The 72,089-nt window shown below is 36.7% G+C and overlaps 2 protein-coding genes and 1 pseudogene across 2 annotated transcripts; all 3 read left to right on the forward strand.

The window, feature by feature from the left end:
- The first annotated feature begins 685 nt into the window (after nucleotides 1-685).
- LOC107420089 (GDSL esterase/lipase At1g29670) lies at nucleotides 686-3,290 on the forward strand. Its single transcript, XM_048472892.2, has 5 exons — nucleotides 686-997; nucleotides 1,535-1,665; nucleotides 2,026-2,271; nucleotides 2,466-2,712; nucleotides 2,817-3,290. The coding sequence occupies exons 1-5, from the start codon at nucleotides 742-744 to the stop codon at nucleotides 3,035-3,037; spliced, it is 1,101 nt and encodes a 366-aa protein (XP_048328849.2). The 5' UTR covers nucleotides 686-741; the 3' UTR covers nucleotides 3,038-3,290.
- Nucleotides 3,291-7,167: 3,877 nt separating this feature from the next.
- LOC112493424 (uncharacterized) lies at nucleotides 7,168-8,657 on the forward strand (annotated as a pseudogene).
- Nucleotides 8,658-33,287: 24,630 nt separating this feature from the next.
- Nucleotides 33,288-39,079, forward strand: LOC112493410 (uncharacterized). Its single transcript, XM_048462389.2, has 11 exons — nucleotides 33,288-34,365; nucleotides 34,534-34,640; nucleotides 34,796-35,200; nucleotides 35,424-35,967; nucleotides 36,083-36,221; nucleotides 36,388-36,478; nucleotides 36,604-37,260; nucleotides 37,485-38,028; nucleotides 38,144-38,282; nucleotides 38,449-38,527; nucleotides 38,657-39,079. Exons 1-11 carry the CDS (start codon nucleotides 33,289-33,291, stop codon nucleotides 38,772-38,774), a joined length of 3,900 nt encoding a protein of 1,299 aa, XP_048318346.2. The 5' UTR covers nucleotide 33,288; the 3' UTR covers nucleotides 38,775-39,079.
- The last annotated feature ends 33,010 nt before the right edge of the window (nucleotides 39,080-72,089 follow it).

Consider the following 72,089-nt stretch of genomic DNA (forward strand, 5'->3'; position numbering starts at 1 on the left):
TTTATTATTTATTTATTTATTTTGCAAAACCTATAGTTTGATTTGAGCGTATATAATATAATATATACTTGCAAGTTGCAAGCGGCGAGGGACAAAAAAATTGAATTCTATAGTTGAGCCTAAAATGTAATAATACTTTATAAATTGCATTAATAAATAAATTTTAAACTTTTCAACTTTTGATTTGGGCGAAGCTTACTCTGATCGGCCAGAAGTAAATGATGAGGGAAGGCTTTTATTTGAGGCAAAATACATATCCACATACAAGATTCATAGGACCGGACTAAATTTGATGCATGCATGGCTAATTTGTAATAAACACTATCTACCTTATTATTTATTATAATTTTTTTGAATATATTGTAATGCAGGAATGAACTCTGGTTATATATATATACACACACACACATAGACAAGGGAACAGCCGAAAACATTACCCCTATCAAATTAGAATGGGTATAACATATGCTAACATAAAAAAATTAGTTAAAAAAAGGAGAAATTGTTTAAGTAATGTGCCAATTAGTCAAATCACATTTAATTTAAAGGCCTAATTAGTTATAAAACATGGGACCATTCTGTGCTTGTGAATTCCGAACTCATCACGGAAGCTTTCTTTCTTCCTCAATCCTCAGCTTATAAATTGTTCTCCAAAATTGCCTTATTTTTGTCCATCAGTCCTAAACATACCTTATTACCTTATTACTTGCCAATAATTTCATCATATTTTGTTTAACTCAAATGGCATTTGAGCTAACTAAGATATTTTGGGGGTTTTTGACTCTCTTATTGGTTTCAAATTTGCAATGCAATTATTTGGTTGAGGGAGTATCGCAAGTGCCTTGTTTGTTCATATTTGGAGACTCTTTGTTGGATACTGGGAATAACAATTTGCTTCCCACATTGTCGAAAGTCAATTACCTTCCATATGGGATTGACTTTCCCAGGGGTCCCACAGGAAGGTTTTCCAATGGCCGCAATTATGCCGATGTTGTAGGTCTGCTATTTTTCGTTTCTCTTTTATTTTATTTTATTTGTTCCCCTCCTCTTCTTTCAAAAATTAAGTACCGCTATATGTTTATTAAGAAAAGTTTCAATTTTCGGAAGGTTTTTAATGTGTCTATATAACTTGGTAAGAGAACATTTATGTACGTGGTTGATCAATAATCGGTTTTGGTCTCATATGTGTTCGAAATTGTGTATTCGAATTGATTAATCTTCAGGATATAGGAAACGGCATGTTATAATATTTTTCACATAAGATATCTGAATTTGTAACAAATTTGGATAATGTGTATATTTACGGGGTTACCCAAAAAACATAAAAAATTTGAATACAGCATATAATAATTTTCATATAAATATATATATGTATATATAGATATATTTGCGTCGATAAATAATAAATATTATTTTTATATATCAAAATAGAAGGTTCTTCATTTTTAATTTGTTTATATATATTATATGATTTACCAGCTTGTATAAATTTTATTAATGATAATTACTGAACTTATAATTAATTAATTTTCAGCTGAGCTTCTGGGTTTTGAGAAATACCTTCCAGTACCATTTGCTTCTGCAACATCAGGGACAGATATTCTCAAAGGTGTAAACTATGCATCAGGTTCATCCGGTATTCGTGATGAATCTGGATACACTGAGGTCAAATATATTCATATACACACATATAATTATATATATATATATATATATTTATACAAGTTAACAATTTGTTTTTTCTAGTTTAATGAAATATATTATTCATCTAGTACTTTTGGATTCATTTAGAATGTTGAATTGAATTATTTTAAATTTTATATTCGAATAAAAAATTAAAATAGCTTAGTATAATATTCGGTACAGATATCAAAAGCAGTTATTCTTTTCAATTTAAATTTATTTTATTTCTTTATTAATGTTTGTATGGGAGTGCAAAAGAAAAGATAAGACAGACACCTCCTATAGTCCTAACACACACACACACACACACACACACACAAACAACTCTGTTATACTTTGCAGGGTGCTCGGATAAGCTTGAATCTGCAGCTGCTAAATCACAAAATTATAGTAGCAAGAATTGTGCAGATATTAGGAAATAAGGAATTGGCTGCTCAACACCTGAGCAAATGCGTATACTTGGTTGGAATAGGCAGCAACGACTATGCGAACAACTACTTCCTGCCCCAGTTTTACCCAACTAGCAGACTATTTACTCCTGAGCGGTATTCCATAGTTCTCATTCAACAATTGCGTCTACAATTACAGGTTTCTACTTATTAAGTTATATATCAATCTTTAATTATTTCATATATAGTTTCAAACATAGAAGAAAACAATTAGTGTCACATATCTTTTCTGGACATTTCAATACTGACAAAGTCTATGTTATATTTCTGGACAATGATTCCAAAATAAAATAAATAATAAATAAATAAAATTATAATTGATGATGTCCAAAGACATTGTACAATCTTGGGGCAAGGAAGCTGGCACTTTCTGGATTGAGCTTGATAGGTTGCACTCCATATGAAGTGGCTACGTATGGTACAAATGGCGGTCCATGTGTGGACAACATTAACATTGCCGTTCAACTTTTCAACACCAGACTTAGATCTCTTGTAGATGACCTCAACGCCAATTTTTCCAATTTTAAATCCATCTACATTAACAATTATGAAATTCAATCATCCACCAATGCCTCATCTGGTACATTTTTTTTTTCCCATCTTTTTTTTATTTGAAAAGAGTAAACAATATTATTTGTTATATATATTCAACTTTTTTTTTTTTTTTTTGGTTTGGTATTTCAGGTAATTTGATTGTTAGAAATGCTACTTGTTGTGAAGTTGTTATTGGTCAAGTTCGATGTATTCCATTTGGGAATACATGTGCGAATAGGAATGAATACGTATTTTGGGATGCATTTCATCCAACTGAGGTTGCAAGTGTAGCGTTTGCAAGTAGAGCATACAAAGCTCTGTTGCCTACTGACGCTTATCCATATGATATCAGCCAGTTAGCTCTAGCTTAATGAGGATACAATTATATATCCAACCAATTAAGCAGCGGCCAGTTGGAAGAATATTAATGGAAGACTTCTCATATGCCCTATTATATATTATCTATTAAATATATATATATATGCTATCTACATATAATAAATGTATGCATGTATGTGTTTGTGTGGCTAGCTCAAAATGCACCGCAAATACCATGCTTTATATTTATATTATTGTCATACCACGCACATTCAGATGATGAATAAAGAATTATATTGTTATTGATATTAAATATATAATGATACTAGAGTTTGTATGCGTACGTACAAAGGAACCTCTTCCAATATGAAATTCATATTGTAACAAGTACGTATCAATACTTTATTATATATTGTGGAAAAAGCTGGGAATTTTGTATTTCTAACTTCTAGTTAAAAATGGTTCTCAAGGCCACAGTATTCGTAAAATTTGAAAGGTTTTATTTCTTTTTTTTTTTTTATCATTTATAATAATTTCTTTATTTATTTCTTATTTATTTTGAGATCTTGAACACAACCTCTTATTTTATTTTTGCTTTTAGGTTTTAACTTCTAAGAATACAGAAAAGGGATGGTATGTTCAACAAGAATTATTAAATGATGGGTGGTCACACGTGTCAGTTTGTTGCTAGATGATTCAAGCTGGCATGTACAATTATCCCATGGTTTTCTCGAGGATAGAATTTAGGAGTCCTACGTCCTGGGACACATGATACTTTCGTATGTTTGTGTTAGGTTTTCCACGACCGCACTTGAACCTAGGATCAATAACACGCTTGACGAGCATGGTGCTTTTCTATGCGTGAGATGGGATTTAAAAAACAAAGTAGACCAACACGCGGAGAAACTGCTATTCCATTGCTCCTTATTTTTTTTGCACCGCCTTCCAGCTTAATAAATTAATTAAAAAAACATAAATAAAAATTCAGAAAAAGATTCAAAAAAATAGATCTGGCAATTTGGATTATGACACGGCGACACGACTAGAAAACGACACAGAATAAATGGGTTTGGGTTTATTATAAATGGGTTCGGATCATAATCGGATCAACCCGTTTAACACGATTATTAATCGTGTCATTTTCGGGTTGACCTGTTTAACTCGAAATTGACCCGTTACGACCCATTTATTAAGCGTGTCAGTTTCAACCCGACACGATTATATACCTATTACAACCCATTTAAATTTAATTTTAAATTAATATTTTATCACTAATATAATATTTAATAACTAAAAAATATTATAAATTAAAAATTTTATAAAAATAATTTTCTATTACTAATTTTTTAAAAACAAAAAATACATCTTTAATAAAACAAAAACATAAAAATAAAAATAAAATAAAAAAATTTTTCTGGTTAATAGGTTTATTTTCGGGTTAACGGGTTAATAGGTTAGTTTTCGGGTTAATAGGTCAATTTCAGGTTAACGGGTTAATAGATCAACACGACCCGTTAAAATAATCGTGTTAAACGGGTCGTGTCGTGTTGACCTGTTTATAAACAGGTCGGGTTAGTGTTTTAAGTACCTGACACGATTAATAAATGGGTCGTGTTCGGGTTAGGCATTTTTGACACGATTATTAAACGGATTGACATGAACATGACCCACCAACCCGAATTGCCAGGTATACAAAAAAACAGATATGTATTTGATTGAAAGTGTTAGAAAAAAATATAAATTAAATAAAAATTTATTTTTTATTAATTTAAATTTTAAAAATTAATAGTTATTCAATATCTTGTACATAAAAACACAGTTGTCCAACAAATTAGGCAGCTGCCAGTTGAAAGAATATTATTGGAAGACTTTCAATATGTGCCCTATTATATATTATCTATTAAAAATATATACGCTATCTACATATAATTGTATCCACGTATCTAAATATATTTTTGTTTTTACTAAAAGATGAAAAAAAAAATTTTAAATGCTTTAATGTGAAGGGGAGGAGAAAATCTTCGGTACCACGGTGGTACCAAGTCATATTATACCACGTCAGTACATTTATTGTCACATGTCATTTTTTTATTTTCAAATATTAAAATTTTGAAAAAGCTTTCTGCATGTTCTAGAAGAACGGCGGTTTGTGTTCTAATTTAAGTTTCTCCTCCAGAAAATAAAGTTTGGCTCATGAAAAAGCATGCTTAAAAAAAATGGATTCATTTACCCATTGTTAGCGAGCTATGCTTTAGTGTGAAAGTGTCCAGCTCTTCTTTCAAAATTATCTTGCAAGTCATTTAACTCAAAAAGAACAATAACATTTTTGGTTTGGCAAATACAATTTTTCTGGAGCTTAGTTGGCTTCTCTAAGAGAAGTTATTCTTCAGCTTGACTTAGATACTATGCATTTTTCATTTCTCTTCGGGTTTCTTCTAAAGCTATCTCACACTGTTATTCAATTATACAAATGGATGAGTTTATTGGAGAGATGGATGATGGTGGCCGCAATATATACCAAGATGATAATGTCATTTTGTACTACAATAAAGGCAGAGCTCATATATGTTAATTTTTAATATTTATATATATAACTTATGTAATTAATTCAAATATTAAAAATTTTATATGAAATATTTTTTTTTTTATTTTTACAAGAAAGATTGATGAAAAAGAAATTGATGAGGAATTAAAATTGGGAATTAATTAAGGTATTTTTCAAAGAAGAAGCATATAATTTATGTAACATGTATGCTTTAAGGAAAGGTTTTAGCATTCATATATAAAGCCACCATTCGAAGATGTGCACAAAGGAATCCATATATAAATGAATTCATTTTTTTTAAGCACACTTTTTCATGAACCAAACTTTATTTTCTGGAGGAGAAACTTAAATTGAAACACAAACCGTTGTTCTTCTAGAACATGCAGAAAGCTTTTTTAAAATTTTAATATTTGAAAATAAAAAGGTGACATGTGGCAATAAATGTATTGACGTGGTATAATACGACGTGGTACCACCGTGCTACCCAAGATTTTCTCGAAGGGGAGGGTTTGGTATAATGATTATGATGATCAGAATGCATTGATGTTGTGGACCACGCATTAATGGGAGAGGAATGCTCGTTTGATTAAAGAGGCCAAGGCCTTAAAAGAATGGCCACAATTTTAGTGTCGTTTATTATAACTCATGAAAGTAAAAGTTCATTTTTTTTTTTGTTTTAAATATAAAGCTTTTCATTGTAAATCTATTTTAGAAAAATAGTTTTTTTTTTCCTGTTTAAAAGCTGATATGTATTGAGTAGTAAAAATAAAATTACACAAAATGCTATATTGGTTTTCCAAATAAGATTAAATTTTTTTTTTTAGTTCAAAATTTAAATTATTTTGAAACAACTTAAAAAGTTATTTATTTAATTAATAAATACTTGTTGACTGTTCTTAAACACTAATTTCGGCGAAAAACAACTTTTAAGCATCAAGTAGTGCCTTTGAATAGACACCATGGTGTTTTCATGGAGGTTGCAATTGCCCTTAGAAATTGCAAAAAGACAACATTGTCCTTAAGAATAGAGAGAAGATACAATTACCCTTGATTCTGTAATTGTTTTGATATAAAATGGAAAAGGAATCAACAATGGAAGTTTTTACTTAGTATCAATAGTATCGTTTGGATATGACATGTAAAATCAAATATAATTTTTGGATGAAAAATGCCAATACCACTTATTAAAAGTGTAAAACGTTGGTGAACTTAACACTACCATGAGAACCAACTAAACCCCGTCCGACCCCGCCCGACCATTTAATACACCACAACCGCCCAATTAGACCTACCATTTAATACTCCCTCTTTTTTTTTTTATTTAATCTTTTTTGGTTGTCGTTTCTTATTTTAATAACTTTCATCCTTTTTTTGGTCCTTTTTGGATAAAGTCATAATTAAAATATATATATATATATATATGGTCGAAATGCCAGTGACAATATCTGTTGTCGGCGAGTACCGACACCGATAGAGGGGGGGAAGAAATTTCTGTATGGATTATCATGGAAATGTTGAGAGTGTCGATGAATGTCGAGAGTGTCGATGAATATCCACATAAATCTTCATTTTCAAATGGATATTTATGGAATTTTGATGGAGATTTCGGTTGTCGGTAGAAATTTGAGTTGTTGGTCCATGGACTATGGTGGCCCTGATCCCATTACTTCTTTTGCTCTGGAGGACAATGAATTTTGGCTGAGGAATTTGTTTGGGTCCATTTTAGAAGTCATTGATGCTTGTTATTGCTTCCTTCTAACACTTCTTGACAACAAACTATGGTTTCCAACCATTTTGGTCTTTATTGTAGGAATTGTTAAATATGCAGAAAGAACAATAGCTCTGTATCTTGCCAACTTCAACCGTTTTGGATCTCCTGTTCATGATTTTGAAGAACCAAATGCTGAAGGTACTATGTTTGATTTCTATCTATCTTCAAAGTCAAATCACATGGAGTTGCTGATGGTGTCTTTTTCTCTTTTCGAATTCTTCAAGGGGATTATTGGTGGTTCTTTCTTCGATAGCTTCATGATGTCTTGCAGGAGAACTCCATTTTCAAACTCAAGCTGCTTGATGGTGCCTTCCATTCTTCAATAAATTTTATATTTTTTTTGGTAATCTTTGAATTATTAGTTCACAAATGGGCTGTTAGTCTTTGTATTCAATTCAATTTTTTATTCTTGTTTCATGGGAATGAGAAGCAGATTTGGAGCTCTATTGACTTTGATTCTTGTAGAACATGGATACCAACCGTTCGACAAATTTCCAACATGAAAGTTATTTCTTTTCATTTGAAAATTTGGTTTTCCTTTTTTCAGTTACTTGTTATTGGTTTTGGCAGCTTGTAAAATTGGTTGACATTTTATATTTTTCAAAGTCTACCACTTAAAAAGGTTGGTTTTGTTGTCCAAAAATCACTTTGTGGATCTTGGCAATTATCCTTTAAATTATTAGTTCACTGATTGGTGTATTTGTAAGTAGTACAGGGAACTCTGGCAACACGAGATCACAATTAATATATGGCAATAAGAGTCCTACTCTCTCTTCAATTAGATACTTCTCCATCTCGCTATGCTTCCTTGTTGCCTTTATTTGCAATGTGCAGTCTATTATTATGTCTATATAAGTTTCTTGGCCACTATTCCTACAAGGCCAGGAAAAGGAGAGTCCATTGAGTATGTTGCAACTTGCAAGAAATCTGAATAGAGGAAGCTTATTTTGGCCCTTCGAATTGCGAGCATTTTACTTGTCTGCCCCCTTCTTCCTTCGGATTTTTTGTCCTATATCTATGTATGCTTCATCTAATGTCATTTATTCTCTATTTCTTGGACATAACAACCAGGTTTACAAGACAACATCATAGTTACTCCATTAAAGAGGGTGTGAGAACCAATGATGTGGAATCAGTTGGTCAACTGAGTGTAACTGCTGCTGAAGATTAAATAATTTGTAATATATATTGTAATTAACAATGGTATTAAGTCAAAATATTTGATCAAACTAGATTTATGTGTCCTGTGTTATGTTTCAGTAAATTTAGTTGTCCTAAAGTGATGTAGAATCAGTTGTATAAAATAATTTGTCATATTATATTGTAATTAACAGTGGGATTAAATCAAAATATTCAATCAAATTGGGTTTATGTGTCTTGCTAGAACATTAATAGGACTATGAACCATGAATGTTTATGATTTAGCTACTTTAGTTGTTCTTTTAGCTGTCCTCTTTTTAAGATCGGTTAGGAAATAAAGGTTGGGGTTTTGAGTAAGCAATTCTTTCCAATTTGATAGTAGAATGAGAAAGTAATTCTTTCTAGTTGCTTCTTTTTTTTTTGAAATTAAAGAGAAATTAAATTTTTTATATTCGAAATTAAATATTTATAGTTTCCGTAATTTTATCGATATTTCCATCGATATCGACATTTCCATCGATATTTCCATAAAATTATACCTTCGATATTTTCATCACTATATATATATATATATATTTTTTTTTTTTTCTTCTCATAATAGGTCATATAGCAGTGTCCGGGAGATCGAGGTAGTTTATTTAATTAATAGCCTTCAAGCTAACTTGCCACCTTGGAAGGTGGTGGTTGATGGGATTTAGCCATTTGAAGTTGACTTTGTTATTGGACATGTTATTTTTTTAGAAATTAAGATTTTAACATGCGAACCTAGTATAGATTTAAAGTGATTGTTGCATTTTAACGATGTTATATGGGACAAGTTATTAAGAATAAAGTCCAGAATTTCATAAGTGGATTTTGTATTTTTTTTGTGATGGTTTTTAGATTTTTATTTTGATATTTTGTCTTTTGGAGATTGAGATTTTTATATTAACAATGTTTTATGGATCTATAATAGTTGATATTTCTAATGAAAATCCAAAAAGTATGATTTTTGAAGCATAGCTAAATTATAAAAAAATGATGGATTCTTTTATTGGTTTGAGGACTTAGTAAATAGTTTTTTCATATTTAATTGTAATATTAAAATTATGATTTATGATTTATGATTTAAATTTATTTGTTACATAAGGAATAAATTCTTAGAGTTTGTTTAAAGATTTTTTTCAAAAATGATATTTGGGATAATGAGAGGACTTGGTATTATTCTATCCTATGAATTTAATGGCAAAATCTTAAATGATTTATAAAAAAAGAAAAGATATTAGATAAATAATTAATGTTAAATTTATAACCCAAAAAAAAAAATTTTCATCCATGAAAGCCATCTCAATGCTAAAATTTTTTAAATTTTGTTTGCTTCTCTCTCTCTTTTATATGCTCTCTCTCTCTCTCTCTTTTTTTTTTCTCTCTAACTTTTCCACAATTATTTGTTAGGAATTTTTATTTTTTTCGAACTTCCTTTTCTTCTGGCTTTTTCCTTTATTTATAGAGTTAGGAGGTCCAGATAAAATATGATTTTGAGTTTCAATTACATTACTTTTTAAATTCAATTTTGACTTTTGATTTTTAATCTTTTAATATAAATTTCAAATATGATTTATCTCTATATATAAAAATTTAATTTGATTAGATAAAAATTTATTTTAAATAGGATAGTTTTATTCTTATGAATTTCTTTCATTATCTAGTACTTATGCTAAACAAAACCAATGTATAATCAAAGGCTTATATGTCTAACGCCGATCTGCTTCTTCAAAACATCTATATCTAGTGTTGCTAAGTGATGCATGGCATCTTGGAACACCACTGGACAATAAACAAAATGAAATCTGCGGGATAAATCCACCTCACGACCCTTATCATCCTAAGGTGACATGGTACTATAAACCTGTAAGGTGAACCCATCCTCACGGCCTCTAATGTACGAAAGATGTTATGATAATAATAAACTGGGATAAACCCAACCTTACAAGTCTTAGCATACTATAGATATCGTGGCAAACTTGCGCTATAATATAATACTGATATGATACAATGATACTATATGGTATACTAATTAAAAAAATAAATAATACAGTATCCATAAAACAATCTTTAAAGATCATAACATTCCAAAAATTATTGTATCATAAAACATAATTTAATATTCAAATCCAACTATTTTTTTAAATATTTCAAAATTTCCAATTCATCTTTTCATGTTGAAACTATAAATAGCATAGTGAAATACATATTACTATAAACCGTTTTTAAGCAAATAAAATTATAAAATACTTAAACATACTTAAAAACATATAATTTCTAATCCACTTTTTCAAAATTAATTATTTTCCAAGATGATTAAAATCTCAATTCAAATACCAAGATAATTAAATACCACAAGTCTATTATAAACTCAATAAAATTGGAAACCATTTGAAATATTGTCAAATATCATATGAAATGATAACACATATATGTAAAAGTAGATATTCATATATGCAAAAAATAAATATTTAAATCAAACGATATGTATATATGTAAAATACTCAAACTACATATATATTATACTACATGCCAAAAATATTTTAAAAATATAATCACTCACTATACTGTCAATGTTCACTCCTGCTCCTCCGCAGGATCGCCTCTAGATTCAACACGAGTGTCTGTAATATAATAAAATATTTTTCAAGCTTTAACAACTAAACCAAAGACATTAATGTGTATCGTCTTAAAATAATTTATACAACTATAAAATTACATAAATTAGATACCGAATGATCCAATTATACTATGTACCATTATATTATTATAATATTATTTTATTTTATTTTATTTTAACATATTTTTATTTTTTCTTTTGTTTTTCTTTTTTTCTTTCTTTTCTTTTCCCCCATGTGGGGAAACACGGGGGGACCTCTCTTCTTCTTTCTTCCTTCTTCTTTCTTCCCCCTATCCTCCTCCCTCTCTCTCCTTCTTCCTTTCGGCCTATTGGAAAACACCCTCTCCGGCCACCATATTGTTGACATGCGCCAAAAAGGTGGGGAGCCGATGGGAAGTCTGGTTGATAGCCGAAGGATATGGCTAGCCGTTTCCGGATCAGGCCTCCGTCACCGGTGACAGCAAGGTCCTTTTTTTGGTGATCTGGCAACCCCGAGCTGAATTGACCCCCCTCCCTTTCCACCATTTTTGGACCTCCCAAGCTCAATTTTGAGGTCCATTCAACTCAATTCCCTGTTGTTTGTGAGAGACGATAAGTTGAACTTTGGCTAAAACTTCCTGACCGTTTTTCGGCTACCACCGATGAAATTGAGGCCAATGGAGAATAGTAATGAATTCCTTACCTCTTTAGCTAGGGTTTCCCCTGCAATCAGAACTTATCTAGGGTTCCGAGAAAGGATTCTGGATGGGTCTTGATAGGATGACTTCAGTTCCTTTAGGGTGTTACTTGGAAAGTTCCACACCCAAAGAAGGATTTTTTTGACCTAGTTAGATGTTCAAGAGTAGTTATTTTCGTTTTATGGAAATTAAGATATTGATATAAGAACATAGTATAGACCAAGACTTGTTGATACAATTTCGGTGATCTTATGTGGGGCAAGTTGTTGAGAATTAAGCTATAAATTTCATAAGTTGGTTTTATGACATCTGCCTTTGGTGATGATTTTAGATCTTGGTTTTGATATTTTGTTTCCTAGAGATTGAGGGCTTTATGATGATAATGTTTTATGAATTTAAGGTGGTTGATATTCTTGGTGATAACTTGACCTTTTCAAAAATACAATTTTTGGGGCAGAGCTAGAAAATGATGAATGTTTGCTGACGGTTTGAAGATCCAGTAATTAGTTCTTAGTATTTGGTTATGATATTAGAATTAAGATTTAAATTTCTTTATTACTTGAGGTATGAATTCTTAAAGTTTGTTTGAAATTGGAAGAATTTGATGTTTCCACAAGAATGATATTTGAGATGTTGAGAGGATTCAGACTTGATCTTTTGGATTTTTACTCTTTAATGTTGACAATCTTGAGGATTATATTAAACTTTATAAGCAATGTAAAGCCTTCCGTTAGAATAAGTATGAGAAATTTTATTTTGTGACTTTGATGAAATTGGTGAAAACAACGATGTTTGTTGAGGATAAGAAAGTTGGATAATTAATGAGGGGCATGGATCTTATAATTACAAGTACTAGGAGTGTAATGGGGGGTTAAAAAAAATCAATTTTAGTTTTAACTTTGTGACACTGGTATTTGATTTAAGGAAATTAGAATTAAGTTCTAAGCTTTCCTTTTGTTTTGATGGATGGATTTTTAAAGAATTACGAGTTGCTGCTTATGCTTCTAGACAGTTGAAGAAGCACGAGCTGAATTATCTAATTCATGACTTAGAGCTTGTTGTGATGATCTTCGCATTGAAGACCTGGAAACACTACTTGTATGGAACTACTTGTCAGATCTTTATAGACCATAAAAGTCATAAGTATTTATTTACTCAAAAGGAGTTTAACTTAAGACAAAAAAGATGGATGGAGTTTCTCAAATATTATGATTGCACTATGACTACCATCTAGGTAAGGCAAATGTGGTGGTTGATGCATTAAGTAGGAAGTCTACAGGCTCATTAGCTTATGTGCAGATAGTATAGCTTAGTTTGACGGTTGAGTTGTGATAGTTGGGTATTGATTTGTGGATGCATACTTCAAGAGCATTTTTATTAGCTTCCAACTACAATCAATACTTGTGGATCGTGTTCTTAAGGCTCAATTTGAAGATCTTTATTTGATGAGCATGAGAAGGAAAGTTGAACAAGGGTGGAAGTCAGATTTCCCTATTAGAGACAATGGAGCCTTGATGATTGGTTTTAGGCTCAGTGTTCCAGCCAATGAAGAGCTGAAAAAGACAAATATTGGAAAAAAAACTTATATTTCTACCTATGCTATGCACCTTGGTAGTACCAAGATGTACTATATCCTGATAGAATATTATTGGTGGTTAGGGATGAAAAAAAAAAGTTGCTGAATATATATCTAAATGTTTCATTTGCCCGCAAGTGAAGGTAGAGAGATAAAAGCCTTCTGGACTCCTATAGCATTCAACCATCCCAGACTGGAAATGAGACCGCATTATAACTGATTTTATAGTCAAGCTTTCTCCTACAGTTTAGAGACATGATAGTATTTGGGTGATAATGAATCGACTCACCAAATCCGCACATTTTCTACCTATTTATGATAGGGTTTTCCCTAAGAAGTTAGCAGAACTCTTTATGAATCATATAGTAGGTTTGCATGGAGTGCTAGTATTGATTATATATAATACAAATCCACTGTTCACATTAAAGTTTTAGCATAGATTAATGAAGGAACTAGGTGTCAAGTTGAATTTGAGTACCGCTTTTCACCCCTAGACCGATGGACAATCCAGGAGGACTATTCAGACTTTAGAGGACATGTTGAGGTAATGTGTACTACAGTTCAAGAGACATTGGAATGAATATCTATCTTTGTCAAAGTTCACCTACAACAATAGCTATCACTCAAGCATTTAAATGTCACTTTATGAAGCATTGTATGGGAAGCAATGTCGAACTCTATTATGTTGGAATGAGACAGGTAAAAGGAACTTCTAGTTCCTGAGATTGTATAAGAGACAATGGACAAGGTCAACATTATACGAGCTAGGTTAAAATCAGCACAGGACAGGCAAAAGAGCTATGCAGATGTGCATGGAAAGGATATCGAGTTTGAAGTTGGGGATCGGGTATTTTCGATGCTCTCTCCATGGAAGGAAGTAGCAGTAATACACTTTGCAAAGCAAGGGAAGCTAAGTCCTCGCTATATTGGATCGTATGAGATAGTTGAAAGGATAAGTCCAGTGGCTTAAAAGTTAGACTTGATGGAGGAGCTTTTTCGAAGCCATGATGTATTCCGTATCTCCATGCTTTGCACGTATATCTTAGACCCATCACATATGTTGGAGATACCAGAGATTGAGTTGACGAACAACTTATCCTATGAGGAGCAGCTAGTGTTGATTCTAAGTAGGGAAGAGAAAAGCTTTGCAACAAGACAATTCCTTTAGTGAAGGTTCTTTGAAGAAATCGCCTAGTCAAGGAGGCAACTTAGGAGCAAGAGGATCAAATGTGGGGTCAGTATCCTCACCTTTTCTAAAACTAAGGTATAAATTTCATGTACGAAATTTCTTTGAGAGGAGTAGGTTATAACAACCCGTACTAAAATACTTTTATTGTACAAGTTTGACTAGGTTCAACCAAATGGATAATAAGTGGATCCTAGGTTGACTTTTTCTATGGTCAAGATATTGGTTTGACTGATATGTCATTGTGTAGAGCTCATAAATATGAGTTTATAGACTAGCAACATGACAAATTTCAAGTTACGATAAAAATTTATGGTTTTGAGAAATTTTAAATGTCAGTTTTATATCAGTGTTTAAAGTAGTCCTAAGTTTTTCTCTATTAGTAACCTAAGGCTCTATATAAGTCTTGAGAAGCATGCCTTATAGGAAATAATCCTAAAATACATGTTTTACCCTCAAATTTGAGAAATTTCTTTTAATACCCATGGGTCCGAGTCACATCGGACCCATTTAACGCTCAATTGGATTGCTGCCGTTTTGCCTAATTTCAGCCACCATATATCTACATATGCTGGCCATCCACGTTGCCCACCTTTCGGGACCAAGATAGTCAAGTTTCTTGCTAAACCGTCCACCAATGTGTCGGGATCTGCTGTTTGAAGCTGGTGGCAGCCGTTTGATATTTTTCGTCCGTTTGGTCATTTTTCAAGCCATTCCAAGCCAACTCACGCACATGTCCTCCCATTTTTGAACCCTCTGAATCCATTATCATACTCCGTTTGCCAAGATTCCTCGTCATTTGAGAGATACATCATTGAGAGTTTTGGCCGTATTTTGCAACAAGTTTTCCGACCACCGATGATATTTTTGGACTGAGATGATATTGTATTCCTTATCTTTTTAGCTTTCCATTGATATAAAGTTTGTAAAATTTGGATATCGTTTGATAATTTTTCCATTTTTAGGTCAATTAGTTAAATATAGGATAAAATTTGACTGTACTTGGACAAAAATTGATCAAATTGGATAAATTGAGATTGGATTAGTGTTATTAGATATTAATAGGACCCATTAGAAGGTTTAGTTTTATAAAATTAACTTTCGGGTGAAAAGCTGTAACTTTAGATACTAGATCCTAAGGGTACATAGTATAATCGGAGTGTTCGGTGTCCCATTTATGTAATTTTATAGTTGTACAAATTATTTCAAGACATTTTGTACACATCAACTCTTTGGTTTAGTTGTTAGAGCCTGAAAATATTTTATTATATTATAGGCAATCGTGGAGTAGTAGGAGTGAGCATTGACAGTACAGTGAGTGATTATATTTTTAAAATATTTTGGACATGTAGTATAATATATATGTGGTTTGAGTATTTTACATATATACATATCATTTGATTAAAATATTCATTTTATGCATATATGAATATCTGCTTTTACATATATGTGTTATCATTTTATGTAACTTTTGATAATATTTTAAATATATGGTTTCCAATTCTATTGGGTTCATAATTGACTTGTGGTATTTAAATATCTTGGTATTTATATTAAAATTTTAATCATTTTGGAAAATAATTGATTTTGAGAAAGCAAATTGGAAATTATATGTTTTTAAGTATGTTTGAGTGTTTTATAATTTTATGTACTTAAAAATGATTTATGGTAATATGTATTTCACTATGGCATTTATAGTTTTGATATGAAAAGATAAGTCGGAAATTTTGAAATATTTAAATAAATTATTGGATTTGAATACTAAATTATGTTTTATGTTACAGTATTTTTGAAAGGTTATGATCTTATAAAGATTGTTTTATGGATACTATATTATTTATTTTTTAATTGGTGTACCATATAGTACTATTGTTCAGATCAATATTATATTATAGTACGTAGGTTTGCCACGATAACTATAGTACGCTAAGGGTCATAAGATTTGGTTCATTCCACAAGTTTATTATTATGAAGGCACCTTTCATACATTAAGGGTCGTAAGATTGGGCTTACGCCATAAGTTTATAATGTCACATCAGTTTAGGACACTAAGGGTCGTGAGGTGGGTTTATCCAATAGGTTTCATTTCTTTTACTGTCCATTGGTGTTTCAGGATGCCATGCACCGCTTAGCAGTGCTAGGTATATCGTATTTTACATTGTTTATATTTTTAGTTATATTATTGATTTTTCTGATATTTATGGTTTTTACTGTACTTTCATAATTATTTTGTAAAATTATGTTTATCTTATTTTATGCTCAATAATTATATCATGATTAAAATAATTTACAATATTTTAATGATCATTCATTTAATACTTTTTGAGCTTCGGTTTTATGATATTGATTTGCGGTACAAATTTGGATTTTGGAAAATGATTTTTAAAAGGAACCTTTCAAACAAGTGAAACGAGAGGCCTTGAAAGAAAGTTTTATGGAAATAAAATATTATTTTCCTATTATACTACTACTTACTGAGATTTCTCTATCTCACATTTTATTTGTTTTAAATTTGCTCTCTTAGGTTCAGGCAATTAGTTGGAAGTCTACTTCGCGTACCACTTCTTATTTCGTACTTCCCACAACAGCAACAATACTCTTTTTTTTTTTTCTCTATTTATCCTTATCCTTCTAGATTTATTTATACCAGTTGTACTTCTAAAATTTTCAAATATTTTTAGAATGCTATGATTTAAATATTGAATAGAGTAATGACCATATATATATGTGTGTAACTATGGGTTGTAGTATGATAGACTGTGGTTGAAGACCATAATTATAGATTTGTATGCTGTTGTAGTTTTATCTTTATACTGAGATATTATTTGATATTGTATGTATTCGCTTATTCACATTTTGAGTGAGATTCTATTGAATATTCTTTAAGGATAATTCAGTAAAACTTCACTAGGTGGAATGATTCTGGAAGGGTTTTCGGAATGATCCTATCAATCTATATCTTTCTTTGGATCAAGAATGGTACTTCCTGCCTCATGTGTATATATATATAATTATATTTAAATATATTTTATTCTATTTTAAATATATGTTCCTACCTTTTTATAAAGTTGTTTCATAAATATTGTATCTATATAATATATTTGTATTATTTATAATATGTTTGTATAAAATATATATTTTTATGTTAAAAAAATTAAAAATATATTAAAAATATATTTTTATTTTAGTTTTTGGTTGACAAACAAGGAATTCCGTTTATTTTTATTGTTTAAAGTATAATATGCAAAATCCAATATAATTTTAGGTGTAAAAATGAATATCGCTTATATAAGTTGTATATGACGTTGGTGAATTTAACATCTTTACCACGTGCATAAGCTAGACCCGGGCACAGCATTTAATCCACCCTCAACAGCTCAATTAGACTGACCATTTAATGCTCCCTTACTTTTTTTGGTTGTTTCTCTTTAATATGATACGGCACAGTGACCAAAAAAGGAGTATAAAGAGTGGTCCTACGTTGTACTGTATTGTCCTCTTTGTGGTAATTGTGTACTATATTGTTCTTTACATAATATATGCTGATAAATTAACATGTGTACATAGATAAAACAAAATATATATATATATATATATATTCAATTGATATCAAAAAGAGATTTTTAGCAGTATTTGACATATCTTGCGTTAGTGGTCATTGCACCTGATTTAGTACTGGAGAGTGGAGATCATGGCTTTACACTCTTTTAAAAACTTTTGTCCTTTTATCTGGTAAAGTCAAAAAAAAAAAAAAAAAAAACTATGTTTGTTCTACTCATAATAGGTTATATAGCAATGACTGGGAGATCAAGGTATTTTAATTTTTTTTAATAACTTTCAAGCTAACGTGCTAGCTGGAAGATGGTTGATGGGATTTATGTTAAAAAAATTAAAAATATATTTTAAATTAGAATTTTTTATTTTATTTTTTTTTTTTAGGTTTTTGGTTGGTAAATGGGAATCCCATTTATTTTTATTTTTATTTTTGTTTTCAAAATAAATGGGGAATAAGACGGAGATGGGGTGAGAAAAAATAAACCGTGCAGCGAGTGGGGAAGGCCAATCCGGCTCCGCCTCGCAAATTAATGAGATACAGAAAAGAACAAAAAAAATATTATATTATTGCCCAATATTATTTTATTTTATTTTATTTTTTGCTATTCCCCCAGGCATTCCGGACCCCCCCTAACACTCGACTCAGCGTTCACTGGCCGGGGCTGTGGTGCTCTAACCACTGAGCCCCCATTATTGCCCAGTATTATATATTTTGCATTTTAAAACCAAAATATTGGTATAAACAGTAATATAAAATAATAATTAGATAGTGATGGATGCAAGGTACATGGGGTCTATAAAAGGGAGATGATAAGGAGGAAGAAGAGCACAAGTCATCAGAAAAGAAAACATCAAACAAAGAGAGAGAGAGAGAGAGGAGATGGTGAAGAAGGCATTGTTTGTGGTGGTTTTGGCGATGGTGGTTGTAGCCACCTTTGCTCCTGTAGCACTTGGGCGCTGCGAGAGCGAACTGGAAGGCGGAGGGAAAGTTGCAGGGTCTGATGGAAATAATGAGGTAATGGAAAGCAATAAAAGAACTCCCCTCTCAAGGCTAATGCTGGAGGGAGGACTACGCAGGAACGATGGGTGTCCTGGATCCTCATGCAACATCTTAAATGACCCCTGCTGTAGTTCCTGTGTTTGTCTTCCTGTTGGTATTCTTGTTGGTGTCTGTGTTGGAAGCTGCTGCTAAATTAATTAAGCCTTAGCTTAATTAATTAACCCTCATCATAATCATCCACCTCATGACCATCATATATTGGTGATCTGATATTATCTGGCTTGCTATAGGATAATAATAAATATAAAAAAGAATAATAAATTCCAACCGTAGCCACATATAGCCTGTGTTAGTAATGGTTGGTTTACGCAATGTTATGTTTCTACTGGTTTCTGCTATGCTTTTATTCTGGTATGTATAAAAATGGCGATCCACGTCTATGTGTGTTTGTGTTCACGTTAGTATACCTACTCTTTTATCTTGTATTAGTGTGTGGACTGATTGATATACATATTGAACCACCTGTTCTAGCTAGTAATATATACATATATATATATATATATATATATAGTCACACGGCAAGAAATTGAGCTTGTTCCAATGAAATTTTTGCCAAGCAAAATAAAAATTGTCGCTATAGATCACATTTAGAGACAAAATTAATTTTCTTCGATGAAGATTAATTAATGTTAGGATTCTCCCGAGATTACTTATTGGCAATATTTAAAATATCCGATATTTTTTCGATATTTCTATTTTTGAAGAGGTCGAAATAAAATTTAGATCTGAAATGGAAATGAATAAAAGTTTCATAATATCCATGAACAAAAATTTATGTGCAGAAATTGTTACTTTAATATCTTTCAAAGTGTTAATCGAGTGGGATATCGAAACATCGAGATATGATCATCAATTTGAAGAACCAAGGAATTTTTTTTTTGTATTGATAATGTATTAGGGATTATATTTGAGAATTTCTTGTATCTTACTATATCTATTAAATTTTCTATATTTTGGTGCTAATTAACATTATATTTTATTCACTTATAAATAATTTGTAATATTTATAGAATATTTCATTATTATTGTATTCTAATTATTGTATTTTTATATTATTTTATTATATTAATTATCTAATATGTAAAAATTTGCATTCTAAATTAAAAATTTACAGTTTCCATAATTTTATCGATATTTCCATCGATATTGATGTTTCCATCCATATTTTCATAAAATCATATCTTCGACATTTACATCTATATCTATATTTTCTTCACTAATAATATCTATTGAAATTTTTGAAATTTTACCCAAATTTCCATGAAAATTTTCATAAAATATGTATATCAAATACTTACCAATTTAGTTAAAAAATCTATAATTTCCATGGAACTTTCAGAAATTTCAATGAAATTTTCACCGAAATTTCAAAAATATCCATGGAGTTTTTTAATTTTTTTTTAAAAAAAATCATAAATATTATTGATATTTAGTAAAAAAATTTATCAAATTAACTTCATTGATAATTATTTTATGCTTTAATTGCTTTTTACACATTTAGTAATATAAACAAAATAGAATGAATTGAATTGAATAACATTAATAAGTTCTACTTATTAAATATTAATAAAGTAAAAATACAAAGATTATGAATTATATTTTTGAACCTGACAAATATTATTGCCAAAAATATCCATTTTACAAATATGGATAAATAGATGATGAAATATATACATGTGAAATAATAATATTTGTTTGAAAAATAAAAAAAAATTCTTGACAATTCACAAGTGTTTTTATTTTTTTTTATTTTTTTGTTTTACATTTTTGAAAAAGAAAATTGTTCAAATATATTCCTTATAACAGATTTTATTTTTCATTTTATTTTAAGAAGAAGACAATATATCATTCAATCATATCAATCAACCAAATGCTCTCCACAGTTTCTTATGCCACGGAGCATCTTACAATAGTTTTATATAGTTTTAGAATTAAAAATATTTTCATGCCATAAAATCTTAGTACATCATTATATAGTTTAAAATTAAAAAAATATTCTTCATAAATTGATGTGTGTTTGACCATTGCTTGTGCACTCTCTTGTCTCTATGTATTACACTTGCTTTGTGCACTCTTTTATCTTTGTATAATTTCATGTGTCTTTTATATTTTGCCAAAACCAATACATATTTCATATAAAATATAGTCCACATTTCTTCATTTTAATTACACAAATGCTCTTTCTAAGTAGATTTTTTAATGACACTAATGTCATTAAAATAAAAATAATTTTAATAATTTTAATATTAATAAAAAATAAAAATTTTAATACGAAATCCTCTTGAATTTTTTTAAAAAAAAAATATAGATGTGTGTATTGAATTCTCTAGTAGTTCAATGACCTGTGGCCCTTACCAACTTTAATCCCATCAAAGGCAATTTCATGCATATAATATTATTAAAAAAAACTTTAAAAGCAAAAGGAATTTAAAAATTGAGAACCATGTCCATAAAGGGCACTTGAGTAATTAAAATGAAGAAATGTGGGCTATATTTCATATGAAATATGTATTTGTTTTGGCAAAACAGTAAATGATAGTGTAATATGTAGAGACAAGAGAGTGCAGAAGCGGGTGTTACAACAAATGTTGCTCCTGAAAATATTCTTCATGGGCAAGATTTAAAATAGTTGGTATTTTTTCAAATTTTTTTTGATATTTTTATTTTTTAAAAGGGTTGAAGTAAAATTTAGATTCGAAATAAAAATGGATAAAATTTTCATAATATCCATTGAAATTTCTAAAATTTTACCAAAATTTTCATAAAAATTATCGTAAAATATTTACGTTAAATCTTTAACGATTTGGTTAAAAAATCTATAAATTCCATTGAAATTTCTGAAATTTCCAATGAAATTTTGGAAATATCTATGGAATTTTTAAATTTTTTTTAAAAAAATTCATAAATATTATTGATATTTTGTTAAAAAATTTATCAAATTAACTTCATTGTTAATATTTTACCCTTTAATTACTTTTTAGATATTTAGTAATATAAGCAAAATAGAATAAATTGAATTGAATAACATTAATAAGTTCTATTTATTAAACATCGATAAAGCAAAAATATAAAAATTGTAAATTATATTTTTGAACATGACAAATTTTATTGTCAAAAGTATCTATTTTACAAATATGGGTAAATAGATGATGAAATATATACATGTGAAATAATAATGTTTATTTGAAAAATAAAATAAAAAAATCCAGACGATTCAAAAGTGTTTTTTTTTTTAAAATTTTTGAAGAAGAAAATTGTTCAAAATATATTCCTTATAACTTGTTTTATTTTTCATTTTTTTTTAAGAAGAAGACAATATATCATTCAATTATATCAATTAACCAAATATTCTCCACGAATTTCTTATGCCACAGGGCATCTTACAATAGTATTATATAGTTTTAGAATTAAAAAATATTTTTATGTCATAAAATCTTAGTACATCATTATATAGTTTTGAAATTAAAAAATATTCTTCATAAATTAATGTGTGTTTGACCCTTGCTTGTGCACTCTCTTGTCTCTAGATGTTACACTTCCTTTGTGCACTCCCCTGTCTTTGTATAATTTCATGTGTGTTTTGTATTTTGCCAAAACCAATACATATTTCATATAAAATATAGTCCACATTTCTTTCTTTTAATTACACAAATGTCCTTTCTAAATAGATTTTTTAATGACACCAATGTCATCAAGATAAAAATAAATTTAGTGATTTTAATATTAATAAAAAATAAAAATTTTAATACTAAATCCTCTTGAATTTTTTTTTTAAAAAAATATAGATGTGGGTATTGAATTCTCTAGTAGTTCAGTGACCCGTGGCCCTTACCAAATTTAATCCCATCCAAGGCAATTTTGTGCATATAATATTATTAAAAAAAAACTTTAAAAGCAAAAGAAATTTAAAAATAGAGAACCATGTCCGTAAAGGGCACTTGTGTAATTAAAATAAAGAAATGTGGGCTATGTTTCATATGAAATATGTATTGGTTTTGGCAAAATAGTAAAGGACAGTGTAATGTGTAGAGACAAGAAAGTGCAGAAGCGGGTGTTAAAGCAAGTGTTGCCGGTACTGCTCCTGAAAATATTCTTCATGAGTCTTAGTGTGCTTTTGATTATAAAATATTCTATTGGAAAATTTTTTTTTACATTATTATTTTATTTAAAGAGCAAATTTGATGCCTTTGTTCTTAATATTTTTTCTCATACATATTTTCGGTTCTTAGAAAAGTTGAAGTTCTTTCATATAACTTATTTGGATATCTTTTTTACAAGTTAGTTTATTTATCTTTAAGAAAAAGAGGTTTATATTTACTTTTATACTTTAAGATCTAAATTCTTTAATTCACTTGTTTTATTGTTATTCGAATTCTTAATTGTAAGCTCTAATTAATTATATATTAACATAAGTATCTATCTATATATATATATGGTGAAAATTTAACATGTATATATATATATATATATGTGTGTGTAGTAATCATAAATGATAGATTTACAAACCCAAATTTAATATATACCTCAAACTTAATTTATGATGTGTAATTGAAAATAAAATTGTTTTTTCTTGTTGGATAAAAAGCATAACTTAAAAACCTACTCTGTCATTTTTTTCATATTGTCTTCTACGTAAACAAAACTTCATAATATAATATGTTAAAAAACTTATAAACAAAAAATACAAACTTGATTAGAATATAAATCTTATACATATATATTTGTTGGCTAGAATATACATTGTTAAAGACACTTATATATTCATATTTGATAACATATCATAGAACATCTAGACTCAAGACTTTGGAGAGCCATAAGGAACATTTTTCGTACCAGGTACATATATTAAAAGAGAGTTATTTAATTTCAAACATCTTGATTTTTTTTATTATACTAAATTATTTTTCATAATTAGATGAAAATATTTTAATTCTTTATGTAATTCATTTATGTGATCAATAGATATCTTACTCAAATTTATATTTTTGTCTCCTTTCCAATTGTAAACATCTAGACTCAAGGCATTGGAGAGCTGTAAGGAATCATTTTCGTACCAGGTACATACATTAAAAATGAATGAATTAATTTCAAAGATCTTGATTTTTTTATTATACTAAATTAATTTTCCTAGTTAGAAGAGAATATTTTAATTCCTTTTGTAATTCATTTATGTGATCAATAGATATCTTACTCAAATCTATAAATTTAATTAATAAAATTTGTGGCATTTATATTTTTTTAACCCTTTTCAATTGTAGATCTGCTCTTGTATGTATATACAAAAATTTAATTTTTTTCCCCATTTCATTCAAATTATATATCAAATCTCAAATTCAATGATGACCAAACTCTATACAAATATCGATACCCAATTCCAAGCAAATATTCAAATATATATATATATATATATACACATATATATTCATATACAAATATTAAAATTGTTATTGTCGTTGTTACTGTTATTGTTACTCTTATGGTTTTGTTATGATTATTACTATTATTATAAGATAATGGCTAGTGGAGGAAGTAAACGCGATCCTACATGGTGACATGGTTTTCCAATTGAAGGTAATAAAAAAAACGAAAAAATATGCAAATATTGTAATCGTGTGATGAACAGTGGTGGAGTAAGACGATTAAAGTACCACCTTAGTGCTATTGATCCTTCACACAACGTACAACTTGTGGTCAAGTGCCTCTTGAAATTAAAAAATTTATAACAGATTTGTTCAAAGGATTAAAAAATTTATAACAAATTTGTTGAAAGGAAAACAACAATGTAAGATTAAAAAAGCAAATAGAATGGGAGAGATTCATGCAGATTTACGAGGATAATTGCATGCTGGAGCATATGATGTGGATGATGAGGATGATGATGACATAGCATATCCAGTTAGGATGGATCCATAGGAGAAAATTGATTATCGAGAGGCAATTCGTGCTTCCAAACAATCAGAATAGGAAAGAAGTCATCTCCATAAAGTTCGATATCAAGCTGAAGGAGATGAATCTAGCAGTCATGCTAAACCTGCAGTACAACAAACACAGAGTCTTAACGAACCACAATTAAGATTTATTGCACCAAGCTTATACAAGTCCTCTCAAGCAAAGTAAAAAAATATTAAAAAAAAAAAATTTTGGAGGAAAAATAAAAGAAAGTATGGGAAGAATAATAAGCAAAATTTTTTATTTATGAAAATTTACCAGCAAATAAAGCATCATCCCATCATTTCAAAAATTTGGTAGTAGGATGCCATCAAGCTGTGCCAGATCATCACAAAATATTTGGACATGGAGTATGAGGAGATAAAAGACCATGTATACAAAATGAAAGCCGTGTGGGAAACATATGGTTGTACAATCATGTGTGATGGATGGACGGGTCCTACCAGGATGTCTATTATTAATTTCATGGTTTACTCAAAAGGAACCATAGTTTTTCTAAAATTTATTGATGCTTCAAATCAGATAAAGGATCATAAATATATATATGAACAAGTGAAGAAAATAATTATGGAAGTTAGGAAGAAAAATGTGGTACAACTTGTAACAGATAATGGTTCTGCATTTGTTAAAGATGGGAAGAATTTAATGGGAGATTACAATTTGTACTGGACTCCATATGCAACACATTGCATTGATCTCATGTTTGAAGATATTGGGAAGAATAAGAATGTGGCTAATGTAATCATGCCAGCTAGAGCAATCACAACTTACATCTACAATCATAATTGGTTGCTAGCAAATATGCGTGAAACTTGCAAAGGTGACATCATTCATCCTGGACTTACATGATTTGCCACAAACTATTGTTCGTTCGATAGCTTAGTTAAAAAGAAAGCAGGACTTAAGCAACTATAAATATCTACTAATTGGACTAATCATAATTATAGTGCCTCAAAAAAAGGTCAAACAGTGGAAAATATAGTGCTTCATCATACTTTTTGGGATCAAGCACATAAGGTATGTCAATTATTTGAGCCTTGATATAAGTTTTTACGTATTGTTGACACCGAGGTTTATCCAACAATGGGAGCAGTGTATGAGTTGATGCAAATTGTTAAAGAGGAACTTGACAAAATGCATGGTGCAAAGTGGATATTAAATATTATCAATAATAGGTAAGATAAAACCTTAAAGCATCCATTGCATGCAGTAGGTATAAGTTCATAGTCAATTTATATAAAATATGTTAGACTTTTATTTTTTTTGTTAAGGTAAAATAAGTTATATCTTTCATTATTTATCTCTAATTAAACAAATATATATATATATATATACATATATATGTTTTCCTTTTATATAGCTTATTATTTGAATCCTCAATATCAATATAGTTCTAGGGTTGGAGAAGATTCTAATCTTATAAAGGCTGTACACGATATCTATGCTACAATGGATCCTAAATCAACCACAATTGGTCAGTTTGGAAAGGAGGTATAATGATGATAGTTTATTAACAGAATATATTTTAAGGGTTTATAACTTTATTTTATTTTATTTTACAACTTATATACTTCAAGGATGCAAGGAAAGGATTTGCAAGACCAACAGCAATTGCTTCTAGAAAAGAGATATCTCTTGGTAAGTTTAAATATTGTAGTATGTGAATATCGATTGATATAATAATACAAACATGTAATTGTATAATAATTATTTTGTAACAGTTGAATGGTGGGTCATGTATGGTGATAGTGCACCTACAGTAAGAAAATTAGCATTGAAAGTTTTGTCACAAACAGCATCATCCTCTGCCTGTGAAAGAAATTGGAGCACTTTTGCATTAATACATACAAAACAAAGAAATAGACTAGCATATAGTATGATACCAACCTAGGACGATCTGCTCCTAAATTTGTATTATATTAGTCCGGATCCAATTATGTTCAAATTCTAATGGTCACCTCAACCCCTAACCAACCTGTGATTAGAAACCTTGATATATCGAAGATGCCATAATAGGTGATGGAAGTCTAATTGATAAGTCAAACTAAAATACTCACTCTCTAATGGTGTTTTAGGTGTTCAAAGAGAACAAAACAAATAATTTTCTGTATAAAATTCAAACTTCCTTCTTATTGAAAAATAAGTCCTTAAATAGGCTACAAAGTCATAAAATAAAACCCTAATTAACTAGGTAAAACAAGCCACCAAAAGAAAAGGAAACAAGTTGGCTAAATTTTACACTAATTTCCTAAACTAATTTGATTAATTAGTTCCTTTATTTTGAATAAGGGATTAATTAATTTACAATAAAAAATAATAAAATAATAACTTTTCTAAGTTGATTTGTTTAGCCAATAAAAAAAAAAAAAAAAAAAGTCAAACGCAAATTAGGTAACGAGTTGACTAGTTTGACAACTAAACTGACTTATGTCTGATGTCCGAGCTAACTCATGTCTGCTCAATGTCCGAGCTAACTTATGTCTGATGTCCGAGCTAACTTATGTCTGCCTGATATCTGAACTAAGTTATGTCTGATGTCTGAAGTCCGATGTCAAATGTCTGATGTATGGGTGTCCGAGCTACCAGGGTCCATATCAACCTCCACCACTGGGATGCTTAAAATGGGTCTTGTATCTTTAGGTATGGACAAACCCTTTTAAGAATAAATTACTCCCTAGATAAAGGCAGTAAGGCTATCCTTAAACCTCATAGCTTGAGCCCTAGTGATTGGCACAGTCTTCATCCGTATCGGATCAGTACCCAAATGGGTTGTCGGTTGTGCGAGATCGAACGGATTCACATTATTTCCCTCCTCTTGAAAATGATTTGCCCTCGAATCAAAGTCATTACTTGTAGTAAAAGGAGACAAATCAGCAACAATGAATGTAACACTAACATTATACCCACCCAGCAAATCAAGTTTGTAAGTATTGTCATTTATCCATCTAAAACTTGAAAAGGTCCATCTCCTTTCGGCATCAATTTTGATTTCCGTTGTTCGGAAAACCTTTCATTTCTTAGGTGCAACCAAACCCAATCTCCAGGTTCAAACACAACTTGTTTTCAGCCTTGATTAGCATTCCTTATATATTGCTCGGTCCTCCTCTCAATATTTGCCTTAGTCTTTTCATGAATCTGCTGCACAAAATTAGCTTTTTGTTTCCCATCTAGATTAGCACTTTCACTTAAAGGTAAATGTGTTAGATCTAATGGAGTCAAAGGATTAAAACCATAAACAATTTCAAAAGGAGTAAATTTAGTTGCTGAATACAAAGACCTATTATAAGCAAATTCAACATGTGGCAAACAATCCTCCTAAGTTCTCAAGTTTTGACTAATTAATGCTCTCAACAATGCAGATAAAGTTCTATTCACTACTTCGGTTTGTCCATTAGTTTATGGATGACAAGTAGTTGAAAATAAAAGCTTAGTTCCTAACTTATCCCACAAAGTTTTTCAAAAAAGAACTTAAAAACTTGGCATCTTTATCCGAAACAATAGTCCTAGGCATTCCATGTAACCTCACGATTTCTTTGAAAAATAAATTAGTAACATTAGATGCATCATCAGTTTTATTACATGCAATAAAATGTGCCATATTAGAAAATCTATCCACAACAATAAAAATTAAATCCTTATCTCTCCTTGACCTAGGCAAACCAAGAATAAAATCCATAAACAAATCTACCCAAGGATGTGAAGGAATCGGCAAAGGGTGGTACAATCTTTGCGGCTTCAATGTGGACTTGGTCTTTCGGCATTTCAAGCACCTTTCATAAATTCTCTCAACATCTCTTTTCATGTTAGGCCAATAAAAATGTTCTTGTAGTAAGGATAAAGTTTAAAAACACCAAATGTCCCATTAAACCACCCCCATGTCCTTCCCGAACTAGTAACTCCCTAATACTATAATTAGGCACACAAAGTTTGTTTTCCTTAAACAAATACCCCTCAAATATGTAAAATTTATTAAATCCATGCTTCAAACAGATTCAAAATATTTCTCCAAAGTCACTTTCATGCTCATAAAGTTCCTTTAATTGTTCAAAACGAAGCAATTTAGCATCTAAGGTAGAAAAGAGAACATACCCTCGGGATAATGCATCGGCAACCACATTTTACTTATCTTTTTTGTAGCGGATCACATATGGAAATGTCTCAATAAAGTCAATCCACTTGGCATGTCTTCAGTTGAGCTTTTCTTGTCCTTTAATGTGCTTCAAAGATTCATGATCCGTATGAATCATAAATTCTTTTGGCATGAGGTAGTGCTGCCACATTTCTAAAACCCTCACCAAAGCATACATCTCCTTGTCATATGTCGTGTAGGTTAGTGGAGCTACATTTAATTTCTCACTAAAGTAGCCTATGGGCCTTCCTTCTTGCATTAATACAACTCCAATACCTACACCCGAAGCATCACATTCAATTTTAAAAGTCTTAGAAAAATATGGCAAAACTAATAAAGGTGCGTTACATAATTTTTCTTTCAACAAATTAAAAGATTTTTCTTGTACTTTCCCCTATTTAAAGCCAACATTCTTCTTTACAACTTCATTCAAAGGTGCTGTGATGGTGCTAAAGTCCTTGACAAAACTTCGATAAAAACTTATCAAACCATGAAAGCTCCTCACTTGAGTGATAGATGTTGGTGTCGGCCATTCCTTGATTGCTTGGACTTTATATTGGTCGACTTTGATTCCTGCAACACTTACTACAAATCCTAGGAAAAAAGGCTCATCTTTGCAAAAATCACACTTTTTTCATGTTAGCAAACAACTTTTCTTTACTAAGAATATTTAAAACTTGCCTAAAATGGTCTACATGTTCATCCAAGTTTCGGATATACACTAAAATATCATCAAAATATACAATCACAAATTTACCAATAAATGGACGCATAACATGATTCATAAGCCTCATGAAAGTACTAGGTGCATTAGTTAAATTAAAAGGGATGACTAACCATTCATATAGCCCATATTTAATCTTAAATGCAGTCTTCCATTCATCACCTTCTTTCATCCTAATCTGATAGTATCCACTCCTAAGATCAATTTTAGTAAACATGCAAGTACCATGCAATTCATCAAGCATATCATCTAATCGAGGAATTGGATATCTATATTCAAGTAACTAACTTACCTGTTTTTGTAGCTCCTTTTTTTTTTTCGGGTTGCTTCTATGTGTAGGTTTATTTGGTATGGCAGCCCCTGGAACAAAGTCAATTTGATGTTCAATCCCTCTAATTGATGGTAATCCCTTTGGAATTTCATCCTGAAAGACATCTTCAAAATCTTACAAAAGAGAAAGAATTGAACTTGGCAATTCAAGTTCTTCAAAGTTAGCTTGATCATTAAAATAATTATCTTTATAAATCATAACCAGCAATGGTTTCTTACTCAAGATAGCTTTATTTACATCTCCAAAACTCAAGTAAAAATTTTTATTCTTTCTTTCTTTCCTTTCTTTCCCTCTTTCTCTCTCGGCCACAACACACTTTTCCTCACTCATGGGTTTCTTACTATAGCTCTCAGGTTTCTCATTTTTTTTCACTCCAATTTTGACCTTCTCTTGATTTTTCCACTCAAGTTGGGTTTTAGAACACTTATCTGGTTGGTCTTGCACGGCTTGGACTCCTTGGATGGGTATTGCTTTCATGGGGGCCATATTAGTCCTTTCCTTGAGTTGTCCGGCCATCCTCCTTTACTGTATTTGAATTTGATCTTTGTACACCTCTTTAGGAGTAAATGCCTCTAGCTTGACCTTTTTACCTTTAAAAATGAAAAATATTTTAGAAAATGCTTGATGTATATGGACAAGGGAAACGAGCAAGGAAGAGATTCCAAGTAGAGAAAAAAATAATTTCTTTTTTAAAATTTTGTTAAAACTATATTATGTATCAATTCTCTGTTTTTTTTTTTTTTAAACGTTGTGTGTGTGTGTGTTTTAACTATAAATTCCTTATTAGATAATTATTATATATGTTATATTATTTTTTCTATATATATATATATATATTTTTTTTCTTAGAATGAGATAATATATGTGAAAAGGAGTTTTTTTTTTACTTTTTTTAATTAATTTGTTTAGGAAGATATTTTGTTTTTGATTTGATTATAAAATAAAATAAAAATATATATGTATATATAGTATTTTTTCTATAAAACATTTTATTTATTTCATAACTATAAATGAAGACGCATTTTTTAAAACAAATATTGTAAAGCAAATTTAATATCTTTGAATACATAAATATATAAATAAAAAAATATAATATGTGATAAACTATTGGTTTTATATTAGGCCATATAAATCTTACTACAATGGCCATATAATATTTATGGCCAACATAATATTATATAAAAGTTAGAATCCGGCCATATAGTTAGGCCATATATATATATATATATATATATATGTGGCCTAATATATATTGTAGTAAGTTTTTTTTTTTTTTAAGGCCATAAAGTAATTACATTTGTGAAATAATAAGATTATGTTTCAAAAGATAAAATTCCATAAAAGATAAAATTGCTTTGTGAAATAATATATTAGAGAATCACAACTTTTTTTATTATTTTTTAAAATATATTTTAATTTGGCCTACAAATGTTTACCTAAATAGAGAAATGAAAAAGAAAATAAAAAAAAAAAAACTGATTCTATATAATTATATACTAAATTTAGTCCTCCAGATCTATGTTTTTTTTTTTTTTTTTTTTTTTCATTGGAACATATTGATGATCTCTTGTAACCGATACCAATTTTGGGGAAAATATTGATGATCTCTTTATTTATATCCTTTGGCATTATTATATAAAGCCTTCAAGTGATTTAAAATTCCAACAATTGGTTCCCACCGTATCGTTGACATAACCATGAACATAAACGATGTAATTTCATTAATTGAAACAATTTGAACACAGTTATAGGAGAAGTCTTTTTTTTTTTTTTTCCCAAAAAAAAAAGTTATATATTAAACCCGTTAAATTTTGAATTTCACTACTTCATTATAATACAACCTTTTCTTTTTTCTTTTAATAACTAATAAAATTATTTTTAAATTCAATTCAATTCACCCCTATATATAACATCACAAATAATTGAGTTTCGATTTCAAATCGTTTGCATTCTTTCTTGTTGACTTTTAATAACATAGTTTTATAATTGATTTTGTAATTATAATAAAAATCTATAAAAATTTAAAAGAAAAATCAGATGAATCTAGACAATGCGGAATCTAAGGCATACACAACAATTGAAGGATGATGAAATTGTGAAATCCTTATTTGGTACGGTTTTGATGGGCCACAAATTTTAAATGTGACATATAAGGTAATGCTATCAGAACAAACCCAAGGCTAGTATTGAAAAAATGGTAACAAAATGAATTAGCCTTGAAATCAGTAAAATGGTTAAAGAATTAAAAGATATAAATAGCAAACACAGGTTATAGGAGGCAATTTTCATCCATAGATTACATATATTATGCTACATCACCGGCTCTAAACCAATTTCTCCTTTTTATTCCATTTCCTTGCCAAAAGTTTCCCTTTACATTTTATTAACCCAAGGCTAGTATTGAAAAAATGGTAACATAATGAATTAGCCTTAAAATCAGTAAAATGGTCAAAGAATTAAAAGATATAAATAGCAAACACAGGTTATAGTAGGCAATTTGCATCGATAGATTGCATATATTATGCTACATCACCACCGGCTCCAAAACCAATTTCTCCTTTTTATTCCATTTCCTCGCCAAAAGTTTCCCTTTACATTTTATTATCAAATAAATGCCTAATTATAAATAAACACTCTTTTATAGTCTCACTCTTGCTTTCTGTCGCTGAAAAGCTGAAAAAACGCATAAATCTTTCATTAGTTTCACCACTTTGGTCCATAAACATTTTCTGTTAGATTACTTAACAATATGAAAACTTTGTTTATTTTTCAATGTTTTTTGGTTTGTGTTTCTCTGTAGTCTTGCCCCTAGCAGCTGTACAAGGAGGCTATATCGCAAAATTGCAAACGGGCAATTGGATACGTCTCTCCCATTTCACAAGGTCTAAAAATAGCTTTCCTTTCTCTTTCTTTGCCTGTTTTTCAATGCATTTTTTTTTGCTGACATATTAAATATAAAAATACAAAAACAAACATGTAAATTTTTTGTTAGCATTGATTAGGGAAAAAAAAAAAAAATGGCTTCCTCTCAGGTTGAAATGGCTTCGTGTGCACCATTTGGTTGTGTTTTGAGGGATCACAACCGGCGAGATCGATGCAGAGCAGAGAGTAATGCCAGAGCCACGCAAACAGCATTGCAAAAGAACTTGAAGAACTTGGTCAGAAACCACCTCCAGACTTGCGTTTCAATCCCTCCTGAAACCTCACAGAACCAACAACAAATCAACGATCCAGATTCTTCATGGATTGGCAACAATGAAGAGGAAATACAAAATCCCAACAAGTGTTTGGATAATAATGGTAACAGGATTCTTCAACGGATTCTCGGAAGGTCGGGTGCAAGAGATGCTAAAGAAATGGTGCCGACCATTGAAGCACCACAAACAAACGACGTCGACACCTTGGGGTTGGCAAATTCGGCAACTTCATCACCAGGGCCATCAACTTCTAGGAGAGAAGATAACAATGTTCTGGTTAGATCAGATAGTCTCGGTGAAATCTCAAGCCTTAGGGCTTCTTCTCTTGTACAAATATGGGAGAGAAGGCTAAGCAAGTCTCATAGTATGAACTCCAATGCAAGCAGGTGTGATTCTGGCACTAGTTGTAATGAGATTGCATCCTCTGCAGCTTCATCTGTTGATGAAAGATTCGATGTTTGCCCCGCGACTGAGGATTCTTTTTCGGCTTGGAATGGCGAAAGGAATGCCCAAAGCGATCAAACATGTTGTTCTTCGTCTCAAGAACAAAGTCTGGATTCAGGAGAAAGTGAAAGGGTAAGAGTTGCAGATATTATTAGGAGATTCACAGCTGCTAATCAGGTACAGAGTTCATTATCTTCTTTGAGTGATGATAATTATGACAATGAGCATTACTCTAGCACCAATGCATCACCGTCTGGTGAGCACGAACGTTCCTCTACTCCGGATCAATTAGAGCACAGAGGCTGTTCTCCTGTTAGATATTCACCTCGGATCAGAGGGAGACAGGCTTTTAATGATTTGCCTATGCAAATAGAGCGTGACAGGCATGGAGAGCTTGAAAAATTGGTCGATCGCAGACTGGTTTCGAGATTCCCACAAAAAGATCAAATTCAGGTAATGCAGTCTCCTTTGTACCAACACTTTTAAGGGAACAACAACAACTCAAGTGGCAATGATTGTCCTGACTTTCATATCCAATAACATTCCATTTATTGATTGCTATTGAATTTAGTACTATTTCTAAGAACATAACATGCTCTGTTTTTGCTTATTTGTGTGCAGTCTTTATTGCGGCATAGATTGGAACAGAGCGGTATTGCAATTCACCCACAATCAAGATCATCTCAATTCAATAAACAACCACAAAGTTCTACCATCATGCATTTGAGGTAAATCCTTTTTTCACTAAAATCTTGTATTTTGAGAATGTGCATTTCATTAAAGGTTTGAATCCATTATTCGTAACAAACATGTGTGTGTATTTGTATCATATGCATTATTTTTGTACCGCTACTAACATAAATTATCCCTCCATCAAATCCAGAGAGCAATTCGATAATGGTTTCGATCAGCACAGTGCAAAAGCTCACAGTGATAATCAGGCTGATTCAAGAAGGCCTCGAAGGGAGATAGCAAACGACACCATAGATTCGGACAATTCTTCCATCCCCATTACACCTAATGAAGGTGCACACAATCATGAAGCTAATTGCACTGAGCAGCAAAGTCCAGTGCTTGAACAAAATTCATTGTCATATGCAAGTGAAGATCTTCAAGAAAATTTGAATCCAAGTTCTGATGTTACATGGCAAGGAACAATTTCAGAGACCGGAAACCTTGAGTCGCAAAAAACAACAGATTCAACCACGTTGTTTGATGGTTGGTATACAAATGATGCAGCAGAAGAAGTCTGCAATTCAGAGAATGAGATGTGTCGGTTACGCGAAAGGTAAAACTTCCTCCACCCTTTTCCCATTCCCTTATTTTAAACTTGAAAATAGGTCTAAGTATAGTGAATTCAAAAATAGGTACATGGGTGGATTCACATATGAACACTGATCATCTAATCTACAATTTCATGACTCATAATTATAAAAATATTTATAGAATATGTGTTTTTATACATTCCATCACTGAGATGAGTTTGTGATCTACGTATGCATCCATTGCAGAAGAACAGTATCAAATATTCTTTGCAGTTCCTTTAGAGACAGAATCGACAGATTAATGGTGACTCACTTAGAAAGACAAGTACGTCAAGAAAATGAAGAAGAAGATGAGGAACAAAACCATGAACAATTGATGACTTTCCTGCAAAGGCGCGTGCATCTAGCAGAAACTCAACAACAACATCAACAAGAATTGGAGGAGGAGGAGGAACAAGAACAACAGCAACAACAACATCTACAAGAGGACGAGGAGGAGGAGAATGATGAGGAAGAGGAAGAGGAAGAAGAACAAGAACAGGAAGGAGAAATCGTAATTAGTGGTAAATATCAAAAGGGCAGTGATTATATTAACCAATCCACTTCTTCACTGCAAATCCCTCCATCATCTCTACTTGGTTCATGGGGATACCAGGACAATGAAGTGGGTGATGAGTCTGATCTGGCTACATCCACATCTCCAACTCCATCTCCACACCAACATTTACCTTCTCAAACTTACTATCATGGTACTACGCAATGCTCTCCGGCCAGAATTACTTCTTCAATTGTAAGTACTTTTTAATTTTTCTTTTTAAATCTGCTTCAGTTGCTTTCTGTCTATGATTCTCAATTTTATGTTGAAATTAACAAAATTCTATTGGATTTTTGTTAACTGGATATAGGAACTGGAAGCGATATACGATTTGAGAAGGCATATGGAGCAACTGTCTCATGAAATGTCTGAGCTGAGAAAATCAATGAAGGTTTGCATGGACATGCAGATGACCATGCAACAATCCATTAAACAGGAAGTTAATTCAGGTTTGTACATTTAGTTCTATTAATTTCTTCTAATTATGAAATAGGCTCATTGTTCATCATTCTTCTTCCATTCATTTATACTCCAATAATTCAACAATTAAAAACTGTATTCTTTTTGGTACATAATTATTATATAAAAAGTATATATGGAAACTGAATATTGCAGCTCAAGGAGAAGGAACATCACGTGAAGGGGCACCAAAGAAAGGCAATTGTTGTATATGCTGCGAGGTGAAAGTTGACTCACTTTTGTATAGGTACTTGCTTAATTTTGAAGTTTACAAACTTTTTTCCTTGATTAAACATTCAAAATATATTCGGATATATATATATATATATATATATTTGTATGTATGTATAAAATTTTGTTGTATTGTTTCAGATGTGGGCATATGTGCACTTGTCTAAAGTGTGCACATGAGTTGCAACGGAGCAGTGGAAAATGCCCAATTTGTGGAGCTCCAATAGTGGATGTTGTGCGGGCCTATATGGATACAAATTATCCCTCCATCGAATCCAGGGAGCGATTCGATAATGGTTTCGATCAGCAAGGTGCAACAGCTCACAGTGATAATCAGACTGATTCAAGAAGCCCTCAAAGGGAGATAGCAAATGACACCATAGATTCGGACAATTCTTCCATCCCCATTACACCTAATGAAGGTGCACACATTCATGAAGCTAATTGCACTGAGCAGCAAAGTCCAGTGCTTGAACAAAATTCATTGTCGTATGCAAGTGAAGATCTTCAAGAAAATTTGAATCCAAGTTCTGATGTTATACGGCAAGGAACAATTTCAGAGACCGGAAACGTTGAGTCGCAAGAAACAACAGATTCAACCACGTTGTCTGATGGTTGGGATACAAATGATGCAGTAGAAGAAGTCGAAGACAATTACCAGCAATATTCAGAAACCAACTATGATTGGATTAGTGATATCTCACGTCCAAGGAGCCACTGGGAAGATCGTAGGAAAGCATGGTACCAAAAGATGCTTAACTGCAATTCAGAGAATGAGATATGTCGGTTACTCGAAAGGTAAAACTTCCTCCACCCTTTTCCCATTCCCTTATTTTAAACTCGAATATAGGTCTAAGTATAGTGAATTCAAAAATAGGTAGCATGGGTGGATTCACATATGAACACTGATCATCTAATCTACAATTTCATGACTCATAATTAGAAAAATATTTATAGAATATGTGTTTTTATACATTCCATCACTGAGATGAGTTTGTGATCTACGTATGCATCCATTGCAGAAGAACAGTATCAAATATTCTTTGCAGTTCCTTTAGAGACAGAATCGACAGATTAATGGTGACTCACTTAGAAAGACAAGTACGTCAAGAAAATGAAGAAGAAGATGAGGAACAAAACCATGAACAATTGATGACTTTCCTGCAAAGGCGCGTGCATCTAGCAGAAACTCAACAACAACATCAACAAGAATTGGAGGAGGAGGAGGAACAAGAACAACAGCAACAACAACATCTACAAGAGGACGAGGAGGAGGAGAATGATGAGGAAGAGGAAGAGGAAGAAGAACAAGAACAGGAAGGAGAAATCGTAATTAGTGGTCAATATCAAAAGGGCAGTGATTATATTAATCAATCCACTTCTTCACTGCAAATCCCTCCATCATCTCTACTTGGTTCATGGGGATACCAGGACAATGAAGTGGGTGATGAGTCTGATCTGGCTACATCCACATCTCCAACTCCATCTCCACACCAACATTTACCTTCTCAATCTTACATTCATGGTACTACGCAATGCTCTCCGGCCAGAATTACTTCTTCAATTGTAAGTACTTTTTAATTTTTCTTTTTAAATCTGCTTCAGTTGCTTTCTGTCTATGATTCTCAAGTTTATGTTGAAATTAACAAAATTCTATTGGATTTTTGTTAACTGGATATAGGAACTGGAAGCGATATACGATTTGAGAAGGCATATGGAGCAACTGTCTCATGAAATGTCTGAGCTGAGAAAATCAATAAATGTTTGCATGGACATGCAGACGACCATGCAACAATCCATTAAACAGGAAGTTAATTCAGGTTTGTACATTTAGTTCTATTAATTTCTTCTAATTATGAAATAGGCTTATTGTTAAGCATTCTTCTTCCATTAATTTATACTCCAATAATTCAACAATTAAAAACTGTGTTCTTTTTGGTACGTAATTATTATATAAAAAGTACATATGGAAATTGAATATTGCAGTTCAAGGAGAAGGAACATCACGTGAAGGGGCACCAAAGAAAGGCAATTGTTGTATATGCTACGAGGTGTTCACTTTTGTATAGGTACTTGCTTAATTTTGAAGTTTACAAACTTTTTTCCTTGATTAAACATTCAAAATATATTTGGATATATATATATATATATATATATATGTATGTATGTATAAAATTTTGTTGTATTGTTTCAGATGTGGGCATATGTGCACTTGTCTAAAGTGTGCACATGAGTTGCAATGGAGCAGTGGAAAATGCCCAATTTGTGGAGCTCCAATAGTGGATGTTGTGCGGGCCTATAAGGATACATAGAAGACAAATTTTGAACGAGTTCTTGCACTAGAGGACCGTCTGCTTTTTATTAAGAAAATATTAGAGTGAAGCGCATACATATTCAAGGAGAAAAAAGAAGTTTAATTTGTTTGTTAACATCATATATATAAGTCTACTTTGCTATATACATGACTTCTTTTTGTGCATGTCTAATCGGTATTACAACCATCAGAAATGGTTTCTCTTTTCTGCACACATATATGTTTTTGTAATGTGTTTTTTGAAGAGAAACCCACATTAGCAAGCCCGGTTATTCTCTATTTATATAGTTTGAGAAAAGACAAATCTCGTGATTGTTATCTTACACATGTTTTGTCTTGCTTCAAAAATTATTGAATGAATGTCATGGTTTAAATAACAATATATATAATGTTACATCTCATCACACTATGGATAGGGGTTTCCCTCCCCCCGCCCCTCTCTTTTGTACTTAAATGTTTGATAATTCGGGAAAATCTTTCATATGTGTTTGTTTTTTAATTTTTCTATGCAAATCTACTTTCATGTTCTCTTTAAACCTAATTTAGAATGCAACTTTCATTTGCCTTCAAATACAGGTGTATTATTATTGTATGGTGGTAATAATTGTAAAATTATTTTCCGCAGAAAGGAAAAAAAAATAAAAAGAATAAATAAAATAAGAAGGATGGAAAGTGAGAATTAATGAGAAATACATTTTGATTTCTTATGTTGTTTGGTATGTTAGAAAGAAAGAAAGGTATCATCCCGGTTGTTTTGTATTTGAGGTAAAATTAATATATCAGAAATGAGTAGATTTATTTTTAGAGCTAATTCTATAATTCTCCATTTAACTGACCCAAAAAAAAAGGAAATTGAAGCAAATTTTCTTAGCATTTCTCTCTCCTCACTCTGACTCAAACAAGCTTTTACTTGAAATGTTTTGGTTTTAGAAGCAACACTAATTAAAGTACATTAAAATGTATCTACCCTTTCAGGTGTATATTTTGCAAATACCTAACTAATACACAGACACATTAACTTCGTGACACTATTTTTTTTCTCTCTCTAATTTTTTTTTTTTTTTCATGCCAATAAGACTTGAGGTACTAAATAGAAGCTAGCTTATAAATATTTGGTTGCTAAAATGCGAATGACCAGTTTTGTATTGTAAAATTGGCAGGTGGACATGGCAATACCAGGCTGCCCTTGTCAAAAGAGACAAGGAGTGTGATGAAAACATAAAAGCTCTTGTCATGTCTCCATCGTGAGAAGGGATATCTCACCATCTAATCCATATTGAACAAAAAACTCATTCCCTTTCAAACCTGCTACATCAAATTAAAAGCCAATGCTGACTTCTATATGTAAGATTGTACATTTTGAAAACCACCTTTTCTAATCTTATGTTTGACACATATGAGCTGGATATAATTTCATATATCCTAGAAATTTCTCTATCAAATTAATTAATAAAGTTGGGTTTTTTATAACCGTGAATATTATGTTTTTATTGATGATGAATTTGCAATGCATATGGTATTAATTATGCAAGCAAGGTCAGCATCAAGGGCCACCTTTGAGCTGCTTTCAAGGCTACATAGACACTAGTGTTGGGCAACAAGGCATTTCTTTTCAATGTATTTAAGACTGCTTCCTAACAGCTCATCATTAGAGATTGCATTTCTTATTCATTTCTTTTCTTCTTCTTCTTCTTCTTTTTATGATGTTTCATTTATTATTATTATGATTATTTTTCCAATTTGATTCTGGATAAAGCGGATTATCCCTCTGCTCTTTTGCTGCTATTTCACTTTCTTAACTGCATAGCAAATCACTTTGAAGGTCAATGATCCCGAGACGTTTTACTGGTGTAACACTTTGGAAAATTAAATGTTAAAAACTAATGAAATTCTTTAGAATTTGATTGGAAATTGGAAATTTGAGAATAAAAAAATATATATATATATATATATATATTTAAAAAAAAAAAAAAAAGGCTTCAACATCATCACTCTTGTTGTACAAACTCAAAGACAATATGACAGTATGCAATGTAATAAATAAAAACCAAGCTACTTTTGGATGGCCAAAGCGAGTCTCCTAGGTCCCCAAATATGTTAGAGGAAAGTATATATGCCCACATACATAAATATAAATATATATATATATATATATATATATGTATGTATATATATATGTGTGTGTGTGTGTGTGTGTGTGTATTTATTATACGTGAGTGTGCAATCATAGATGGGTCCCCTTTTGCAAGAAAGATAGCACTTTTGGTTCCCGTGAGTCCGTGACTACAAATAACTCCAAAATTATTTAAATCATAGAATTACATAAGACAACTAAAGCTTTTGGTTTTTTTACGTACAATAATGCATTTTGTGTGGATTTTTACTTGACCCTCTATATTAACCGAGTGAGTATCACCAACTAAAACAACACTATCTCTTTCCTCTTATTTAGAAACAACCGTCTCAAAGTGTGTGTTCCATTCCATATACCAGACTCAGAGATGGAAAAAAGAAGTTGGTTGGGAGCTTTTTCCGTTGGTTTATATTTCTTTGTTTTGCTTTTTAAGATGTTAAAATTGTAGCTATATATCATTTATTCTATCAAACCAATCAATCAAAAATCCTTGGCTTGGATGAGAAATCTTATTGTTTTGTCAGATGTCAGAGATAATTTCCGATTTTGTAGTTGCATTGCAGGAAGATAATAACTAAAAATGAAACTATATTTCACCATTATCTTGTCATATTAACACGAAAACAAAGACAATAATCCAAGAAAAATGTCTAAAAAGGTTATTCGTGTCAAGTTTGTCTTTGCAATGCTTCTTATTTTTAAAAAGGTTATTCGTGTCAAGTTTGTCTTTGCAATGCTTCTTATCATGGATGCACATATTAAAACAGAACATGTAGAATATTGCTTGTCTTGTCCTCTTAGTGATAATCAAATCATAAGCGACATCACTTATATACATATATATAAATATATATATGTGAGATTCCACATCGATTGGAAAGGGGAACGAAGCATGCCTTATAAGAGGGTGTTGATACCTTTTCCGTGAGAGACCTTTTAAAACCGTACGGACTGGACCCAAAGCGGACAATATCTCATGCGGGTGAACTAGGCTGTGCCAGCGAGGATGCTGGGCCCCAAGGGGGGTGGATTGTGAGATCTGTTATAGATGGTACGGTGTGCCAACGAGGACGCTAGACCCCAAGGGGGGTGGATTGTGAGATCCCATATCGGCTGGGCTGTTATAGATGGTACGGTGTGCCAGCGAAGACGCTGGGCTCCAAGGGGGGTGGATTGTGAGATCCCACCGAGGACGCTGGATGTCAGGACCCGTCCAGAATTCCTTCCCCGGAACCCTAGACAGCCCTGATCCCAGGGAAACCCTACCGAACCCTCCAACGGAAAATCCGACAGAGCCTCCCCTAAGGGATTTACTTACCACAATTTACCTGCACTGAAAACACACTTCTAAAATTATCCCCTTATTCCTCCCACAGTACTACAAATCGATTCCACAAATTGCAGCACTTAAAAAAATAAATACAGTAATCCAGTGCAAAATAAATACAACAAGAGTGAAAGAAATATTACAACTGCAATAAAAGAATAACAGGGTACTGCCGAACTAAAACAGCGAGGAAGATCAAGTCCGCTCCGAGTGAACACCGACAACCTGGTACCTAGAGGAACGGAATTTAAGAGTGTGAGATGCTAATCATCTCAGTGAGCGACCCTACTACTATACCATATAATATCACAGTAATAAGTATAAATAATAATCATTTGGAAATAATATTTTCTCTCAAAACCCTTACAATTCTCTCAGTTGGAAAGGTTCCCCTTTTTAAAACAATTTCACAAAACCCTTTATCCATATTCCCCGAAAACCAAGACATCAATTAAATACCAGAAGCGGTAACAATTATATTTTTAATTCCAATTCAGTTTCCAAACATTTTATTTTTAAAACACAGTTCTGAAAATCATTTGATGCACCCACTATATACCAGTGGCGCCAACAGTACCCAGCGTCCCAAGGTACCGCCAGACAGGAGGTTATAGAGAGAAACCGGCATACGGTCGCGTGGCGTCCCACAGCGCCGCTGCTAACCTGGTGTCCCGGCCAAAGGGGGGTGGCCGCCCTCTCCGATGGCATCCACAGGACACCTTCATAATATCAACCGCGCGCTACTCACACCCACCTGCGCGCTAATCACATCACCTGCGCGCTAATCACACCCACCTGCGCGCTAATCACAACCGTGTGCACACTAACCATATCACATATACCATATCACATAATCAGAACACCAGTACGTGCACGGTGCATCTAAAAATTATAAAATCCATAAATTTAAATCATAAAACAAATTTCACATTTTTCATAAGCATAGCGGGCATAATCCATCCGCTTGAACCGGGAAATTCTCCACAATTTCCTTATAATCCATACCATAAATTCCTCCATGATTTTCAAATCCACCAACTCCCAAATCCATCAATTCAAATATCCACATTTTTTCCAAGCATAAATAATTTCTCGAAATATCATAATCAAATCCCATAATATTTTATGGGCATATTTCATAAAAATTGAAATCACCAACATAACCAAATATTTTCCTTGAAATATTTGAAAATCAAATCGTGCCCAATTTACCATTAAAACCACACCAATTTCAAAATCCTCAAAACCATAAAATAATTCCACATGTCATAAATTGGTGAAATACACATTTTCTTAAATCCGATAAATTCACAAATAATTCCACGATAATTCAAATAAATATTTGACACATAGAAATTAAATTCCAAATATTTAAATCACACATTATATATTCACCAATTAAATTCCCAAAATTAATTTGAAGGTGGGTCACTCACCTGGAGCACGCAATTAACCCATGATCCACTACGGGATCAATTCTACGACTCACCGGTGCTCCTAGAACAAAATTCACAGACAGTCAAATAAATTAATATTTTATTCGGGTAAATAATACCCGGTACCCGGGGGGTCAAAACACAAACGATAACTAAAATTTACGAATTATATACCGAATCGAAGCTCGAGTGATGCTAATCACAGATCCGGTCTTAATTTTCGATGATCGTACCCGACGGGGTCGGCATTTTATCGGGAAGCTTTTCGGGTTTCGGCTCTGCAATTCTCCCAAACCGTCGCGAATTGGTGGAAACGGAAGTCGGATTTGGGTTCAGGAGGTCGAACACTGCGGACTGGAGCTGGCCGGAATTTTCGGGTACTCGCCGGAACAGTAATTTCCGGCGGGCCGCCACGTCACCGGCAACCGTCGCCGGAACAGTAATTTCCGACGGTGGCCGTTTGCTGTGAAATTTTGCAGATTTGTAGATCGTGAGGAGAGCAATCCAACGGGACCGACGGTGAGCAAAACGGAGGTCGGACGGCGGAGAAATCACCGTTTGACGATTTTCGACCCCTCGCCGGAAAACGCTCCGATCCCGGCGCGTCGGTGGTCCGATGGCCGTGATTTTTGGTGGGTAGGCCGGACTTGAGGAGAGGATGCTGGGTGTATGGCGCGTGTACTGTATATCGGCCGGAATAGTGCCGATTCGCGGTGGCCGGCGGTGGAGGGGAAAAATCGCCGCCAAACTTCGGACGTCCGATCCGGGCGCGTCCGGCGGCCGTTCGCCGTGAAATTTGGAGGTTTTGCCGGAAATGAGGTGGGCAAGCTTTCTGTCCGGCGCGTGTACAGTAACTCGGCCGGAACAGTGGCAAAATCCGGTGGCCGGCGGTGGCTCTCTCTCTCTCTCTTTCTCTCTCCTCTCTCTCTTTCTCTCTCTTCTTTCTCTTTCTCTCTCTTCCCCGAGAGTTTTTCAAAATTAAAACCCTGCGTGACACTGTTCATGCCACGTGGACCACTCAGAAGCTGACACGTGGCATTTCACTGTTCACGACCCAAAAACATTAAAATAATACAGTATCCGATAAACTTCAAACGTCCATAACTTTTTAACCGGATGTCCGTTTTGAGCGTGCCGCTAGTCTGTGAACTCGTATCGACGAGCACTTCACAACCATGCATGAGTTAAAGCTCAATTCCCCATAAACAAAAAGTCAACTCCGGCACCCCTTGGACAGTTTGGACCGCAACTTGTTTCATCCATAACTTTCAAACCGTAGCTCCGTTTTCGACGTGCTACCAGTCTACGAACTCGTGGCATCGTGCACTTCGCCACGGTACCCTGGTCAACTCGAAATTCCCACCGAGTCAAAAAGTCAACTTTTGACCCCTTCGGTCAACGGTCAACGGTCAACCTCGGTCAACGTGCACGGATTCCGGTGCGATTCGGGACGGGGTGTTACAGCCTTCCCCCCTTACAAAAATTTCGTCCTCGAAATTTCCGCACGTCACTGGAACAAACAAGGGTTCTGATCACGCACCTGCGCTTCGGGCTCCCATGTCGCTTCCTCGACTAAGTAGTTCCTTGCCAACCAATCCATGCCCAACACTACTTCAAGTCCGGATAGATCCAACAGGATCAGGTCTGCTTCCATCACTTGATCTGTGAAATCGTCGGGCGTAGTCCTGGCTCCCTGCTGCGTCATAGCAAACACCCGGCCTTGACTTGTCTGCTGGGGTCTCTTTCCTCTACCTCGACTCGATCCTGCAGACGGCTGGACTGATCCCGAAGAAACTCCTACTGGCTGACTCCCCTGGGAATTCTGTCCTGGAAATATCCCCGTATGCTGTGTCCGTCGACCTGCTTCTAGCACACTGCCGCTACCATAAGGGCAATCCCTCCTTATGTGGCCTGGCTGCCCACACCGAAAGCATAAACCATCCATCTGACACTGCCCAGAATGATTCCCCCTACAAAGTGGACAAATCCGCGGAGAACCAATGCATGACTGCTGATACGAGCTTGCATCCACACTGATCGAATGGCGAGCTGGCTGGGGCATGCGATAACTATCTCTCCTCTGGAATCTGCCTCGTGGGCTTAACCCATCACTGTCTGAGCCTGAGCTATGGCTCTTCTTAGCTGCCCCCTGTCGAGGTACTCCGCTATACGAACCTTCGAATGATCTGCGCCTCGCGGGTTTGTGTATCTCCTCCTGTCTCTCTAGCTCAAGCGCTGCATCCCTGGCGGACTGATAGGTGGGATGTACTGATCCAGAAAGGGTGTAGCTGATGCTCTCTTTCAATCCGTCTATGAACCTCACCTTCTTCGTGTGATCGTCGGGAATTAGGTGCATGTAGAATTCTGATAGTTCTCGGAATCTCCTCTCGTACTCTGTCACTGTCATGTTCCCCTGTCGTAGTTCTTCGAACTCTCTCCTTCTTGCTTCACGGTAGGCAGGAGAACAAAACTCAGTAGAGAAGGCCATCTTGAACTGATCCCACGTATGCCTTGCACGAACAACTGGGCTAACTTCTTGGGTGAAAAACGTTCTCGTACCGGTAGGAAGTGTGCCGACTTGGTGAGACGATCAATGATTACCCAAATGCCGTCGTACCTTCTAGGTGTGGAAGGAAGCTTGAATACGAAGTCCATGTTGAGTTCTTCCCACTTCCGCACGGGAATCGATAAAGATTGGAGTAGTTCCAAAGGCTTCTGTCTTTCTGCTTTCACTTGTTGACAAATCAAACACTTTGATACAAAGTCTGCCACTTCTCTCTTCATACCAATCCACCAATAATACTTAACAAGCGTCCGATACATCTTGGTACTCCCAGGATGCATCGCATACATCGAGCTATGCGCCTCCTCTAAAATCTCCTTCTTGAGTCCTGGGATATCCGGAACACAAAGTCGTCCTTTATACACGAGGGCTCCATCCCTCCTTATGGAAAATTCCGGATCAAGACCTTCTTGTACCTTGCCCTTAATTGTCCTCAACTTAGGATCTTCCATTTGGGTCTCTACTATACGATCCACCAACACCGGTCGTACCTGGAAGCTAGCCATGAGAACTCCTGAAGGATGCATATGCATTAACACCCCCATCTTCTTCAACTCCACCATGAGAGGTAGTTGGATGACTTGGATGTGAGCAAGGGATCCAGTAGCCTTCCTACTCAAAGCATCTGCCACTACATTCGCCTAATAGTGACTTTAACTTCCCTCTTGTGCAACTTTCCTTCTCATGCCCACTAATTAAGGATAGTCAAATTGGTCCACGAGAACACGATCTACAAGTCTTGGTCATAGTCGAACGCTAACCATAAGGTGCTTCTAAAGTATGCATCCTTAAACCAACAACCAACTCTCGTGACTCGATCAGCACTTTAAAAGGTTAGATTAGAACTTAAGTCTAATTTCCTCAAATACTGGTATCACCAAGTTAAGGTTGAGATTAATTCACTTATCTTCGATTACCCTCCTAGTACTTACAATTATAAAACCCTTGCTCCTCATTGATTAACCAATAGTCTTAACCTCGACAAACATCAATCTTTCTTTTAACTAAATTCATCAAGGTCATGAATAAAATTCTCAACATCCAAATATCATTCTTGAAAACCCTAAGTTTCCCTTATTTCAAATAAATTCCATGAATCCACACCTCAAGCAATAAGAAATTTAAATCCTAATTCTAGCATCACCACCAAGACTATGAACAAATCACTAGATCCTTAACCCAATAAAGTATTCCACACTTCTCAAATTCTAACTACGTCCCAAAAATCATACTCCTGATCATTGTAAATTATCACCAACAATATCAACCACCTTGAATCGATAAAGCACCACCAATACGAACCTTAAATCTCCAAGGAAATAAGATATCAAGATCTTAGCTTCTAGAATGAAAAATAACCATGCTTAAACATCCAACCATGCCTAAGGAATCATCCTCATCTCATTAACCTCATCAACCACCAAGTAGAACTTTAGTCGCTATCCGGATCTTGCTTGATTCTCTAAACGCTGTCGTACCTTCTCTTTGTGAATGATAGTTTAAGCACGAAATCCATATTTACATCTCCCTACTTTTACTTATCGGTGACCTAAGTACCTTTATTCGGATCTTGCAACTTCCTTTATCGTGCCAAACCACCATGTCATCCAGTGAGCATTCCATACGTCTTGGTACCCTTGGGGTGTATCGCATACTTTGAATCACGTGCTTCCTTTAAGATCTCCTTTTTGAACTCAACGATACCCTGCTTTGGATTCTTAATTGGCGATACTTAACCTTAAGTCGCTTTTGGAAAAACCATAACAATAAACAAATAATAAAATATATTTTTCAAATATACCTAACTTGCATAGGCAATTGTTAAAACTCCACATTGAAATTCATATCTTAAAATCCATAGCATAAAATAAAATATGCACGCTTGTAATGGAGGTACGTACAACACCTTCTACATGTTACGTAATCCATGATTCCAACTGTCGCCGACACTCTGCTACCAATACAAACCAGGGTGGTTGCCTATATTGGCCGTCCAATTCCCCGGGCTCGTAGGCAACATGATCATGGGGCTAGCTCTACATGGACCACATTGGTTCGCCGCCTCCATATGGTGCAGTATAATATCAAACAATATAACATACAGATACATGTATGAACACAAACCAAAAATACTTGAATAAAACACCTTGAAAAGCATTTAAATTTTGATAATCAATCGGGAAAATATTTTGACGCCTTGAAATCGATCGACACACATCCTTAGGCAATCATCATTCTTCTCCATGAACGAAACGGATACCATTCACGATGATAAGCTTGACCTTCAAAAAGAAAACGCATCCTCGACCATCGACTAGGCCATAGGAATTTCCCGTTAGGCTAGATGATCCTAATTGTCACCCTCGAAGATTAGAGTTATTCAAACTCGAGCAACGAATTTACTTCGAGACAAACAGAAAGAACGCTTTCACGCGGGTAAAACGAGAGACTAGACATGGATGGGACACACAACAATGCACAGTCCCTTAGGAATACTAGAACCTAGAGCTCTGATACCAACTGTCAGGACCCGTCCAGAATTCCTTCCCCGGAACCCTAGACAGCCCTGATCCCAGGGAAACCCTACCGAACCCTCCAACGGAAAATCCGACAGAGCCTCCCCTAAGGGATTTACTTACCACAATTTACCTGCACTGAAAACACACTTCTAAAATTATCCCCTTATTCCTCCCACAGTACTACAAATCGATTCCACAAATTGCAGCACTTAAAAAAATAAATACAGTAATCCAGTGCAAAATAAATACAACAAGAGTGAAAGAAATATTACAACTGCAATAAAAGAATAACAGGGTACTGCCGAACTAAAACAGCGAGGAAGATCAAGTCCGCTCCGAGTGAACACCGACAACCTGGTACCTAGAGGAACGGAATTTAAGAGTGTGAGATGCTAATCATCTCAGTGAGCGACCCTACTACTATACCATATAATATCACAGTAATAAGTATAAATAATAATCATTTGGAAATAATATTTTCTCTCAAAACCCTTACAATTCTCTCAGTTGGAAAGGTTCCCCTTTTTAAAACAATTTCACAAAACCCTTTATCCATATTCCCCGAAAACCAAGACATCAATTAAATACCAGAAGCGGTAACAATTATATTTTTAATTCCAATTCAGTTTCCAAACATTTTATTTTTAAAACACAGTTCTGAAAATCATTTGATGCACCCACTATATACCAGTGGCGCCAACAGTACCCAGCGTCCCAAGGTACCGCCAGACAGGAGGTTATAGAGAGAAACCGGCATACGGTCGCGTGGCGTCCCACAGCGCCGCTGCTAACCTGGTGTCCCGGCCAAAGGGGGGTGGCCGCCCTCTCCGATGGCATCCACAGGACACCTTCATAATATCAACCGCGCACTACTCACACCCACCTGCGCGCTAATCACATCACCTGCGCGCTAATCACACCCACCTGCGCGCTAATCACAACCGTGTGCACACTAACCATATCACATATACCATATCACATAATCAGAACACCAGTACGTGCACGGTGCATCTAAAAATTATAAAATCCATAAATTTAAATCATAAAACAAATTTCACATTTTTCATAAGCATAGCGGGCATAATCCATCCGCTTGAACCGGGAAATTCTCCACAATTTCCTTATAATCCATACCATAAATTCCTCCATGATTTTCAAATCCACCAACTCCCAAATCCATCAATTCAAATATCCACATTTTTTCCAAGCATAAATAATTTCTCGAAATATCATAATCAAATCCCATAATATTTTATGGGCATATTTCATAAAAATTGAAATCACCAACATAACCAAATATTTTCCTTGAAATATTTGAAAATCAAATCGTGCCCAATTTACCATTAAAACCACACCAATTTCAAAATCCTCAAAACCATAAAATAATTCCACATGTCATAAATTGGTGAAATACACATTTCTTAAATCCGATAAATTCACAAATAATTCCACGATAATTCAAATAAATATTTGACACATAGAAATTAAATTCCAAATATTTAAATCACACATTATATATTCACCAATTAAATTCCCAAAATTAATTTGAAGGTGGGTCACTCACCTGGAGCACGCAATTAACCCATGATCCACTACGGGATCAATTCTACGACTCACCGGTGCTCCTAGAACAAAATTCACAGACAGTCAAATAAATTAATATTTTATTCGGGTAAATAATACCCGGTACCCGGGGGGTCAAAACACAAACGATAACTAAAATTTACGAATTATATACCGAATCGAAGCTCGAGTGATGCTAATCACAGATCCGGTCTTAATTTTCGATGATCGTACCCGACGGGGTCGGCATTTTATCGGGAAGCTTTTCGGGTTTCGGCTCTGCAATTCTCCCAAACCGTCGCGAATTGGTGGAAACGGAAGTCGGATTTGGGTTCAGGAGGTCGAACACTGCGGACTGGAGCTGGCCGGAATTTTCGGGTACTCGCCGGAACAGTAATTTCCGGCGGGCCGCCACGTCACCGGCAACCGTCGCCGGAACAGTAATTTCCGACGGTGGCCGTTTGCTGTGAAATTTTGCAGATTTGTAGATCGTGAGGAGAGCAATCCAACGGGACCGACGGTGAGCAAAACGGAGGTCGGACGGCGGAGAAATCACCGTTTGACGATTTTCGACCCCTCGCCGGAAAACGCTCCGATCCCGGCGCGTCGGTGGTCCGATGGCCGTGATTTTTGGTGGGTAGGCCGGACTTGAGGAGAGGATGCTGGGTGTATGGCGCGTGTACTGTATATCGGCCGGAATAGTGCCGATTCGCGGTGGCCGGCGGTGGAGGGGAAAAATCGCCGCCAAACTTCGGACGTCCGATCCGGGCGCGTCCGGCGGCCGTTCGCCGTGAAATTTGGAGGTTTTGCCGGAAATGAGGTGGGCAAGCTTTCTGTCCGGCGCGTGTACAGTAACTCGGCCGGAACAGTGGCAAAATCCGGTGGCCGGCGGTGGCTCTCTCTCTCTCTCTTTCTCTCTCCTCTCTCTCTTTCTCTCTCTTCTTTCTCTTTCTCTCTCTTCCCCGAGAGTTTTTCAAAATTAAAACCCTGCGTGACACTGTTCATGCCACGTGGACCACTCAGAAGCTGACACGTGGCATTTCACTGTTCACGACCCAAAAACATTAAAATAATACAGTATCCGATAAACTTCAAACGTCCATAACTTTTTAACCGGATGTCCGTTTTGAGCGTGCCGCTAGTCTGTGAACTCGTATCGACGAGCACTTCACAACCATGCATGAGTTAAAGCTCAATTCCCCATAAACAAAAAGTCAACTCCGGCACCCCTTGGACAGTTTGGACCGCAACTTGTTTCATCCATAACTTTCAAACCGTAGCTCCGTTTTCGACGTGCTACCAGTCTACGAACTCGTGGCATCGTGCACTTCGCCACGGTACCCTGGTCAACTCGAAATTCCCACCGAGTCAAAAAGTCAACTTTTGACCCCTTCGGTCAACGGTCAACGGTCAACCTCGGTCAACGTGCACGGATTCCGGTGCGATTCGGGACGGGGTGTTACAGCCTTCCCCCCTTACAAAAATTTCGTCCTCGAAATTTCCGCACGTCACTGGAACAAACAAGGGTTCTGATCACGCACCTGCGCTTCGGGCTCCCATGTCGCTTCCTCGACTAAGTAGTTCCTTGCCAACCAATCCATGCCCAACACTACTTCAAGTCCGGATAGATCCAACAGGATCAGGTCTGCTTCCATCACTTGATCTGTGAAATCGTCGGGCGTAGTCCTGGCTCCCTGCTGCGTCATAGCAAACACCCGGCCTTGACTTGTCTGCTGGGGTCTCTTTCCTCTACCTCGACTCGATCCTGCAGACGGCTGGACTGATCCCGAAGAAACTCCTACTGGCTGACTCCCCTGGGAATTCTGTCCTGGAAATATCCCCGTATGCTGTGTCCGTCGACCTGCTTCTAGCACACTGCCGCTACCATAAGGGCAATCCCTCCTTATGTGGCCTGGCTGCCCACACCGAAAGCATAAACCATCCATCTGACACTGCCCAGAATGATTCCCCCTACAAAGTGGACAAATCCGCGGAGAACCAATGCATGACTGCTGATACGAGCTTGCATCCACACTGATCGAATGGCGAGCTGGCTGGGGCATGCGATAACTATCTCTCCTCTGGAATCTGCCTCGTGGGCTTAACCCATCACTGTCTGAGCCTGAGCTATGGCTCTTCTTAGCTGCCCCCTGTCGAGGTACTCCGCTATACGAACCTTCGAATGATCTGCGCCTCGCGGGTTTGTGTATCTCCTCCTGTCTCTCTAGCTCAAGCGCTGCATCCCTGGCGGACTGATAGGTGGGATGTACTGATCCAGAAAGGGTGTAGCTGATGCTCTCTTTCAATCCGTCTATGAACCTCACCTTCTTCGTGTGATCGTCGGGAATTAGGTGCATGTAGAATTCTGATAGTTCTCGGAATCTCCTCTCGTACTCTGTCACTGTCATGTTCCCCTGTCGTAGTTCTTCGAACTCTCTCCTTCTTGCTTCACGGTAGGCAGGAGAACAAAACTCAGTAGAGAAGGCCATCTTGAACTGATCCCACGTATGCCTTGCACGAACAACTGGGCTAACTTCTTGGGTGAAAAACGTTCTCGTACCGGTAGGAAGTGTGCCGACTTGGTGAGACGATCAATGATTACCCAAATGCCGTCGTACCTTCTAGGTGTGGAAGGAAGCTTGAATACGAAGTCCATGTTGAGTTCTTCCCACTTCCGCACGGGAATCGATAAAGATTGGAGTAGTTCCAAAGGCTTCTGTCTTTCTGCTTTCACTTGTTGACAAATCAAACACTTTGATACAAAGTCTGCCACTTCTCTCTTCATACCAATCCACCAATAATACTTAACAAGCGTCCGATACATCTTGGTACTCCCAGGATGCATCGCATACATCGAGCTATGCGCCTCCTCTAAAATCTCCTTCTTGAGTCCTGGGATATCCGGAACACAAAGTCGTCCTTTATACACGAGGGCTCCATCCCTCCTTATGGAAAATTCCGGATCAAGACCTTCTTGTACCTTGCCCTTAATTGTCCTCAACTTAGGATCTTCCATTTGGGTCTCTACTATACGATCCACCAACACCGGTCGTACCTGGAAGCTAGCCATGAGAACTCCTGAAGGATGCATATGCATTAACACCCCCATCTTCTTCAACTCCACCATGAGAGGTAGTTGGATGACTTGGATGTGAGCAAGGGATCCAGTAGCCTTCCTACTCAAAGCATCTGCCACTACATTCGCCTAATAGTGACTTTAACTTCCCTCTTGTGCAACTTTCCTTCTCATGCCCACTAATTAAGGATAGTCAAATTGGTCCACGAGAACACGATCTACAAGTCTTGGTCATAGTCGAACGCTAACCATAAGGTGCTTCTAAAGTATGCATCCTTAAACCAACAACCAACTCTCGTGACTCGATCAGCACTTTAAAAGGTTAGATTAGAACTTAAGTCTAATTTCCTCAAATACTGGTATCACCAAGTTAAGGTTGAGATTAATTCACTTATCTTCGATTACCCTCCTAGTACTTACAATTATAAAACCCTTGCTCCTCATTGATTAACCAATAGTCTTAACCTCGACAAACATCAATCTTTCTTTTAACTAAATTCATCAAGGTCATGAATAAAATTCTCAACATCCAAATATCATTCTTGAAAACCCTAAGTTTCCCTTATTTCAAATAAATTCCATGAATCCACACCTCAAGCAATAAGAAATTTAAATCCTAATTCTAGCATCACCACCAAGACTATGAACAAATCACTAGATCCTTAACCCAATAAAGTATTCCACACTTCTCAAATTCTAACTACGTCCCAAAAATCATACTCCTGATCATTGTAAATTATCACCAACAATATCAACCACCTTGAATCGATAAAGCACCACCAATACGAACCTTAAATCTCCAAGGAAATAAGATATCAAGATCTTAGCTTCTAGAATGAAAAATAACCATGCTTAAACATCCAACCATGCCTAAGGAATCATCCTCATCTCATTAACCTCATCAACCACCAAGTAGAACTTTAGTCGCTATCCGGATCTTGCTTGATTCTCTAAACGCTGTCGTACCTTCTCTTTGTGAATGATAGTTTAAGCACGAAATCCATATTTACATCTCCCTACTTTTACTTATCGGTGACCTAAGTACCTTTATTCGGATCTTGCAACTTCCTTTATCGTGCCAAACCACCATGTCATCCAGTGAGCATTCCATACGTCTTGGTACCCTTGGGGTGTATCGCATACTTTGAATCACGTGCTTCCTTTAAGATCTCCTTTTTGAACTCAACGATACCCTGCTTTGGATTCTTAATTGGCGATACTTAACCTTAAGTCGCTTTTGGAAAAACCATAACAATAAACAAATAATAAAATATATTTTTCAAATATACCTAACTTGCATAGGCAATTGTTAAAACTCCACATTGAAATTCATATCTTAAAATCCATAGCATAAAATAAAATATGCACGCTTGTAATGGAGGTACGTACAACACCTTCTACATGTTACGTAATCCATGATTCCAACTGTCGCCGACACTCTGCTACCAATACAAACCAGGGTGGTTGCCTATATTGGCCGTCCAATTCCCCGGGCTCGTAGGCAACATGATCATGGGGCTAGCTCTACATGGACCACATTGGTTCGCCGCCTCCATATGGTGCAGTATAATATCAAACAATATAACATACAGATACATGTATGAACACAAACCAAAAATACTTGAATAAAACACCTTGAAAAGCATTTAAATTTTGATAATCAATCGGGAAAATATTTTGACGCCTTGAAATCGATCGACACACATCCTTAGGCAATCATCATTCTTCTCCATGAACGAAACGGATACCATTCACGATGATAAGCTTGACCTTCAAAAAGAAAACGCATCCTCGACCATCGACTAGGCCATAGGAATTTCCCGTTAGGCTAGATGATCCTAATTGTCACCCTCGAAGATTAGAGTTATTCAAACTCGAGCAACGAATTTACTTCGAGACAAACAGAAAGAACGCTTTCACGCGGGTAAAACGAGAGACTAGACATGGATGGGACACACAACAATGCACAGTCCCTTAGGAATACTAGAACCTAGAGCTCTGATACCAACTGTCAGGACCCGTCCAGAATTCCTTCCCCGGAACCCTAGACAGCCCTGATCCCAGGGAAACCCTACCGAACCCTCCAACGGAAAATCCGACAGAGCCTCCCCTAAGGGATTTACTTACCACAATTTACCTGCACTGAAAACACACTTCTAAAATTATCCCCTTATTCCTCCCACAGTACTACAAATCGATTCCACAAATTGCAGCACTTAAAAAAATAAATACAGTAATCCAGTGCAAAATAAATACAACAAGAGTGAAAGAAATATTACAACTGCAATAAAAGAATAACAGGGTACTGCCGAACTAAAACAGCGAGGAAGATCAAGTCCGCTCCGAGTGAACACCGACAACCTGGTACCTAGAGGAACGGAATTTAAGAGTGTGAGATGCTAATCATCTCAGTGAGCGACCCTACTACTATACCATATAATATCACAGTAATAAGTATAAATAATAATCATTTGGAAATAATATTTTCTCTCAAAACCCTTACAATTCTCTCAGTTGGAAAGGTTCCCCTTTTTAAAACAATTTCACAAAACCCTTTATCCATATTCCCCGAAAACCAAGACATCAATTAAATACCAGAAGCGGTAACAATTATATTTTTAATTCCAATTCAGTTTCCAAACATTTTATTTTTAAAACACAGTTCTGAAAATCATTTGATGCACCCACTATATACCAGTGGCGCCAACAGTACCCAGCGTCCCAAGGTACCGCCAGACAGGAGGTTATAGAGAGAAACCGGCATACGGTCGCGTGGCGTCCCACAGCGCCGCTGCTAACCTGGTGTCCCGGCCAAAGGGGGGTGGCCGCCCTCTCCGATGGCATCCACAGGACACCTTCATAATATCAACCGCGCGCTACTCACACCCACCTGCGCGCTAATCACATCACCTGCGCGCTAATCACACCCACCTGCGCGCTAATCACAACCGTGTGCACACTAACCATATCACATATACCATATCACATAATCAGAACACCAGTACGTGCACGGTGCATCTAAAAATTATAAAATCCATAAATTTAAATCATAAAACAAATTTCACATTTTTCATAAGCATAGCGGGCATAATCCATCCGCTTGAACCGGGAAATTCTCCACAATTTCCTTATAATCCATACCATAAATTCCTCCATGATTTTCAAATCCACCAACTCCCAAATCCATCAATTCAAATATCCACATTTTTTCCAAGCATAAATAATTTCTCGAAATATCATAATCAAATCCCATAATATTTTATGGGCATATTTCATAAAAATTGAAATCACCAACATAACCAAATATTTTCCTTGAAATATTTGAAAATCAAATCGTGCCCAATTTACCATTAAAACCACACCAATTTCAAAATCCTCAAAACCATAAAATAATTCCACATGTCATAAATTGGTGAAATACACATTTTCTTAAATCCGATAAATTCACAAATAATTCCACGATAATTCAAATAAATATTTGACACATAGAAATTAAATTCCAAATATTTAAATCACACATTATATATTCACCAATTAAATTCCCAAAATTAATTTGAAGGTGGGTCACTCACCTGGAGCACGCAATTAACCCATGATCCACTACGGGATCAATTCTACGACTCACCGGTGCTCCTAGAACAAAATTCACAGACAGTCAAATAAATTAATATTTTATTCGGGTAAATAATACCCGGTACCCGGGGGGTCAAAACACAAACGATAACTAAAATTTACGAATTATATACCGAATCGAAGCTCGAGTGATGCTAATCACAGATCCGGTCTTAATTTTCGATGATCGTACCCGACGGGGTCGGCATTTTATCGGGAAGCTTTTCGGGTTTCGGCTCTGCAATTCTCCCAAACCGTCGCGAATTGGTGGAAACGGAAGTCGGATTTGGGTTCAGGAGGTCGAACACTGCGGACTGGAGCTGGCCGGAATTTTCGGGTACTCGCCGGAACAGTAATTTCCGGCGGGCCGCCACGTCACCGGCAACCGTCGCCGGAACAGTAATTTCCGACGGTGGCCGTTTGCTGTGAAATTTTGCAGATTTGTAGATCGTGAGGAGAGCAATCCAACGGGACCGACGGTGAGCAAAACGGAGGTCGGACGGCGGAGAAATCACCGTTTGACGATTTTCGACCCCTCGCCGGAAAACGCTCCGATCCCGGCGCGTCGGTGGTCCGATGGCCGTGATTTTTGGTGGGTAGGCCGGACTTGAGGAGAGGATGCTGGGTGTATGGCGCGTGTACTGTATATCGGCCGGAATAGTGCCGATTCGCGGTGGCCGGCGGTGGAGGGGAAAAATCGCCGCCAAACTTCGGACGTCCGATCCGGGCGCGTCCGGCGGCCGTTCGCCGTGAAATTTGGAGGTTTTGCCGGAAATGAGGTGGGCAAGCTTTCTGTCCGGCGCGTGTACAGTAACTCGGCCGGAACAGTGGCAAAATCCGGTGGCCGGCGGTGGCTCTCTCTCTCTCTCTTTCTCTCTCCTCTCTCTCTTTCTCTCTCTTCTTTCTCTTTCTCTCTCTTCCCCGAGAGTTTTTCAAAATTAAAACCCTGCGTGACACTGTTCATGCCACGTGGACCACTCAGAAGCTGACACGTGGCATTTCACTGTTCACGACCCAAAAACATTAAAATAATACAGTATCCGATAAACTTCAAACGTCCATAACTTTTTAACCGGATGTCCGTTTTGAGCGTGCCGCTAGTCTGTGAACTCGTATCGACGAGCACTTCACAACCATGCATGAGTTAAAGCTCAATTCCCCATAAACAAAAAGTCAACTCCGGCACCCCTTGGACAGTTTGGACCGCAACTTGTTTCATCCATAACTTTCAAACCGTAGCTCCGTTTTCGACGTGCTACCAGTCTACGAACTCGTGGCATCGTGCACTTCGCCACGGTACCCTGGTCAACTCGAAATTCCCACCGAGTCAAAAAGTCAACTTTTGACCCCTTCGGTCAACGGTCAACGGTCAACCTCGGTCAACGTGCACGGATTCCGGTGCGATTCGGGACGGGGTGTTACAGCCTTCCCCCCTTACAAAAATTTCGTCCTCGAAATTTCCGCACGTCACTGGAACAAACAAGGGTTCTGATCACGCACCTGCGCTTCGGGCTCCCATGTCGCTTCCTCGACTAAGTAGTTCCTTGCCAACCAATCCATGCCCAACACTACTTCAAGTCCGGATAGATCCAACAGGATCAGGTCTGCTTCCATCACTTGATCTGTGAAATCGTCGGGCGTAGTCCTGGCTCCCTGCTGCGTCATAGCAAACACCCGGCCTTGACTTGTCTGCTGGGGTCTCTTTCCTCTACCTCGACTCGATCCTGCAGACGGCTGGACTGATCCCGAAGAAACTCCTACTGGCTGACTCCCCTGGGAATTCTGTCCTGGAAATATCCCCGTATGCTGTGTCCGTCGACCTGCTTCTAGCACACTGCCGCTACCATAAGGGCAATCCCTCCTTATGTGGCCTGGCTGCCCACACCGAAAGCATAAACCATCCATCTGACACTGCCCAGAATGATTCCCCCTACAAAGTGGACAAATCCGCGGAGAACCAATGCATGACTGCTGATACGAGCTTGCATCCACACTGATCGAATGGCGAGCTGGCTGGGGCATGCGATAACTATCTCTCCTCTGGAATCTGCCTCGTGGGCTTAACCCATCACTGTCTGAGCCTGAGCTATGGCTCTTCTTAGCTGCCCCCTGTCGAGGTACTCCGCTATACGAACCTTCGAATGATCTGCGCCTCGCGGGTTTGTGTATCTCCTCCTGTCTCTCTAGCTCAAGCGCTGCATCCCTGGCGGACTGATAGGTGGGATGTACTGATCCAGAAAGGGTGTAGCTGATGCTCTCTTTCAATCCGTCTATGAACCTCACCTTCTTCGTGTGATCGTCGGGAATTAGGTGCATGTAGAATTCTGATAGTTCTCGGAATCTCCTCTCGTACTCTGTCACTGTCATGTTCCCCTGTCGTAGTTCTTCGAACTCTCTCCTTCTTGCTTCACGGTAGGCAGGAGAACAAAACTCAGTAGAGAAGGCCATCTTGAACTGATCCCACGTATGCCTTGCACGAACAACTGGGCTAACTTCTTGGGTGAAAAACGTTCTCGTACCGGTAGGAAGTGTGCCGACTTGGTGAGACGATCAATGATTACCCAAATGCCGTCGTACCTTCTAGGTGTGGAAGGAAGCTTGAATACGAAGTCCATGTTGAGTTCTTCCCACTTCCGCACGGGAATCGATAAAGATTGGAGTAGTTCCAAAGGCTTCTGTCTTTCTGCTTTCACTTGTTGACAAATCAAACACTTTGATACAAAGTCTGCCATTTCTCTCTTCATACCAATCCACCAATAATACTTAACAAGCGTCCGATACATCTTGGTACTCCCAGGATGCATCGCATACATCGAGCTATGCGCCTCCTCTAAAATCTCCTTCTTGAGTCCTGGGATATCCGGAACACAAAGTCGTCCTTTATACACGAGGGCTCCATCCCTCCTTATGGAAAATTCCGGATCAAGACCTTCTTGTACCTTGCCCTTAATTGTCCTCAACTTAGGATCTTCCATTTGGGTCTCTACTATACGATCCACCAACACCGGTCGTACCTGGAAGCTAGCCATGAGAACTCCTGAAGGATGCATATGCATTAACACCCCCATCTTCTTCAACTCCACCATGAGAGGTAGTTGGATGACTTGGATGTGAGCAAGGGATCCAGTAGCCTTCCTACTCAAAGCATCTGCCACTACATTCGCCTAATAGTGACTTTAACTTCCCTCTTGTGCAACTTTCCTTCTCATGCCCACTAATTAAGGATAGTCAAATTGGTCCACGAGAACACGATCTACAAGTCTTGGTCATAGTCGAACGCTAACCATAAGGTGCTTCTAAAGTATGCATCCTTAAACCAACAACCAACTCTCGTGACTCGATCAGCACTTTAAAAGGTTAGATTAGAACTTAAGTCTAATTTCCTCAAATACTGGTATCACCAAGTTAAGGTTGAGATTAATTCACTTATCTTCGATTACCCTCCTAGTACTTACAATTATAAAACCCTTGCTCCTCATTGATTAACCAATAGTCTTAACCTCGACAAACATCAATCTTTCTTTTAACTAAATTCATCAAGGTCATGAATAAAATTCTCAACATCCAAATATCATTCTTGAAAACCCTAAGTTTCCCTTATTTCAAATAAATTCCATGAATCCACACCTCAAGCAATAAGAAATTTAAATCCTAATTCTAGCATCACCACCAAGACTATGAACAAATCACTAGATCCTTAACCCAATAAAGTATTCCACACTTCTCAAATTCTAACTACGTCCCAAAAATCATACTCCTGATCATTGTAAATTATCACCAACAATATCAACCACCTTGAATCGATAAAGCACCACCAATACGAACCTTAAATCTCCAAGGAAATAAGATATCAAGATCTTAGCTTCTAGAATGAAAAATAACCATGCTTAAACATCCAACCATGCCTAAGGAATCATCCTCATCTCATTAACCTCATCAACCACCAAGTAGAACTTTAGTCGCTATCCGGATCTTGCTTGATTCTCTAAACGCTGTCGTACCTTCTCTTTGTGAATGATAGTTTAAGCACGAAATCCATATTTACATCTCCCTACTTTTACTTATCGGTGACCTAAGTACCTTTATTCGGATCTTGCAACTTCCTTTATCGTGCCAAACCACCATGTCATCCAGTGAGCATTCCATACGTCTTGGTACCCTTGGGGTGTATCGCATACTTTGAATCACGTGCTTCCTTTAAGATCTCCTTTTTGAACTCAACGATACCCTGCTTTGGATTCTTAATTGGCGATACTTAACCTTAAGTCGCTTTTGGAAAAACCATAACAATAAACAAATAATAAAATATATTTTTCAAATATACCTAACTTGCATAGGCAATTGTTAAAACTCCACATTGAAATTCATATCTTAAAATCCATAGCATAAAATAAAATATGCACGCTTGTAATGGAGGTACGTACAACACCTTCTACATGTTACGTAATCCATGATTCCAACTGTCACCGACACTCTGCTACCAATACAAACCAGGGTGGTTGCCTATATTGGCCGTCCAATTCCCCGGGCTCGTAGGCAACATGATCATGGGGCTAGCTCTACATGGACCACATTGGTTCGCCGCCTCCATATGGTGCAGTATAATATCAAACAATATAACATACAGATACATGTATGAACACAAACCAAAAATACTTGAATAAAACACCTTGAAAAGCATTTAAATTTTGATAATCAATCGGGAAAATATTTTGACGCCTTGAAATCGATCGACACACATCCTTAGGCAATCATCATTCTTCTCCATGAACGAAACGGATACCATTCACGATGATAAGCTTGACCTTCAAAAAGAAAACGCATCCTCGACCATCGACTAGGCCATAGGAATTTCCCGTTAGGCTAGATGATCCTAATTGTCACCCTCGAAGATTAGAGTTATTCAAACTCGAGCAACGAATTTACTTCGAGACAAACAGAAAGAACGCTTTCACGCGGGTAAAACGAGAGACTAGACATGGATGGGACACACAACAATGCACAGTCCCTTAGGAATACTAGAACCTAGAGCTCTGATACCAACTGTCAGGACCCGTCCAGAATTCCTTCCCCGGAACCCTAGACAGCCCTGATCCCAGGGAAACCCTACCGAACCCTCCAACGGAAAATCCGACAGAGCCTCCCCTAAGGGATTTACTTACCACAATTTACCTGCACTGAAAACACACTTCTAAAATTATCCCCTTATTCCTCCCACAGTACTACAAATCGATTCCACAAATTGCAGCACTTAAAAAAATAAATACAGTAATCCAGTGCAAAATAAATACAACAAGAGTGAAAGAAATATTACAACTGCAATAAAAGAATAACAGGGTACTGCCGAACTAAAACAGCGAGGAAGATCAAGTCCGCTCCGAGTGAACACCGACAACCTGGTACCTAGAGGAACGGAATTTAAGAGTGTGAGATGCTAATCATCTCAGTGAGCGACCCTACTACTATACCATATAATATCACAGTAATAAGTATAAATAATAATCATTTGGAAATAATATTTTCTCTCAAAACCCTTACAATTCTCTCAGTTGGAAAGGTTCCCCTTTTTAAAACAATTTCACAAAACCCTTTATCCATATTCCCCGAAAACCAAGACATCAATTAAATACCAGAAGCGGTAACAATTATATTTTTAATTCCAATTCAGTTTCCAAACATTTTATTTTTAAAACACAGTTCTGAAAATCATTTGATGCACCCACTATATACCAGTGGCGCCAACAGTACCCAGCGTCCCAAGGTACCGCCAGACAGGAGGTTATAGAGAGAAACCGGCATACGGTCGCGTGGCGTCCCACAGCGCCGCTGCTAACCTGGTGTCCCGGCCAAAGGGGGGTGGCCGCCCTCTCCGATGGCATCCACAGGACACCTTCATAATATCAACCGCGCGCTACTCACACCCACCTGCGCGCTAATCACATCACCTGCGCGCTAATCACACCCACCTGCGCGCTAATCACAACCGTGTGCACACTAACCATATCACATATACCATATCACATAATCAGAACACCAGTACGTGCACGGTGCATCTAAAAATTATAAAATCCATAAATTTAAATCATAAAACAAATTTCACATTTTTCATAAGCATAGCGGGCATAATCCATCCGCTTGAACCGGGAAATTCTCCACAATTTCCTTATAATCCATACCATAAATTCCTCCATGATTTTCAAATCCACCAACTCCCAAATCCATCAATTCAAATATCCACATTTTTTCCAAGCATAAATAATTTCTCGAAATATCATAATCAAATCCCATAATATTTTATGGGCATATTTCATAAAAATTGAAATCACCAACATAACCAAATATTTTCCTTGAAATATTTGAAAATCAAATCGTGCCCAATTTACCATTAAAACCACACCAATTTCAAAATCCTCAAAACCATAAAATAATTCCACATGTCATAAATTGGTGAAATACACATTTTCTTAAATCCGATAAATTCACAAATAATTCCACGATAATTCAAATAAATATTTGACACATAGAAATTAAATTCCAAATATTTAAATCACACATTATATATTCACCAATTAAATTCCCAAAATTAATTTGAAGGTGGGTCACTCACCTGGAGCACGCAATTAACCCATGATCCACTACGGGATCAATTCTACGACTCACCGGTGCTCCTAGAACAAAATTCACAGACAGTCAAATAAATTAATATTTTATTCGGGTAAATAATACCCGGTACCCGGGGGGTCAAAACACAAACGATAACTAAAATTTACGAATTATATACCGAATCGAAGCTCGAGTGATGCTAATCACAGATCCGGTCTTAATTTTCGATGATCGTACCCGACGGGGTCGGCATTTTATCGGGAAGCTTTTCGGGTTTCGGCTCTGCAATTCTCCCAAACCGTCGCGAATTGGTGGAAACGGAAGTCGGATTTGGGTTCAGGAGGTCGAACACTGCGGACTGGAGCTGGCCGGAATTTTCGGGTACTCGCCGGAACAGTAATTTCCGGCGGGCCGCCACGTCACCGGCAACCGTCGCCGGAACAGTAATTTCCGACGGTGGCCGTTTGCTGTGAAATTTTGCAGATTTGTAGATCGTGAGGAGAGCAATCCAACGGGACCGACGGTGAGCAAAACGGAGGTCGGACGGCGGAGAAATCACCGTTTGACGATTTTCGACCCCTCGCCGGAAAACGCTCCGATCCCGGCGCGTCGGTGGTCCGATGGCCGTGATTTTTGGTGGGTAGGCCGGACTTGAGGAGAGGATGCTGGGTGTATGGCGCGTGTACTGTATATCGGCCGGAATAGTGCCGATTCGCGGTGGCCGGCGGTGGAGGGGAAAAATCGCCGCCAAACTTCGGACGTCCGATCCGGGCGCGTCCGGCGGCCGTTCGCCGTGAAATTTGGAGGTTTTGCCGGAAATGAGGTGGGCAAGCTTTCTGTCCGGCGCGTGTACAGTAACTCGGCCGGAACAGTGGCAAAATCCGGTGGCCGGCGGTGGCTCTCTCTCTCTCTCTTTCTCTCTCCTCTCTCTCTTTCTCTCTCTTCTTTCTCTTTCTCTCTCTTCCCCGAGAGTTTTTCAAAATTAAAACCCTGCGTGACACTGTTCATGCCACGTGGACCACTCAGAAGCTGACACGTGGCATTTCACTGTTCACGACCCAAAAACATTAAAATAATACAGTATCCGATAAACTTCAAACGTCCATAACTTTTTAACCGGATGTCCGTTTTGAGCGTGCCGCTAGTCTGTGAACTCGTATCGACGAGCACTTCACAACCATGCATGAGTTAAAGCTCAATTCCCCATAAACAAAAAGTCAACTCCGGCACCCCTTGGACAGTTTGGACCGCAACTTGTTTCATCCATAACTTTCAAACCGTAGCTCCGTTTTCGACGTGCTACCAGTCTACGAACTCGTGGCATCGTGCACTTCGCCACGGTACCCTGGTCAACTCGAAATTCCCACCGAGTCAAAAAGTCAACTTTTGACCCCTTCGGTCAACGGTCAACGGTCAACCTCGGTCAACGTGCACGGATTCCGGTGCGATTCGGGACGGGGTGTTACAGCCTTCCCCCCTTACAAAAATTTCGTCCTCGAAATTTCCGCACGTCACTGGAACAAACAAGGGTTCTGATCACGCACCTGCGCTTCGGGCTCCCATGTCGCTTCCTCGACTAAGTAGTTCCTTGCCAACCAATCCATGCCCAACACTACTTCAAGTCCGGATAGATCCAACAGGATCAGGTCTGCTTCCATCACTTGATCTGTGAAATCGTCGGGCGTAGTCCTGGCTCCCTGCTGCGTCATAGCAAACACCCGGCCTTGACTTGTCTGCTGGGGTCTCTTTCCTCTACCTCGACTCGATCCTGCAGACGGCTGGACTGATCCCGAAGAAACTCCTACTGGCTGACTCCCCTGGGAATTCTGTCCTGGAAATATCCCCGTATGCTGTGTCCGTCGACCTGCTTCTAGCACACTGCCGCTACCATAAGGGCAATCCCTCCTTATGTGGCCTGGCTGCCCACACCGAAAGCATAAACCATCCATCTGACACTGCCCAGAATGATTCCCCCTACAAAGTGGACAAATCCGCGGAGAACCAATGCATGACTGCTGATACGAGCTTGCATCCACACTGATCGAATGGCGAGCTGGCTGGGGCATGCGATAACTATCTCTCCTCTGGAATCTGCCTCGTGGGCTTAACCCATCACTGTCTGAGCCTGAGCTATGGCTCTTCTTAGCTGCCCCCTGTCGAGGTACTCCGCTATACGAACCTTCGAATGATCTGCGCCTCGCGGGTTTGTGTATCTCCTCCTGTCTCTCTAGCTCAAGCGCTGCATCCCTGGCGGACTGATAGGTGGGATGTACTGATCCAGAAAGGGTGTAGCTGATGCTCTCTTTCAATCCGTCTATGAACCTCACCTTCTTCGTGTGATCGTCGGGAATTAGGTGCATGTAGAATTCTGATAGTTCTCGGAATCTCCTCTCGTACTCTGTCACTGTCATGTTCCCCTGTCGTAGTTCTTCGAACTCTCTCCTTCTTGCTTCACGGTAGGCAGGAGAACAAAACTCAGTAGAGAAGGCCATCTTGAACTGATCCCACGTATGCCTTGCACGAACAACTGGGCTAACTTCTTGGGTGAAAAACGTTCTCGTACCGGTAGGAAGTGTGCCGACTTGGTGAGACGATCAATGATTACCCAAATGCCGTCGTACCTTCTAGGTGTGGAAGGAAGCTTGAATACGAAGTCCATGTTGAGTTCTTCCCACTTCCGCACGGGAATCGATAAAGATTGGAGTAGTTCCAAAGGCTTCTGTCTTTCTGCTTTCACTTGTTGACAAATCAAACACTTTGATACAAAGTCTGCCATTTCTCTCTTCATACCAATCCACCAATAATACTTAACAAGCGTCCGATACATCTTGGTACTCCCAGGATGCATCGCATACATCGAGCTATGCACCTCCTCTAAAATCTCCTTCTTGAGTCCTGGGATATCCGGAACACAAAGTCGTCCTTTATACACGAGGGCTCCATCCCTCCTTATGGAAAATTCCGGATCAAGACCTTCTTGTACCTTGCCCTTAATTGTCCTCAACTTAGGATCTTCCATTTGGGTCTCTACTATACGATCCACCAACACCGGTCGTACCTGGAAGCTAGCCATGAGAACTCCTGAAGGATGCATATGCATTAACACCCCCATCTTCTTCAACTCCACCATGAGAGGTAGTTGGATGACTTGGATGTGAGCAAGGGATCCAGTAGCCTTCCTACTCAAAGCATCTGCCACTACATTCGCCTAATAGTGACTTTAACTTCCCTCTTGTGCAACTTTCCTTCTCATGCCCACTAATTAAGGATAGTCAAATTGGTCCACGAGAACACGATCTACAAGTCTTGGTCATAGTCGAACGCTAACCATAAGGTGCTTCTAAAGTATGCATCCTTAAACCAACAACCAACTCTCGTGACTCGATCAGCACTTTAAAAGGTTAGATTAGAACTTAAGTCTAATTTCCTCAAATACTGGTATCACCAAGTTAAGGTTGAGATTAATTCACTTATCTTCGATTACCCTCCTAGTACTTACAATTATAAAACCCTTGCTCCTCATTGATTAACCAATAGTCTTAACCTCGACAAACATCAATCTTTCTTTTAACTAAATTCATCAAGGTCATGAATAAAATTCTCAACATCCAAATATCATTCTTGAAAACCCTAAGTTTCCCTTATTTCAAATAAATTCCATGAATCCACACCTCAAGCAATAAGAAATTTAAATCCTAATTCTAGCATCACCACCAAGACTATGAACAAATCACTAGATCCTTAACCCAATAAAGTATTCCACACTTCTCAAATTCTAACTACGTCCCAAAAATCATACTCCTGATCATTGTAAATTATCACCAACAATATCAACCACCTTGAATCGATAAAGCACCACCAATACGAACCTTAAATCTCCAAGGAAATAAGATATCAAGATCTTAGCTTCTAGAATGAAAAATAACCATGCTTAAACATCCAACCATGCCTAAGGAATCATCCTCATCTCATTAACCTCATCAACCACCAAGTAGAACTTTAGTCGCTATCCGGATCTTGCTTGATTCTCTAAACGCTGTCGTACCTTCTCTTTGTGAATGATAGTTTAAGCACGAAATCCATATTTACATCTCCCTACTTTTACTTATCGGTGACCTAAGTACCTTTATTCGGATCTTGCAACTTCCTTTATCGTGCCAAACCACCATGTCATCCAGTGAGCATTCCATACGTCTTGGTACCCTTGGGGTGTATCGCATACTTTGAATCACGTGCTTCCTTTAAGATCTCCTTTTTGAACTCAACGATACCCTGCTTTGGATTCTTAATTGGCGATACTTAACCTTAAGTCGCTTTTGGAAAAACCATAACAATAAACAAATAATAAAATATATTTTTCAAATATACCTAACTTGCATAGGCAATTGTTAAAACTCCACATTGAAATTCATATCTTAAAATCCATAGCATAAAATAAAATATGCACGCTTGTAATGGAGGTACGTACAACACCTTCTACATGTTACGTAATCCATGATTCCAACTGTCGCCGACACTCTGCTACCAATACAAACCAGGGTGGTTGCCTATATTGGCCGTCCAATTCCCCGGGCTCGTAGGCAACATGATCATGGGGCTAGCTCTACATGGACCACATTGGTTCGCCGCCTCCATATGGTGCAGTATAATATCAAACAATATAACATACAGATACATGTATGAACACAAACCAAAAATACTTGAATAAAACACCTTGAAAAGCATTTAAATTTTGATAATCAATCGGGAAAATATTTTGACGCCTTGAAATCGATCGACACACATCCTTAGGCAATCATCATTCTTCTCCATGAACGAAACGGATACCATTCACGTGATAAGCTTGACCTTCAAAAAGAAAACGCATCCTCGACCATCGACTAGGCCATAGGAATTTCCCGTTAGGCTAGATGATCCTAATTGTCACCCTCGAAGATTAGAGTTATTCAAACTCGAGCAACGAATTTACTTCGAGACAAACAGAAAGAACGCTTTCACGCGGGTAAAACGAGAGACTAGACATGGATGGGACACACAACAATGCACAGTCCCTTAGGAATACTAGAACCTAGAGCTCTGATACCAACTGTCAGGACCCGTCCAGAATTCCTTCCCCGGAACCCTAGACAGCCCTGATCCCAGGGAAACCCTACCGAACCCTCCAACGGAAAATCCGACAGAGCCTCCCCTAAGGGATTTACTTACCACAATTTACCTGCACTGAAAACACACTTCTAAAATTATCCCCTTATTCCTCCCACAGTACTACAAATCGATTCCACAAATTGCAGCACTTAAAAAAATAAATACAGTAATCCAGTGCAAAATAAATACAACAAGAGTGAAAGAAATATTACAACTGCAATAAAAGAATAACAGGGTACTGCCGAACTAAAACAGCGAGGAAGATCAAGTCCGCTCCGAGTGAACACCGACAACCTGGTACCTAGAGGAACGGAATTTAAGAGTGTGAGATGCTAATCATCTCAGTGAGCGACCCTACTACTATACCATATAATATCACAGTAATAAGTATAAATAATAATCATTTGGAAATAATATTTTCTCTCAAAACCCTTACAATTCTCTCAGTTGGAAAGGTTCCCCTTTTTAAAACAATTTCACAAAACCCTTTATCCATATTCCCCGAAAACCAAGACATCAATTAAATACCAGAAGCGGTAACAATTATATTTTTAATTCCAATTCAGTTTCCAAACATTTTATTTTTAAAACACAGTTCTGAAAATCATTTGATGCACCCACTATATACCAGTGGCGCCAACAGTACCCAGCGTCCCAAGGTACCGCCAGACAGGAGGTTATAGAGAGAAACCGGCATACGGTCGCGTGGCGTCCCACAGCGCCGCTGCTAACCTGGTGTCCCGGCCAAAGGGGGGTGGCCGCCCTCTCCGATGGCATCCACAGGACACCTTCATAATATCAACCGCGCGCTACTCACACCCACCTGCGCGCTAATCACATCACCTGCGCGCTAATCACACCCACCTGCGCGCTAATCACAACCGTGTGCACACTAACCATATCACATATACCATATCACATAATCAGAACACCAGTACGTGCACGGTGCATCTAAAAATTATAAAATCCATAAATTTAAATCATAAAACAAATTTCACATTTTTCATAAGCATAGCGGGCATAATCCATCCGCTTGAACCGGGAAATTCTCCACAATTTCCTTATAATCCATACCATAAATTCCTCCATGATTTTCAAATCCACCAACTCCCAAATCCATCAATTCAAATATCCACATTTTTTCCAAGCATAAATAATTTCTCGAAATATCATAATCAAATCCCATAATATTTTATGGGCATATTTCATAAAAATTGAAATCACCAACATAACCAAATATTTTCCTTGAAATATTTGAAAATCAAATCGTGCCCAATTTACCATTAAAACCACACCAATTTCAAAATCCTCAAAACCATAAAATAATTCCACATGTCATAAATTGGTGAAATACACATTTTCTTAAATCCGATAAATTCACAAATAATTCCACGATAATTCAAATAAATATTTGACACATAGAAATTAAATTCCAAATATTTAAATCACACATTATATATTCACCAATTAAATTCCCAAAATTAATTTGAAGGTGGGTCACTCACCTGGAGCACGCAATTAACCCATGATCCACTACGGGATCAATTCTACGACTCACCGGTGCTCCTAGAACAAAATTCACAGACAGTCAAATAAATTAATATTTTATTCGGGTAAATAATACCCGGTACCCGGGGGGTCAAAACACAAATGATAACTAAAATTTACGAATTATATACCGAATCGAAGCTCGAGTGATGCTAATCACAGATCCGGTCTTAATTTTCGATGATCGTACCCGACGGGGTCGGCATTTTATCGGGAAGCTTTTCGGGTTTCGGCTCTGCAATTCTCCCAAACCGTCGCGAATTGGTGGAAACGGAAGTCGGATTTGGGTTCAGGAGGTCGAACACTGCGGACTGGAGCTGGCCGGAATTTTCGGGTACTCGCCGGAACAGTAATTTCCGGCGGGCCGCCACGTCACCGGCAACCGTCGCCGGAACAGTAATTTCCGACGGTGGCCGTTTGCTGTGAAATTTTGCAGATTTGTAGATCGTGAGGAGAGCAATCCAACGGGACCGACGGTGAGCAAAACGGAGGTCGGACGGCGGAGAAATCACCGTTTGAAGATTTTCGACCCCTCGCCGGAAAACGCTCCGATCCCGGCGCGTCGGTGGTCCGATGGCCGTGATTTTTGGTGGGTAGGCCGGACTTGAGGAGAGGATGCTGGGTGTATGGCGCGTGTACTGTATATCGGCCGGAATAGTGCCGATTCGCGGTGGCCGGCGGTGGAGGGGAAAAATCGCCGCCAAACTTCGGACGTCCGATCCGGGCGCGTCCGGCGGCCGTTCGCCGTGAAATTTGGAGGTTTTGCCGGAAATGAGGTGGGCAAGCTTTCTGTCCGGCGCGTGTACAGTAACTCGGCCGGAACAGTGGCAAAATCCGGTGGCCGGCGGTGGCTCTCTCTCTCTCTCTTTCTCTCTCCTCTCTCTCTTTCTCTCTCTTCTTTCTCTTTCTCTCTCTTCCCCGAGAGTTTTTCAAAATTAAAACCCTGCGTGACACTGTTCATGCCACGTGGACCACTCAGAAGCTGACACGTGGCATTTCACTGTTCACGACCCAAAAACATTAAAATAATACAGTATCCGATAAACTTCAAACGTCCATAACTTTTTAACCGGATGTCCGTTTTGAGCGTGCCGCTAGTCTGTGAACTCGTATCGACGAGCACTTCACAACCATGCATGAGTTAAAGCTCAATTCCCCATAAACAAAAAGTCAACTCCGGCACCCCTTGGACAGTTTGGACCGCAACTTGTTTCATCCATAACTTTCAAACCGTAGCTCCGTTTTCGACGTGCTACCAGTCTACGAACTCGTGGCATCGTGCACTTCGCCACGGTACCCTGGTCAACTCGAAATTCCCACCGAGTCAAAAAGTCAACTTTTGACCCCTTCGGTCAACGGTCAACGGTCAACCTCGGTCAACGTGCACGGATTCCGGTGCGATTCGGGACGGGGTGTTACACTGGACCCCAAGGGGGGTGGATTGTGAGATCCCATATCGGCTGGGCTGTTATAGATGGTACGGAGATCCCATATCGGCTGGGCTGTTATAGATGGTACGGTGTGCCAGCGAGGACGCTGGGCCCCAAAAGGGGTGGATTGTGAGATCCCATATCGGTGGCACCAAGGGGGGTGGATTGTGAGATCTGTTATAGATGGTACGGTGTGCCAGCGAGGACGCTGGGTCCCAAGGGAGGTGGATTGTGAGATCCCATATCGGATGGTACGGTGTGCCAGCGAGGACGCTGGGCCCCAAGGGAGGTGGATTGTGAGATCCCATATCGGCTGGGCTGTTATAGATGGTACGGTGTGCTAGCGAGGACGCTGGG

This window comes from Ziziphus jujuba, chromosome 1, assembly GCF_031755915.1.
Source record: "Ziziphus jujuba cultivar Dongzao chromosome 1, ASM3175591v1".
In the NCBI taxonomy this organism is placed as follows: domain Eukaryota; kingdom Viridiplantae; phylum Streptophyta; class Magnoliopsida; order Rosales; family Rhamnaceae; genus Ziziphus; species Ziziphus jujuba.

Excerpts from the sequence above, each read along its gene's own strand:
- LOC112493410 (XM_048462389.2), top strand. The coding sequence starts at position 33,289 with ATGGCTTCCTCTCAGGTTGAAATGGCTTCGTGTGCACCATTTGGTTGT. Across the intron at positions 35,201-35,423 it reads ATGTGTCGGTTACGCGAAAG|AAGAACAGTATCAAATATTC; the intron begins GTAAAACTTCCT and ends CATCCATTGCAG. Across the intron at positions 38,528-38,656 it reads TACGAGGTGTTCACTTTTGT|ATGTGGGCATATGTGCACTT; the intron begins ATAGGTACTTGC and ends GTATTGTTTCAG.
- LOC107420089 (XM_048472892.2), top strand. The coding sequence starts at position 742 with ATGGCATTTGAGCTAACTAAGATATTTTGGGGGTTTTTGACTCTCTTA. Across the intron at positions 2,272-2,465 it reads AATTGCGTCTACAATTACAG|ACATTGTACAATCTTGGGGC; the intron begins GTTTCTACTTAT and ends TGATGTCCAAAG. Across the intron at positions 2,713-2,816 it reads ATCCACCAATGCCTCATCTG|GTAATTTGATTGTTAGAAAT; the intron begins GTACATTTTTTT and ends TTGGTATTTCAG.